The sequence below is a fragment of the Heterodontus francisci genome, chromosome 20 (genome assembly GCF_036365525.1).
Source record: "Heterodontus francisci isolate sHetFra1 chromosome 20, sHetFra1.hap1, whole genome shotgun sequence".
Classification (NCBI taxonomy): Eukaryota; Metazoa; Chordata; class Chondrichthyes; order Heterodontiformes; family Heterodontidae; genus Heterodontus; species Heterodontus francisci.
In genome coordinates, this window is record NC_090390.1 from 79,441,997 (window position 1) to 79,514,085 (window position 72,089).

Below are 72,089 nucleotides of genomic sequence, written 5' to 3' on the forward strand. Positions count from 1 at the left end.
TTGCTTTCATATTGGTGATCTGCTGTGTTAGCGGCACCACCTCCCCACGTGCAGCTCTGGTCAGCTGGTAGCAGCTCCCAATGTAACTTTTGCCCATTTTCCAAATTTACTGGCCCAAAGATCCCATAAGTAGAATCAGAGAAGTTTGCTTTGTTGTTGTGCTCCACATTTTGGCATCTTCATACCCACAAGCCCATACAAAAACTGGACTTGGTGCAAGTTCGGACATGAGCAGCAGAATTTTTGATGACCTCATGTTTACAGAGAGTAGAGCATGGGAGGTTGGCCAGGACTGCATTGGAATAGTCAAGTCTAGAGGGAACAAAGGCATGGATGAGGTTATCAGCAGCAGATGAGCTGGGAGGGTGGAGGTGGCGGAGTTGGGCAATGTTAAAGAGGTGAAAGTAGGTGGTCATAGTGATGGAATGGATATGTGAGGCAGAGAAGCTCATTTCAAGGTCAAATATGAAACGAAGGTTGCAAACAGTCTGGTTCAGCCTCAGATAGATGCCAGGGAGAGGATGGGGTTGGGAGCTAGGGAACGGAGTTTGTGGTGGGAGCAAATTTCCATTATATATAACCTTTAGATCCAATTGCAATACCGTCCCCTACTCCGCCCCCCCCCCCCCAGTAATTATGGGAATATAAGTCTCACGACTGTCAAGAAAACCCCATATGCCAAATGAGAAATAATAATTTCATCGGTTGGAAACTTACATTAGACTTTTAATGGAAAAAATCTTACTCCAAAATGGCCACTGCAATTTGCATTTGAAATACCAGGAGACTGAACTGGAGACAAAAGACTAACAAGAATCTCAGCCAGAGCAATGCTGTGGCTAACTGAGTAGATTACCAAGATCATTTTCATTAGCAGGATATTCAAAGTCATCCAGAGCTATTCATAAGTGAAGATGTCTCTCCAGGAGGTAAACGCTGACAACCCCCACCTAACAGACGTTTTGGGTTTTAGAATTTGGATCTCATTAAAAACGAAGGAGTTTGAGAGAACCATATGACTGTCTTTCCATCTCTGAAAAAAAAGGAGTTTGTTACACAGAGAGAAGACAAGCAATAACTGAGTGTGCAGCAGCAGAGAAAATTGCGCGCTTCCTTTTCATTGTCTCTCTGTCTCTCTCTCTCTCACTCTCCAGAAAACATCACATTTGAAAACCGTCTGCAACTGTGTACCCTCCAAACCTACAGACTGCTGCAGCCAGAGACGTGGAGAAGAGAACAACTACAGTTCTGCCTACAAGAAAACCCTGAGCTAAGTGGGCCAACCATAAAGTGCACTTTGACCAGCCGAGGACTTCAAGAATACAGCTTCAGCTGGAAGGCTACCGGATCATCCACTTCACAGACTGTGCATTTAGGTTCTGCTTATTCTGGACTTTAATCCAACCACCAAATCTATTGTTCCCTCTGTAATTTATTTGTGTGCGTGAATGTGTAGCAAATTTTTAATTATTTTAAAATCGGGATTAGAGTGTTAAGTATAATAAACTTATCTCTTTCTTGTTTAAACTTAAGAAAACCTGTCTGGTTGGTTTTTTCACAATCACATTAAAGGGAAAAGGTAAAACACCCACTGAGGTGGTAAGCACAACCACTGTTTAAAAAAGGAAGTAACCCTGTTGCGGTCAAATAAGAGGAAGGGCGAGAATGAAGCCTGAGACACCCTCCTCGCCTGGCCGTAATTGAAAACTACTTTGAAGGGTCTTGAGAAAATCCAGACATTTTGGGTACTATTCCCTTAAAGCAGTTTTAAAAAAAGCTTTAGAGTTAATGCAGAGTGATTTCAGATAGTTAATCTGGTTGTTTGTTTACCTGTAATTATCACGCGTCAGTTGCAGAGGCCACTGTTTGCTGTGGTGTGAACTGGAAATGCATACTTCACTGACTAAAGTAACTATCCTTTCACTCAGTGAGCTCCATACTCATTTAATAGAAATCCTGGACAGGCTGCCAATCGACCCATAAAAAAACATAGAAATTCCCTTATATACAACATAACTGTTTCAAAATCAAGAAGGATGGGAAGGGGTGGGGAGAGAGAGAGGTTTGAGTCATACCTAGTGCAAAGGAAGATGGTTGTGGATGTTGGAAGTCAAGCATCTCAGCTCCAGGACATCGCTGCAGGAGTTCCTCAGGGTAGTGTCCTAGGCCCAACCATCTTCACCTGCTTCATCAATGACCTACCCACCATTATAAGGGCATAAGTGGGGATGTTTGCTGATGATTACACAATGTTCAGCACCATTCAAAATCTATCAACACTCTGGGGGTTACCGTTGACCAGAAACTGAATTGGAGTAGCCACATAAATGTTGTGGCTACAATAACAGGTCAGAGGCTGGGAATTTTGTGTTGAGTAACTGACCTCCTGTCTCCCCAAAGCCTGTCCACAATCTACAAGACACAAGTCAGGAGTGTGATGGAATACTCTCCACTTGCCTGGATGGGTGCAGCTTCAACAACACTTAGGAAGCTTGACAACATCCAGGACAAAGCAGCCCGCTTGATTGGCACCCCATCCATCACCTTCAACATTCACTCCCTCCACCACTGACACACAGTGGCAGCAGTGTGTACCATCTATAAGATACACCGCAGCAACGCACCAAGGCTCTATACACAGCACCTTCCAAACCCATGACCTCTACCACCTGGAAGGACCAGGGCAGCAGATATATGAGAACACCAACACCTGCAAGTTCCCCTCCAAGCCACAAACCATTCTGACTTGGAACTATATCACTGTTCCTTCACTGTGGCTGGATCAAAATCCTGGAACTCCCTTCCGAACAGCACTGTGGCTGTACCTACCCCACATGGACTACAGTGGTTTTAGAAGGCAGCTCACCACCACCTTCTCAAGGGAAATTAGGGATGGGCAATAAATGCTGGCCTGGCCAGCGTCGCCCACATCCCATGAATGAATAAAAAAAAGGAAACCTTTATTGTGGCGTAAACCCGAAACCAGATTTATATATTTCATGACATGACTTTGTTCCGCTTGTAGTTAGTCTGTATAAACATTCTCAGAAGTTAAACTGATTAATCAAAGAGCCAATTGTTAGAATGCTGGTAGTATTATGCAGCTGAACGTCTAATTTAGTTGCACTGTAGAATTGTTTTCCAAGGAGCCAGAGGTGTTTGTTTTCCCATCTGTGGTTCTTATGCATGTGTGGAGAGAGAAGGGTAAGTTAGGCACCTGTAATTCATATCTATGCAAATGAACCATTCAGCTAAATTACTGGGGAAATTGCAGACCTGGTGGTTTTCAGGTTTGATGCCAAAACGGTTGTTTTAAGGACTTTTTTTATAAACTCGCTGCACTGGATCATGATTTCTTTAAATGTAGCTGAAAGGACAAGCTCCAGAGAGCAAGACTCCCAACAAGGTTGAAAGAAAGAAAAAAATGCCGTAGCATACAAGGCTACAGGCCAAGTGCTGAAAAATGGGATTAGGGAGTAGGCAGGTGCTTGATGGCCAGCACAGACACGATGGGCCGAAGGGCCTGTTTCTGTGCTGTATGACTCTATGACTCATTGGGGGGGGGGGGGGGGGGGGACAAATGGAGAAGCAATGATTTGGGTAACGTTGAGATTGTGTTTTGGTTTTAAAGGTCTGTACATCGTTCAGAGGGATAGAAAGGTGGAGATAAGGAGGTTATTTGATCACGATTGAAATACAAATACTAGAATTAATAGGAAGATGAAGCTATTAGCTTGAGAAAGAAAGATCTCAAAAGAAAAAGAACTTGCATTTCCATAACGCCTTTCACGACCTCAGGAGTGAGCAGATCATCGGTTTTAGTGATGTTGGTTGAGGGATAAATGTTGGCCAGTACACCTGGGACAACTCCATACTGACCATATTCTCCAAGGTCTGCTCTCCAGAAGCATTCCTAATTGATCTTTGAATCCATTTCAATAAACATCTATGCCTAAAGCTTTCCCGAGTAACTTATCCTAAAATATGGAAGTGGTTAGATTGATAACTCCCCCACTGCCGAAGACTGTTTTTAGAATTAGAATTAGAACATTACAGCGCAGTACAGGCCCTTCGGCCCTCGATGTTGCGCTGACCTGTGAAACCATCTGACCTACACTATTCCATTTTCATCCATATGTCTATCCAATGACCACTTAAATGCCCTTAAAGTTGGCGAGTCTACTACTGTTGCAGGCAGGGCGTTCCACGCCTCTACTACTCTCTGAGTAAAGAAACTACCTCTGACATCTGTCCTATATCTATCACCCCTCAACTTAAAGCTATGTCCCCTCGTGTTTGCCATCACCATCCGAGGAAAAAGACTCTCACTATCCACCCTATCTAACCCTCTGATTATCTTATATGTCTCTATTAAGTCACCTCTCCTCCTCCTTCTCTCCAACAAAAACAATCTCAAGCCCCTCAGCCTTTCCTCGTAAGACCTTCCCTCCATACCAGGCAACATCCTAGTAAATCTCCTCTGCACCCTTTCCAAAGCTTCCACATCCTTCCTATAATGCGGTGACCAGAACTGCACGCAATACTCCAGGTGCGGTCTCACCAGAGTTTTGTACAGCTGCAGCATGACCTCGTGGCTCCGAAACTCGATCCCCCTACTGATAAAAGCTAACACACCATATGCCTTCTTAACAGCCCTATTAACCTGGGTAGCAACTTTCAGGGATTTATGTACCTGGACACCAAGATCTCTCTGTTCATCTACACTTCCAAGAATCTTCCCATTAGCCCAGTACTCTGCATTCCTGTTACTCCTTCCAAAGTGAATCACCTCGCACTTTTCCGCATTAAACTCCATTTGCCATCTCTCAGCCCAGCTCTGCAGCCTATCTATGTCCCTCTGTACCCTACAACATCCTTCGGCACTATCCACAACTCCACCGACCTTCGTGTCATCCGCAAATTTACTAACCCACCCTTCTACACCCTCTTCCAGGTCATTTATAAAAATGACAAACAGCAGTGGCCCCAAAACAGATCCTTGCGGTACACCACTAGTAACTAAACTCCAGGATGAACATTTGCCATCAACCACCACCCTCTGTCTTCTTTCAGCTAGCCAATTTCTGATCCAAAGCTCTAAATCACCTTCAACCCCATACTTCCGTATTTTCTGCAATAACCTACCATGGGGAACCTTATCAAACGCCTTACTGAAATCCACATACACCACATCCACTGCTTTACCCTCATCCACCTGTTTGGTCACCTTCTCGAAAAACTCAATAAGGTTTGTGAGGCATGACCTACCCTTCACAAAACCGTGCTGACTATCGCTAATGAACTTATTCTTTTCAAGATGAATATAAATCCTGTCTCTTATAACCTTTTCCAACATTTTACCCACAACCGAAGTAAGGCTCACAGGTCTATAATTACCAGGGCTGTCTCTACTCCCCTTCTTGAACAAGGGGACAACATTTGCTATCCTCCAATCTTCCGGCACTATTCCTGTCAACAATGACGACATAAAGATCAAGGACAAAGGCTCTGCAATCTCCTCCCTGGCTTCCCAGAGAATCCTAGGATAAATCCCATCTGGCCCAGGGGACTTATCTATTTTCCAAAATTGCTAACACCTCCTCCTTGTGAACCTCAATCCCATCTAGCCTAGTAGTCTGAATCTCAGTATTCTCCTCGACAACATTTTCTTTCTCTACTGTAAATACTGACTCTGTTGATTTGGAGAGTCTTCCTTCACATGGTGAAAGTTCCACCTAATTTCCAGACCCAAATATCTTCCTTTTGAATTTATGTTCCAGCGTGAAACATACAGCTCTATTGGCCGGCCCTCCCATCAGCTGCAGATGGTGTGTGCATGTCAGCCCCTGCTGCTGCTGCGTTTAGCTTTATCCTGAACTTTTATTTTAGGAGTGCCATATGAGCTTCCAACTAAAGCGTTTATCAATGTTTACTGTATATGCACAACGAGTGGAACAGGGAATAAAACAAAGTTTAAGGGCTCTGTCAAACAAACTCCAGACATGGAAAAATATTTTTAAAATACCTCTAAACAACAGTCATCAAACTAAAGTCCCATGGGCGGTTGGACATGGTGGGGGATGGCATACAGAGGCAACGGCTACTCACCGAATTTATCCGCCTATTGTGAATTCGTCATGTATCAGAGCGGGCACTGACTCTCTAAGGGGCAGCTCTCTGTGCCTCCACATTATGAGCTCTTGGCGGAGCAATATTCGTGTATGCTGAGTGCCAACATCGCTCAGAAAATCTGAGTTCGAGTCCCACTCCGGGACTTGCGCAGTTTAACGAGGCTGCGAGTCTCCTCTGTAGTATTGAGTGGTTGCTGCGTGGCCAAGGATCCTCTGGAAGAGAACTTACACTGTGAGGTCCCTTTCAAGTAGGATTTAAAAGTATGGGATGAAATGTCTTCTTTATCTGAACGGATACAATTCGGCTCATTGGAAACTGGCAGTACGATTTTTAAAAAGTCTCCTTCAGCACACATGCATGTTATGTTCACATGCACGGACACACATTTTCACAGATATTCCAACAGACATAGATGCACACATATACACAGATGTTCATACATCACAGAGTCACAGAATTGTTACAACGCAGAAGGAGGCAATTCGGCCCGTCCGATCCGCACCGGCTCTCCAACACCAGTTCACAGACACAGACACACAGACACATACACAAAACAGATATTCACACACACGGACATAGATACACACACACAAACACACAGATACACAGATGTTCACGCAGCGACACACACACTTCCATCACTCACAATGATCAAACCTCTGTGACCTCAAAGCTTGTGGCGACATCTTGTAAACTGATATCACCGAAGTCTCTTACCTTCGTCGGCTGCAGTCCTTTAATCAAATATCTGATTTACCTGGAACGGTAGGTTAAGGACAACAGTTTCTGTGAAATATTAACACTCATAAGAAATGTCACATATTAGCAATCTAATGACGATTGACATCAGGATGCATTTCTATAGCACTCTTAATATAAAAGAAAGTCCTTACGACCTAGACAGGGACATCTGGGGACGCCGAAGAGGAGGCTCAAAGGGTGCATGGGATGGTCATCCAAGGCATGGCCCAAGAGTTTTGATCGCGTCTCCCTGTCACACAACAGAGCCTAAAGTGCTGATGAAAAGTCACAGACCTGAAAGATTAAAAGCAAAATACTGCGGATGCTGGAAATCTGAAACAAAAACAAGAAATGCTGGAATCACTCAGCAGGTCTGGCAGCATCTGTGGAAAGAGAAGCAGTTCCGAAGAAGGGTCACTGACCCGAAACGTTAACTCTGCTTCTCTTTCCACAGATGCTGCCAGACCTGCTGAGTGATTTCAGCATTTCTTGTTTTTGTTGTGACCTGAAAGATTAACTCTGTTTCTCTCTCCACGGGTGCTGCCAGATCTATTGTGCATTTCCAACACTTTCTAGTCCTGCACAGAGAAAGCGCTCAGTAGATGGGTAAGGTGGTGTAGTGGTTATGTTACTCAACTAATAATCGGGAGAATCTGAATTCAGATCCTAATGTGGCCGTTTTAATCAGTCTAAAAGCAACAGAAACATCTGGAAGTAAAGGGAGAAATATGTGATATTGGTAAAAGTGACCATGAAGCTGTCATATGTGGTAAAAACACAACTGGTTCACACATATCCTTTCTTCTTCTTCTTTGGCCTCCTTGTCTCGGGAGACAATGGGTAAGCACCTGGAGGTGGTCAGTGGTTTGTGGAGCAGCGCCTGGAGTGGCTATAAAGGCCAATACTAGAGTGACAGACTCTTCCACGGGTGCTGCAGGTAAAATGGGTTGTCAGGGCTGTTTCGCAGTTGGCTCTCTCCTTGCACCTCTGTCTTTTTTCCTGCCAACTGCTAAGTCTCTTCGACTCACCTTTAGGCAAGGAAATCGATTGTCTTTGTCAGCTCTGGCTTATATGTGTCTTCAGTCCCACCCTCTGAAGTGGCCTGTTGCCCTGCAGTTCAAGAAGGCGGCTCGCCACTTCTGTCACCGGGTAATAAATACTGGCCCTGCCACTGCCGTCCACATGACAACAATTATTTTTAAATCATACATGCAGATATTCCTGGGCATGTTTGTGGGATCGTGTTGTGCACAAATTGCTTGCCACGTTTCCTATAACACTTCAAAAATTCCTCATTGACTGTAAAGTCCGTTGGGATTTCCTGAGGTTGTGAAAGGCACTATATAAATGCAAGTCTTTCTTCTCCATACTTATTTTTGGGTGGCACTGTGGTTTTTATTGTCACTCAGTTTTTTAAAATTCTTTCATGGGGTGTGGATGTCTCTGGCTAGGTCAGCGTTTATTGCCCATCCCTAATTGCCCTTGAGAAGGTGGTGGTGAGCTGCCTTCTTGAAACGCTGCAGTCCATGTGGGGTAGGTACACCCACAGTGCTGTTAGGAAGGGAGTTGCAGGATTTTGACCCAGCGACAGTGAAGGAACAGCGATATAGTTCCAAGTCAGGATGGTGTGTGACTTGGAGGGGAACTTGCAGGTGGTGGTGTCCCCATGCATTTGCTACCCTTGTCCTTCTAGTTGGTAGAGGTTGCAGGTTTGGAAAGTGCTGTCGAAGGAGCCTTGGTGAGTTGCTGCAGTGCATCTTGTATATAGTACATTCTGCTGCCACTGTGCTTTGGTGGCGGAGGAAGTGAATCTTTAAGTAGATGGATGGGGTGCCAATTAAGCGGGTTGCTTTGTCCTGGATGGTGTTGAGCTTCTTGAGAGTTGTTGGAGCTGCACTCATCCAGGCAAGTGGAGACACTTGTGCCTTGTTGATAATGGACAGGCTTCAGGTGGTCAGGAGGTGAGTTACTCACCAAAGAATCCCAGGGTGTTGATGGTGAGGATTCAGTGATGGTAATGGCATTGAATGTCAAATTCTCTCTTGTTGGAGATCGTCATTGCCTGGCACTGGTGGGGGAGTGGGGGCGAATGGTACTTCCCACTTATCAGCTCAAGTCTGAATGTTGTCCTGGTCTTGCTGCATCTTGGCACGGACTGCTTAAGTGTCTGAGGGGTCGCGAATGGTACTGAACATTATCCAATCATCAGCGAACATCTCCACCTCTGACCTTATAATTGAAGGAAGGTCATTGAGGAAGCAGCTGAAGATGGTTGGGCCTAGGACACTACCCTGAAGAACTCCTGCAGAGATGTCCTGGGACTGAGATGCTGGACCTCCAACAACCACAATCATCTTCCTTGGTTTCAGTCGTTGTTTAGACCTGTCAGAAGTTCAGGGTGCATTGTGCAATGATTAAATGGGAGTAGGGAGGGAGGGGCGAATTGGGTTTGTTGATGAGTCGGTCTCATACATTTTTTCCACGCTATTGTGTCATGGATGCAGGCACAATGATGGACTTTGAGCATGCTTGGAGGAGGCTGATGCAGAAAAACATTGTTCCAAAGGCATATTGGGCCATGATTGTTTTTTATAAATTTGGTCTCAGCTGCTCTTGGGACCAGGTAGTTGAGGTCATTCATATTTCTAATCACTACTTGTTGGCCACCAGCCACATTTCTGCAACATCAAAGTGTCTAAATGCTCTCAATAAAGAACCATTTTAGAGAATCTAGCAAAACCTAGCTTCCAGCCATCTTGGAACTGCCCCAGTTTTTCCCCAGCCTGGTTTCTGCAATAACAGGATCACATACACATGCATTTTTTTCTAAAGGTTCAAGCTGTCTCTCCTTTTATTGGGTGCTAATGGTTTCACCCACTGATTGGAAAGGCTATTACTGACCAATAATATGAAACTACTTTGGTGGCTCTGAATGGAGGTGGTTAGAGGTCAATCAGCTGCCTCCCTCTTGGTTAACCACCCGGTGTTGATGCTGCCAATAGATGCAAAAGGCGCTATATGAATGCAAGTTCATTATTTCTCTTGCCTATTTATCTTGATTGACTCAAATTTTACTAGGTACTGATCGAAAGCACATCACCATCATCTAATTACTTCACTGCCTCACAATACACCTCCCAAAATCCTTAACAATTGCTACAACTCGTCCACCCTATCTCTGCGACCTCCTCCTTTGGTCTTCCGAATTTGGCTTTTACTAAATCTCTCTCTCTCTTCATGCTTTCATTGGTGCCTTCTTAAACTCATCCACTTCCCTCCATTTAAAAAAATCTCAAAACCAATCTATTCAACCATACTTTCAGTTACCTCTTCCACCCCACACCTGAATCAATTGCCTGTCACTTTAATCATTTTCTTTTTGTCCTTTTCCTACCGTTGTAAACCAGGTAGAATCATATAGCGCAAAATAGGGCCATTCAGCCGATCTGGCTTGTGCTGGCTCTTTGAAAGAACTCTCCAATTAGTCTCACTTCCCAGTTCTTTCCCAAGAACCTTGCAAATGTTTCCTTTTCAAGTATATATCCAATTCCTTTTCCAAGTTACCATTGAATCTGCTTCCATCGTCCTTTCAGAAACTGCATTCAAGATCATCTTGGGCCATTTACTGCATTAAAGGTGCTGCATCAAGACAAGTTGTGAGCAACACTGAGAGTCCAATTAGTACCCTATAATATGCATTCTTCTTTATGATCTGTGTGCAACTGCTCATTCGTCAGCTTTTGATATAATCAGAAAAAAATCGATTCAAATTGAAGAAAAATCAAAGAAATGATTTTTAAAATTCCAACATGGCCATTCTTTAGACCCAGATACTTAATCCGCGGCATATTTTGAGCTGCATGATTAGACTAATATATTCAGTGATTCAAATTCTTATATTGATCTGACCAGAAACCTGGAAATGTGCATTTTATTTTTTAAAAAGTGTGCATACAATTTTTTTTAAATGTTCCTAATTACCTCTCATCTTGTCATGATCTATTTATTTTCATTTAGAACATGTGGGTTTCCATTCAAAGTACACTGTAATTTCAAGGAGACAGTAATCTTTACCGACTGTAACATGATTTCTTTAGTTGTACAGTATAAGCAAGCACAGTATATCCCAGCTGCACACACATGCGGCGATTTTGTTTGCAAAGGCACCAAGTAGACTCGTCTGAAGAACACAATGGGATGTCATTCCATATACAGACTGCGATAGTTAATGACAGGAGCATCACACCGTTTAACACACATTATTCTGCTGCGAAGGCGTAGCTGTGTTTAAGATAGCCTCTTCCCTGAAGGTTGCAAATCTAAAGTCAATTAGAGGTTAATTGCAGTCGGCGGGAGAGGTTTGCAGTTTGGCAGCTGTTTGCTAATTTCTGGCTCCAGGTCAGAAGAAACCAGCAAGAAGTCTATTTTTATATGCATTCGACACTTAATCTGGGATATCATAAGACTGGGCGTGCCAGGAACAAACTGGAAAGAATATAGTGCCATGATCCTGTTGCCTCATCTTGCTGCCATATGGAATGCCCATCAGAAGGAGGGACAATCAGTAGGACATCAAACAATCCCCAACCTGACCACACCTTGGCAGAGGTTTAGGAGCGACCTGATCAGATGCAAGTGAGCAGACCCCCAGTCTGTTCAGTCGATGAGAGAAGGTGCTGGCCTCAAGAAAAGGAGGCGGGTGAAAACAAAGAACATTAACATATTAAATATCAAAAAGGATGTACTAAGAAGCTGCATATGTCAGGGCTGTGTGTGTGGGCTCACAAATAAGGATAATGACCGGATATAAAGTATCGAACAATAGTTAAGTCTGACAAATACCGGGATTGTAAAACGATATGATGCAAATTGTATTGCCATGGCAATTTTTAAGATAGAAATTAGTTTGGATCGTAATAACAAATGGGCACTTAACACATTTGTGTGAAATTTTTGATAGGGAGGGATTATTACAGCAGTGGTTTCATTGCTGACGATGCTGCTTTAACATCTCACATTGAAGAGCGCCTGCAGAGTCTCATCGACAGGTTTGCGGCTGCCTGCAATGAATTTGGCCTAACCATCAGCCTCAAGAAAACGAACATCATGGGGCAGGACGTCAGAAATGCTCCATCCATCAATATTGGCGACCACGCTCTGGAAGTGGTTCAAGAGTTCACCTATCTAGGCTCAACTATCACCAGTAACCTGTCTCTAGATGCAGAAATCAACAAGCGCATGGGAAAGGCTTCCACTGCTATGTCCAGACTGGCCAAGAGAGTGTGGGAAAATGGCACACTGACACAGAACACAAAAGTCCGAGTGTATCAGGCCTGTGTCCTCAGTATGGCTCTATGGCAGCGAGGCCTGGACAACGTATGTCAGCCAAGAGCGACGTCTCAATTCATTCCATCTTCGCTGCCTCCGGAGAATACTTGGCATCAGGTGGCAGGACTATATCTCCAACACAGAAGTCCTCGAGGTGGCCAACATCCCCAGCTTATACACACTACTGAGTCAGCGGCGTTTGAGATGGCTTGGCCTTGTGAGCCGCATGGGAGATGGCAGGATCCCCAAAGACACATTGTACAGCGAGCTTGCCACTGGTATCAGACCCACCGGCCGTCCATGTCTCCGCTTTAAAGACATCTGCAAACGCGACATGAAATCCTGTGACATTGATCACAAGTCGTGGGAGTCAGTTGCCAGCGTTCGCCAGAGCTGGCGGGCAGCCATAAAGACTGGGCTAAAGTGTGGCGAGTCGAAGAGACTTAGTAGGTGGCAGGAAAAAAGACAGAAGCGCAAGGGGAGAGCCAACTGTGTAACAGCCCCGACAAACAAATTTCTCTGCAGCACCTGTGGAAGAGCCTGTCACTCTAGAATTGGCCTTTATAGCCACTCCAGGCGCTGCTTCACAAACCACTGACCACCTCCAGGCGCTTATCCATTGTCTCTCGAGATAAGGAGGCCAAAGAAGGTTTCATTGAACCACAGTAGTTTATAATACAGAAGGAGGGTATTTTATCCATTGCGCCTGGGCCGACTTTGCAAGACATTCTCACTTAGTCCCATTCCTTTACCCTTCCCAGAATACTTCTGAATTTTACTTTGTCTAAATATTTATCTAGTTTCCTTTCAAAATCCATTCTGGATTCTACTTCCGCCACTCTTTGTAGTCGGGCATCCCATGATTTTACAACCTCCTGTGGAGAGAATATTCTCCCAACCACTCTCTTCCTGATTTTGTGATGATTTTAAATTTACTTCCTCTAGTTACCGACTCAGTTTCCCCGATTGAAACATACTATTTTCTGTTTTTAGGTGGATAGGACAGCCATTAATCTCGATAAGCTTGGTTGGGAAATCAAGCATGTGTCTCATCTGCCCAGTTACTGTTCTGCACTTCACCAAGATTACCTTCCCTTTAATGAATGGCTGTGGGGTTCAATGCAGTCACTGCGCTGTCTGCACTCTGGAGTGTACGATTACCGTGTTACTTTGAACCCCGAGGCGCATGAATGCCACTAAAATCTAACATCTTACAAGAGAATTCGCCATTTTTGGCTCTGGGCTATAGGACCTGCTTCTTCATAACAAGAGACTTATACACTGTATATAATAAACCTTCTCAAATTTAACCTGGGCACTACCATATTCTAACGTCACAGGAAGGAAAATGAACATAAATGAATCATCTTCTCAACATGTACTTTCCTTTTTAGAATCTAGATCTGATTAAATTTTAGTTTGGTCCTCTTGGATTTAAGCATTTCTTTCACTTTCTGAATGCATCCTTACATGCCTTTGTTCTTTAATTTTTCACATGTTTCTCTTCCATCTATGCCGTATCTACATTTGTAATGTACCCCTCCCCCTCCCTCCCCCAAAATGTCCAAACAGCAACACTCTAAGCATAAGTATGGAAATTAGGACTGAACAATAGTACTTTACGCAAACCCAACTCCCTATATGGCCAGTTCAGGTCATCAACCTGAAACGTTAACTCCGTTTCTCTCTCCACGGATACTACCTGACCAGCCCAGTATTTCCAGAATTTTCTGTTTCTATTCCCCAAAACAGTCCTCAGCCAACACGCTCGTGTAATTTTGTTGTCTTAACGTAATTTGCGCTATTTCTAATTTAAGATAAATTGTAGTAGGTTATGTGTGTGGGTTTTACAGTGGGCTACAGAAGAAACTCATCCTTATTTTACCATTGATTTCTGATTTCCAGAACTAAGCAAATCTATGTCACACATTGTTTAATTACTTTTAATTCCTTCCAAATCCATGCCAAACATTCCCGGAATTCTATGTTTGAATCTCTCCAATCAGGTTTCTGTCCCTTGCTACAGTACCAAAACAACTCTTTTCAAAGTCACATATGGTGTTTTATGGGACTGTGACAAAGGTAAACTATCCCTGGTTGGCCACTCAACCCTCTTCCAATGCCTTTCTGCTATCGTCCAGCTGGGTGACACTGCATTCACCTGGTTCCATTCTTATCTATCCAACCGTAGCCAGAGAATCACCTGCAATGACTTCACTTCCCAATTCCACACCATTACCTCTGGACTCCTCCAAGGATCTTTCCTTAGCCACATTCTATTTCTGACCTACATGCTGTCCCTCGATGACATCATCCAAAAGCACAGCATCAGTTTCCACATTACACTAACCACACCCAGCTCTACCTCACCATCACCTCTCTCGATCCCTTCAGTGTTTCTAAATTGTCAGACTGATTATCCAACATCCAATACTTGATGAGTAGAAATTCCTCTGATTAAATATTGGGACAAACAAAGCCAGTGTCTCTTGTCTCCGGCAGAAAGTCCATTCCTTAGCCGCCAACTCCATTCCTCTCCCTGGCAACTGTCTGAGACTGAACCAGAGTGTTCATAACCTTGGTATCGTATTTACCCCCGCCCAGAGATGAGTTTCCTACTGCTTATCCATGCCATCACTAAAACCATCTATTTCCACCTCTGCAACATTATCCGACTCTGCGCCTGACGCAGCTCATCTGCTGCTGAAACACTCATCCATGTCTTTGTTATATCTAGACTTGACTATTCCTATGCGTTACTGGCTGGCCTCCCATGTTCTACTCTCCATCAACTTGAGATCACTTGAACCTCTACTGCCTGTGTCCTAAGTTGCACCAAGTCCTGTTTACCTATCACCCTTGTCCTTGCTGACCAACACTAGTTAAGCAATGCCTCAATATTAAAATTATCATCCTTGTTTTCAAATCCTTCATGGCCTTGCCCCTCTCTACCTCTGCAATCTCCTCCAGCCCTACACCACTCTGAAATATCTGTGCACCTCCAATTCTGACCTCTTGAGCATGCCCAATTTAATTGCTCCACCATTGGCGGATGCTTTCAGCTGCCGAGGCCCCAAGCTCTGGAATTCCCTCCCTTAACCTCTCCACCGCTCTACCTCTTTCCTCCTTTAAGATGCTCCTTAAAACCTACCTCTTTAACCAAGCTTTTGGTCATCTGACCTAATGGGATGAATTTTACTGGCACTTCGACGCCATGTGTCACAGCGGGGGTCGGTAAACTTCTGCAGAGAGAGGCCCGTCTCGACCTACGGCATCAAGAAGGGCCCGCCGCATATTACTGGCAGCAGGGGGACCTCAGTACAGCCCCGCGCCATTTGGCGGTGGGCCCTTCATCTTCATATGCAAATGAATGTTAATAAGATGTAAAGGTACTTACCTGCAGGAGATGGCCATCCCATACCGATTTTACGGCCGCCATTCGTGCTCCGCGTGCCTTCAGAACTTCACACAGAATTCCGAGGTGAAAACCTGGTGGGGAGGGGGGAGTAATAAATATTTCAGGGTGGGAGGGGTGGACGAGCAGGGAAATCAATTTTTATTGGATGTGGGGATGGTGGGAAGGGGTTATAGGCCAAATGTTAGAAGTTTGGAGGGTAAAGTTTGTATAGGGAAAAAGGCATGTGTTGGTCATTTCGGGCATTGAAATGACCATTGGGATGGGGGTTGGGGAAGGGCCATCCACATCTTTCTTATTTTTTAATAAAAATTTAACACTGCTGAACCTTTAAAAGTTACAAGTAATTCTAAGGGTGCCTACGCAGTGGAGCCGGACGCCGTTGCTGGGGACAAGGAGGCTGCCCCGTCTACGTCATCGGGGGCAGCTGCTCCGGCCCCTCTATTTAAATGAGCTCCCGCGCAGAATATTGCAGGGGCTCCTCGGTGGCACTTCCATGTCGGAAGGCTGCCCAGTTGAAAGCGTGCCACTGTGGAGCATGGCACGCTAATAAAATTCAGGCCTTATGTGGCTTAGTTTTGTTTGATAACGTTCCTGTGTTACACCGAGAAACCAGAGAAACCATAGAAAAAGGCCGTCCGGCCCATCATATCTGCGCTGGCTGAAAAAACTAGCCGTCCAATCTATCCCACCTTCCAGCACCTGGTCTCTAACCTCGCAGGTTACAGCACTTCAGGTGCAGGTCCAGGTACCTTTTAAATGAGTTGAGGGTTTCTGCCTCCACCACCGTTCCTGGCAGTGAATTCCAGACACCCACCACTCTCTGGGTGAAAAAGTTTTTCCTCATATCCCCTCTAATCTTTCTACCAATCACCTTAAATCTGTGCCCCCTGGTAATTGACATCTCCACTCGGGGAAGCAGGTTCTTCCTCGCTAGCCCCTCATAATTTTGTACAACTCAATTAAGTCACCCCTCAGCCTCCTCTGTTCTAAGGAAAACAATCCTAGCCTACCCAATCTTTCCTCATAGCTGCAACATTCAAGCCCTCGCAACATCTTGTAAATCTCCTCTGTACTCTCTCCAGAGCAATTATGTCCTTCCCGTAATGTGGTGACCAGAACGGTACGTAATACTCCAGCTATGGCCTAACCAGTGTTTTATACAGTTCCAGCATTACATCCCTGCTTTTGTATTCTATACCTCGGCCAATAAAGGCATACATTGTATATGCTTTCTTCACTATGCTATTTACCTGTCCTGCCACCTTCAGGGGCCGGTGGACATGCACTCCTGGGTCTCTCACTTCTTCTACCCCTCTCAATATCCTTCCATTTATTGTGTATTCCCTCGCTTTCTTTGCCCTCCCCAAATGCATTACCTCACGCTTCTCTGGATTGAATTCCATTTGCCACTTTTCCGATCACTCAACCAAACCATTTTTATCATTCTGGAGTTTACAGCTATCCTCTTCACTATCAACTACACAGCCAATTTGTGTCATCAGCAAATTTCCCAATCATGCCTCCCACATTTAAGTCCAAATCATTATCTTGGAACGTTTTTACTACTTTGGCCTGTCCACAAAAAGCAGAACAAGTCCAACCCGGCCATTACCGCCCCATTAGCCTACCCTCAATCATCAGTAAAGTGATGGAAGGTGTCATCGACAGTGCCATCAAGCGGCACTTGCTTAGCAATAACCTGCTCAGTGATGCTTAGTTTGGGTTCTGTCAGGGCCACTCAGCTCCTGACCTCATTACAGCCTTGGTCCAAACATGGACAAAAGAGCTGAACTCAAGAGGTGAGGTGAGAGTGACTGCCCTTGATATCAAGACAGCATTTGACGGAGTATGGCATCAAGAAGCCCTAGCAAAACTGAGGTTAATGGGAATCAGGGGGGGAACCCTCCGCTGGCTGGAGTGCAAAGGAAGATGGTTGTGGTTGTTGGAGGTCAATCATCTGAGCTCCAGGACATCACTGCAGGAGTTCCTCAGGGTAGTGTCCTAGGCCCAACCATCTTCATCTGCTTCATCAATGACCTTCCTTCAATCATAAGGTCAGAAGTGGGGATGTTCGCTGATGATTGCACAATGTTCAGCACCATTCATGACTCCTCAAATACTGAAGCAGTCCGTGTAGAAATGCAGCAAGACCTGGACAATATCCAGGCTTGGTCTGATAAGTGGCAAGTAACATTCGCACCACACAAGTGCCAGGCAATGACCATCTCCAACAAGAGAGAATCTAACCATCTCCCCTTGACATTCAACGGCATTACCATCTCTGAATCCCCCACTATCAACATCCTAGGGGCTACCATTGACCAGAAACTGAACTGGAGTAGCCATATAAATACCATGGCTACAAGAGCAGGTCAGAGGCTAGGAATCCTGAAGCAAGTAATTCACCTCCTGACTCCCCAAAGCCTGTCCACCATTTACAAGGCACAAGTCAGGAGTGTGATGGAATACTCTCCACTTGCCTGGATGGGTGCAGCTCCAACAAGACTCAAGAAGCTCAACACCATCCAGGCCAAAGCAGCCCGCTTGATTAGCACCCCATCTACAAACATCCACTCCCTCCACCACCGATGCACAGTGGCAGCAGTGTGTACCATCTACAAGATGCACTGCAGCAATGCACCAAGGCTCCTTAGACAGCACCTTCCAAACCCGCGACTTCTACCAACTAGAAGGACAAGGGCAGCAAATACATGGGAACACCACCACCTTCAAGTTCCCCTCCAAGTCACACACCATCCTGACTTGGAACTATATCGCAGTTCCTTCACTGTCACTGGGTCAAAATCTTGGAACTCCCTTCCTAACAGCACTGTAGTTATACCTACCCCAAATGGACTGCAGCGGTTCAAGAAGGCAGCTCACCACCACCTTCTCAAGGGCAATTAGGGATGGGCAATAAATGCTGGCCTGGCCTACATCCCATGAATGAATAAAAAAAAGGCTCTATATTAATGCACGTTGTTGTTTTATAAAAAGTCAATCGTATATATGCGAACCTTGCAAGTATAATCCCACATAGTGTTTTATCGAAATAATGAACGCGCTTATATAGCGACTTATCACAGCGAAATTCCGTAAAGCCCTGGTCACAATGAATTAGTGTGGTAATTGCACTCCAGAATAATTCATTATGTAACATATGCTGTCATCAAATATTTAGTCATGAGATACCTTGCAATGTCCGGAATAAAGTATGTTTAAATGTTTTTTCTGATTTGAAAAAAAAGCTTTAAGAGACTCCGGCAGGCTCGTTTTTGAGCAGCCTGCAACATTTCCGGTAAATTAGAGGCAACCTGTCATTCAATCCACTTCACTGAGTGTCTCTACCAGTTAAAAGCGAACGGAGCCGCAAATTCCAAAACTATTCTCTACTTTACCTGGGCCATTGGACTGGAACTTGGAAATTGAATGTATTTGTTACCCAGATTACTTAGTGGTCCTGATCCTTTAGATGTCACCTTGTACTCTTTGTGTAGCCTACCCAGGTTAGTATAAAATCACAGCAAATTCTAAACAAGAATGTCGAATAAAAACCTAAAATGCAGGTCTGGTAGCATCTGTGGAGAGAGAGACAGTCAACGCTTCGGATCGGCGATCCTCCGTTACAACTGTGGAAGTAGGCAAAATGATTTTGTTCTTGGGTAATCTGATTGCTCTGGTCCTTAAATATAGCGACGTGAGTACAATACGAATTATTCTGTGCGTCTTTTCTAACCATTGGGTTCTCTTTAAGGGTCTTTTAAGACTTCGCTAGCAATGTCAACCAAAAATGGAAAACTTTGTGAACACTTTTGCGATGTAGGTGTACATAGCGTGCAAGGAGCCGGGGGGCGGTGGTGGGTAGGTAACTTGTTTAAAAATGGTTGACTTCGAGCAAGATTTTCCCTGTGGGCTCTAGATACCCTTCCAGGGGTTTGCGACATCGCTCCGATTAGCTCGCTCCAAAAATGTGATGATTTTCATTTTAAATGTGGTATTGATTTGTGGGCTAGCAAATTATTGTCCATGCATAGCTGCCCTCGAGAAGGCAGTGTTAGGCATTCTTCTTGTCACTATCTTCTTTAGATTGAGTTGTCATGGTTATAATCGTCATAATTGTCAGTTAGATCTCCCAGGTACTATAGACTGGGTATCCGTCCACATTATTGACCCCAAAATAAATGGTCGCCCATTTTATAACATTGTATTAAGAATGGCGCTTCAAAAACCTTACAAAGCGGCTACAGTTGAACTTCAAAATCGTCCGCAAATAGTAATCAAATATTTCGATGACTTGAAGAGTGTCTTTCTTTAAAATATGTATCTATGTATATCTTTCTACTTTTAATGGCTCTTTTTAGCCCATACGATGAAAGTTGATGGAATCAGAGTTAGAATGAGCTAACCTTCACAGATCTGAGCTAAACTACCTGGATGTTCATTTTCAATCACAGGGTTCAAAAATTCCTTCAAGTTAGTTTCCCCCCACCCCGTGCAGCCATCCTTATTCCATTTTTACACTCAGACACCAGAAAATTAGAAATTCGTCCACGTTTGTTGAATTTCCAATTGATTATTTGTATCATTTCATTGAGCTTTCACCCAACAGAATGCATTCCTCTATCTTTACTTGGCATCGTTGAGAAAATAGAACTGCATTGCATTGCTCACGGATTCACTTTCTCGCTTTATTTCAAATCATTCGGTAATTTTTGTAGTTTATTCAAGCCGCTTAGACGCCTGGGCTGGACCGCTTTGACTGAAAGAAAATAGATTTTTTTTTAAAGAGGGGTTGCTGAAGGGTCTGATTTGAAAGATAACAGGGCTGTGAAGAGGTGCAATAAAGCATATGGGCTGTAAAATTGCAGTTATGTCCCCACACTATCAGTCATCATTCCGCAGACAAACTGAAACCTCCGTTTGTTAAGATTTTGAAGTTTGAAAGTATGCTTTCACCCCTGCAAAGCTTGATTTCAGCTGTTGAGTCCGGGAACTTCAAATCACCTTCTCTAGCTCCTAAAAGCATATAACCAAATACATAGATATCCATAATGGCCTCTAGAATAACAGAGAACGAGAACACTGAGAAAAGGGATGAAACAAAATGCAGAATATATTTAATTCATAAGATTTTTAAAAATCAAATAAGAACACAAAATGAAAATAGCTACATGCGGTTTGTCATGCTCATTAAACTGAACTTTAGTGAATTTCTGTTAGGTGACTGTATCGGCTAGGGAAAAACCCATCATGAATTTTCGAGTCTAACTACTCGCGTTGTATTCATTCCTATGAATAGTTACAGTTACCAATATAAGACGATATTTATCCAAGCGATCTGTTTACGTTAACCTCGTTCACAACAATGTGCTGCATCAGTCTGTTACTGGCGGAATCTACGATACAGCGCCAAGTTAAATTAACAATTACAGAAAGGTTCCTAATTTTTGAAAAAATTGCGAATATTTATTAGTAACGCATCAATAAGTTCCAAAGACTCTTCAAAGTCAGCTGTCTGTCTATTCTTCCTAAATATATATGTGTGTAGATGTGTCGATGCTGGTCATTAACAGGAATGGTAGTAAACAATCGCTTGTTTTGAGTTTGATATTTTTTAATTTTTTAATATTGTTTCCCTTGAAGCCGTGAGCTGGACGAACAGAATGTACACAGGTACGGAAGCATCCAGCACTCAAATGAATTGTTTCTCTTTTAGTCTGGCGTCTGGCCAGTCAGGACATTTGTTAATATATTCGCGTCGTAGTCAGTGAAACAGGATCAATTAAAACTGTTATATGTTTAATGCATTAAAAGACGAAACTAATTTATTTCCTTTGTAAGGCGACGGCTGTCCATTTTGATCTGCTGTGAACTAATTGTACTGTACCGTGAGCGCAGGCTGCTTGGAATGTTTCTACTGTAGCCACTACTCCTGCGAATGGGATACTCGCCCAGGTCGTTCGGAACTTAAATGTCCCACCGCTTTTTAGTTCTTAGAATGGACAAAGTGAACGAAAAAGATTAATGGACGGGAGCCCATTCATAATACTCTTCCCATGGACAGATAGTGCATCTCTAGACCGTCCTTTCTGTGTGATTTATGGCCATCAGATAGGTTCAATATAATAGTTTTATTGTACATATTTCCAAAAGCACAAATTGGAACCGACGTGCGCCATTGAATGCATCAATATCGTCCATCTCGTCTTGAACATTTCGGCCCCTTTTTAAACGGCCGGCGTTTGACTATTAAATACGATTTATGCAATGCCGGGCAGTACTAAACAGTACCTCTCTCCTGCTACACACAACACAGTTTATACATAAATAGCGTGACATAACTACAGCGTGCATCTGCTTAAACTCTAGTTAATACTCTGCTAATTACTCTATACAAATACAAGTTGTTGTTGTAATTGTAAAACCATTTGCATGCCATTTAAACCTACACAGGCTTCTTATTCAAAGCCATTCAATATGAATATGATTCCAAGTTTTGTAAAAACACAATATAACTGTAAAAGCCATACTGCGAAATGAAAAGCAATACAACATATATTCGGAAAAGACACAGAGCAACTGAAGATTTAAAAAGTCTGAAGTCAGTAATTTTCACTCTTGTGTTATTGTAGCTTGGCTTATTATTGTACTTTTTAGAAAACTCTGTGTGTGTGGAGGTGGAAAATCGGGTAAAGTGTGTAAAAAAATCTGACACCATGATGAAGCCCCTACAATTCCAACATCGCCCTCTTAATGAGTATTACATTATCCATCTATATTCTTTACCAGATAGTTGTTTAAAATGTCCTTACCTGCTAATGTATTTGTGTGTATGCCATTCCATAAGATTCAGCTCTCCTCAGCATCAGTCTAAAACGAAACATATTGATATGGGGGCAGGGGAAGGGAAGTATTTCTTTTGTTTCCCTTCCTTGTTTATTTTAGGATGTATTAGGTTGTGGTCCGCCGGCGAGGTATTGCATCATGGAAAAAAAATAGCTTGTGTCTCGATTTCTCCATTTAAAGACAAAAGCTGGGTGTCTGCACTAACAGTCTGGAGTAGGAGTGCTGTGAAGAGAGTGGAGGCTTTAATCTAAACAAGATATTGTTGATGGCAAGCGGATGGGGATTATCAAGCTGTCTTCTGCCGGAGTCTCAGTAGCATCCAAGCATTTGGCAGTGGCGCCGTGTTGTGTGACAGGTGTAGCATTTCTCTTTGTTTTCCTCTTCACCTCTCTGAGCCAGGTAAAGCATGCATACATGTAAATGCCATAGGAATCCCTAACAATATGAGGAATCTGCGTTGTTCAGTCCAGAGATGATTTGCTACAACTCCCAGCGGTTGAAGAGAAACCCAGCAGAAACGCCATTAACGGTATCACGTGCAATTGTGTTTCATTGACATTTTTGAAGTAATATATTTATGGTTCAGTCGTTGACAATGTGTAACACATTGTGCACTAACACAACATAACGCAATATTAGGAAATGGCATCTGCTAGCAATAGGATTGAATGATTTATTAAAACAGTGTAGCTGCCTAGAACACGGTTAAAACAGAACCGAACATGCTTGTCAATGTTATAAGATTATTATGTGAAAGGCTCTGTTCGTGAGTGGGTATTAGGCAGATAGATTAAATGCGTATATCAACCATATTTGGGCTACTAGGTTAATATTTAGACCTGGCATTTTTGAAAGGCCCTCTGATTATGTATTTTATTGGCTAATAAATGCCGGATATAGGATTAACAGCAGCTTGAGCAAAATGCAGGGAAACAATTTGAAATTCCAAAGGACTTGCAATTTTATTGTTTCTCGTCACTTCTCTCAGAAATGCTTCACATTCCAGAGTGACATTTACTTGTGTAAGATTATCATAAGATGTAATTATTATTGCTTTTGTTTTTTACTACTGCAAAACCGGTAAATGCGGCCTGTTGCACATATATATCTAATAGACACACAGACACAGACATGTACACACAGACACACGCATATACATATAAAGATATATTTTGTACATATATGTGTGCACCCTGACGGTATAAAGATGTATGTATAAATTAAAAAGGAAACGGGAAAATCAAACTCGACTTGTGATATAGAAGTGGGGGCGGGGATGGGCAGGGAGCAAACCTAAGTTAAATGTCTTGAGTTGCTACAGATCCAGATTTGCATAAATTCAGAAACAAAACGTGCACCGGTTGGATTTAGAAATAGCGGCAGGGGATAGGAGACACTTTCCTCGCGGTTTAAACTTTGACAGCCGTCCGCGTGGCAACGAAAAACGCAGAAAGTTTTCCCCAACAGCCATTTTCCCAGCGAAAACTGCCCTGTGATTTATTACCCGCTGGCTGTTACGAGGCGAGCCGAATAATTGTTTATACTGCTGGAAGGGAGAGAAGGCAAATCTATTAAAGGCCCCGGATGCTCAAGTATCCGCAGAATAAACAACCAGTATTTTAAACATCTTCAATCATGTTGTTTGGACTGATGAGTTTACGGGGAAGGGGGATAGCAAGTTTCTTTAAAGGGATGGGCTCCTTTGGGCTTTCAGAGAGACCCCTTTACCATTACTAAGGCGGAATCAGTCTGCCTGGTAGTTACTGTTCTGCGGTGAAATAAGCACATATTCCCTTTCACATTGGAGATCTGTCATTTTGGAAACGCTGCTTTACTTATAAGCGTAATTTGCAGTGGTGATGATCTACTCGGCCTGCTTGTTTTAGTATATACAGAACCGTGTTTTACTTTGTAAATTATTACATTTACTGCATTCTTTCCTATTTAGCATCATGCTGGGAGTCTGGTAATAAGAATATCGGGATAGGAGGAGGCCATTTAGCCATTCAGTGAGATCATGGCTGATCTGTGACCGAACTCCATATCCCTTAATACCTTTGGTTACCAAAAATCTATCACTCCCAAATTTAAAATTAACCATTAATCTAGCATCAATTGCCCAACAGAGTTCCAAACGTCTACCAACTTTTGCACGCAGAAGTGTTTCCTAATTTCACTCCTGAAAGATCTGGCTCTCATTTTCAGGCTATGTCCGCTAATCGTTTCGTTCCAACAAACATGACGGATTCAAGTGTAATTTATAGACACTGTACAAATATATGTATGTAGACATATGTGTAGATTATGTATGTACGGAGATGTGTAAGAATATTGTATGCGTGTGTGTGTGTGTCTGTAGATACACAAAGCTAGTCAATCCCCAGGTCGAAATGGTAATGTTTCAAACTGAACCCACCAGTCCATTTGGAATGACAAATGTGCTTCACAGTAGCATTTAAATATGGCAGAAACAGAGAGCGAGTTGCTACTACGTCTGCGGGCAGCTCAATCGCTTGGGTAAAGTACAGTACTTTAATAGAATTAAAGTACGCCTCTGAAAGCCCATTACAATGGCTACAGTAAACGCACGGGGTTTCCTGTTTTGTAGTGGCCGTTTCACCACAGGCTTTCTATTCAAAGCAGATATAAATTTAGCAAGCTGCCTGGACACACTTGGCGATTGTGTTATCTCCAGGCGCGCTATCTTTTTTTGTGTGTAAGAGAGGTTTATAGGTCACTTAACTGCTCTCTCCAAACCCCTTCCCTTCCCAGCATCTGGAGGGTCTCGGCAATCTCCGACCATTCGGCTGTTGCTCTGGTTGCTGCAGAAAGGAAAGTCAGCCCCGATAGTGTCAGATCCTATCGGCCGACACCGCCGGCGCTGTTGCTGTCGGAATTTTAATTGAAATAGATGGGTGCCTTTCAGGTGATAAGGTATTAATAAACCAGAGATTATCAACTTTAAAAGACAAGTACAGACAATAAAGATTGTCTAATATTGATATACTTCTCTTTCGTTGCGATGCTGATTTATGTAATGATTTATATTAGAAAAAAAGCGATTTAATATATATTAGTGCGATAGACAGTAACCTAGAATTTTGGAACCGATTCATAAATTGCATTTAGTTGCTAGATTGCTTTTACGTAACTTTTACGATTTATAATTTGTCAGCGATAATGACAACTATCAATCCATCGCCTTATTAAATGCTAATTTAAACGGAGGCTTGAGAAACAGATAGGAGCAGAGAAATATAAGTTATTGCTTGTGAAAATTGCAATCATCAGAACGGCTGCTACTTATATCAAACATGCTTGCATTTTTTGCACCAATGCGAAATAATGAAATGCAGGACATCGAGTATTTTAAAACCTGCATTGTGTAAGGTGGGAATTAGTTAAAGCCATCTGTTAACAAGATACCGGGAGGAAAGCCCGTATTCATTGCTGATAAATGTTGGAAATACCCCACCCTGTGTAATTGGAATAATTTACAAGGTAGACGAGCCAAAAAAAGTTGGGTTGTTAAAATACAGTTGGATGCTGCAATAGGAGCGTTAACTTACTGGATATATAAGCGCGGATGGTTAGAAATCTTCCATTTAGAAAGCGCCTTAAACACCGCTCTATGAAACAGCTCAAGGCGATGGGCCAAATGGTCGCTTGACTTCTTATGCTCCAAGTGAACCGGTACTCCCCTTTTTTCCTCTTTGAAAACACAAACTGCCACCTTGTCCAAATTTGAAATGCAAATTTATTTGTGGTCCCGTACAACTAAAAATTCGGAAACGGTTTATAACGGACACTCGGTTCCTCAAACTCCCCTCAGAATTCCCGTCTATTCCCAACACACGGAGGAGGTGAATGTTCGACGGTAATCTGGAAATGAGTGATGTACGAGGTTACTAAAGTAACTTTTCAATATGTTTACAATAGGTAGTCTGACAGCGAAAGTGGCAACTATCAAATTAATGATCGCATTACGTATTAATTTAAACGGAGATCTGAGAAAGAGATAAGGGCGGGTGCAATGTAATTTTTTGCACCAGTTCCAACGCAGCTTGTGAAGTTAACAAGATAGATGTGTATTCATCCGAATTCCTTTCTTTAAACAGTCATGATTAATCCATATTTCATAAATTTACAGTTAGATACTAACATTTAACTAGGTTAAAGTGCATTCAAATCATTGCTTTCCACCCTTTCATTTGCAAGCAAGTGATGGAAAGCCTGTGTAATAACATGAATTGCGGTCTGATGTCCTGCCATATACTTTGTCATGTTTTAAAAGCAGACGATGCACAATTGCGCGGAGTGAAATAATTTTTCATCACTTCTTCAAAAGATATGACCAAAAAATGCAGCGATGAGCACCCATCAGATATCCCCTCCCCTTCCATTACCAGCAGATCCATTTAATATCGCTTCGTTGAGTATTCTCCCAACACTGCAACGCTTTAGAAAGTGCTACTGCTCCAAACGAAGTACCACTCGTGCATTATCTCTATCAACCGTACTTGAATTCAATTAAACTTGGAAGAAATGGATCGCGAGGCGAGTTCACACCCGCTTCTCTGGGAGCCTGCCCATGATTTGAGGTTTACAGCTCCAGCTCTATTGAAGAAATGCCAGTGGCGGTGAGAAGAGGCACAGTGTGAGAGCAAGGTAGTTAAATCATCTCTCCCAATACCTGTACGGTTTGTGGTTTGGCGTAAGGCAGACGCTCCAGTTAACATCTCAATTTATAAGCAAATCACAAGACGGGAGAAAAAACTAAACGAATGAAACACTAATAACGCTGAGTTCATACGAATCGGGCTGATTCAGAGAAAAATTATTGATTGAGTTATTGGTGAAAATAGAAAGTAACGATTAAAATATTGATTAAATAATAGTATTAATCAAATTCCCCCAAATTACTTGCTCCTTAAATTGTCAATTTCTATAATTTCACTTTTTCTCCCTATATTGTCATCTGCAACAGAATCCAATTTCATTCCTCTTGATCCGCAGCGTTTTAGGAATCACTAAAAGCATTAATAAACTAATGCGTTCACTGACAGGTCTTCTTTCTACATGCTTCACATTATAGGGTAGCTGATGTTTTGAATTCAGAAGTAACTACTTATGTTGCGTTGGCTGATCTTGAGAGAAACCCCCTAACAAACTAATCGTAATTGAACTGGTCAGTAGAACAGTGTTTAATTAAATCGTCTACTTCGGACCTTAACACGGAGCGCGTCGGTTTAGAATCGAAAAACGCATCGATCAGATTGCATGCAACCCAGTTGCAGCGATTAGGCGAGGAGATAAAGCGCATCCCCCAATAAATCTACATTTAAATTTGATTTCCGAAATCCAAAAGCCACGCGTCGGGAAATATCTCTTACAATAGCCAGTCGATCACTGCGGTAATCTACATCTGATTTCAGCTCACTTCAGACTCAAATGGGGGTGAGAATCGGATGCAAAGCGAAAGCCGAAGAAAATACAGATGTGTCACGTAGATTTGTTATGGAGTTTCACTGAGGCGCGGAGGACAAGAAACATCAACACTTCTAACACAGGCGATTTTTGCAGTGCTCCACAGACCAGTTTTACTGGACTATATCCACCCTCTACTTTAATTTAGATATCTATGCCGTTTATTGCTCCTTTATAAATGGACATTAAAATACAGTTGTAGGGAGAGAAGAGTATCAATGGCAAACCTTGTAGTAGCAAGATTATCTGTAATTAATATTTCACAATCACGACCCCGCCATGGTTTAATGAAATAAGGCGAATCGAGCAGTTGTTGTTTAAATAAGACTCATCTTGAGTTTTAAGACAGTGTAGATTGTAGGAATGTAAACAGCTCTATGAGTGAGGATAATGGCTATTCTGAATGAAATGGATCGAGTGGTTTATATTGTGGGTGTTTTACGTGACACTTTGTCATATTCGAAAAACTGAACTTTTATTAGTCTATGATAGCACACACGAAAATATTTCCACAAATCTTTTTTGTAAATCTTTACCAATCCCAGTAAAGGCCTTTTTGTTAGTACAAGGGACCTTTGCTAAGATCTCCAATTATTGATGAAAAAACGTATAAGGCGCAAGGTGGGACAATAATCGTATTTATCGCCGCGATATCCCTGATTTTGACCAGCCCCACCCTCCATCCCAGCCCGCAATAAGCTTGAACGCCGTATCAGGACATTGCAATCCTATAACAAAGTTGCATTTTTCAATCTGTACACAATGAAACTATTTCTGGTATTTAATTTCACCATCATTTTGCAACACCTGAACATGTCTCACGTATCCGCCTCGCCGCAGAATGTATAAATAATCCTAGAAAACATTCTGGGTGTCCTGCACATTCTGCCAATCTCTCGGTGCATCTTTCATTAAGCAGTCGAGCGGATTTCTCTTCGGCGGTAAGATTGTCAGGAGGAAACACTGAGAAGCGGAAAATTAAAATCGGAGGGAGCCACTTTTCCGAAGGTCTCTTAGCAATTTCTTTTCATTATGACTTACGTTCATGTCGCAATTTTACAGTTTTAGGTGTTTTGCTAAATTCCCCAGAGCTTTGGACGGTTTAACCGTGTTAAAATATTGTGTACACGTTTATTGTATCACTGTCCGGTCACACTCCATGGAGTTATGAACTGCTTAACTCGCAAGAAGTCTAGAGATCAAAGACAAATCAATAAGGGCGGAAATAGGTTTACGTAAGTGACAAATTCCTTATTGCTGCGTATTTCTAGATTTGAAGATGTATTTTTAAGTGTACAAAACAAACACGCTGAACGACAATGAAGAGGTAGCACCGCCTCTGTTCATTTCCAATGCATGATCTCTGTTATGACCCAGTGTTGATGTGGGCAGTTTCGGAGTAAAGCGGTTTCTATATTGTACTTCACAATAGCAACTACAGGCGTTTATTCTTGTGCTACATAATGACAGCTACAAGGCATTTCATTATTACCATTCATACTGAAGATACATTATGAATGAAGTAACAGTAATCTATCAAATGGGGGAATGCAGTATCAACCGTACTTGAATTCAATTAAACTTGGAAGAAGTGGATCGCGAGGCGAGTTCACACCCGCTTCTCTGGGAGCCTGCCCATGATTTGAGGTTGATAGCTCCAGCTCTATTGAAGAAATGCCAGTGGTGGTGAGAAGAGGCACAGTGTGAGAGCAAGGTAGTTAAATCATCTCTCCCAATACCTGTACAGTTTGCGGTTTGGCGTAAGGCAGACGCTCCAGTTAACATCTCAATTCAGGTTTATATAAATTAAAATTGAAGATATAACAAAAAGATGTTTCTCCGCTGTTAAATTACACCGTGAGATAATAAATGTTAGAAAGCCATTCATGCATTGTTCCTTACAGTGTTCACGATCAATAGTCATTTTTCACTTTATTCAGGTACTGGCTTCTAGTGATTATCTGGTTTGTATGCAATTAATACTATTTAGGTAATAGTGGGAACGAGATATAGTTTACATTTTTTTTAAATTAATGCGTGGCTATCACTTGGTGTAGAAGCACAAAGAGAAGGAAAGGGTTTGAATTTGCTTAAATGTATTGGCTTGGTTTAATGTTTTCTTAATGGTAAATGTTTATATTTTTAAATAAAACGCAGTCAACACTGTGCACATCACAGCTATGATATCAAAGCAAAGAGTAAAAGATATAATTTCGAATTGCATTTTGCATTACTTTACCCTGAATAAACCATTTCTGCTGCCGGCTGGAGCCTGCGACCTTCTTGCGCCCGGGGATAGGCTGGAGCTCGGCGAAGCACGTGACGCGTGGGGTTAGCCAACCGGCGGCCGGGGAACAACTCGGCGCGCTTCCCGCCTCCCCGCCCATTCCCCGCCTCCGCTGCATCTTCGGCGCAAGTGAACGAAGGACGTCTCCAGGCTCCGCCCCTCTCCCGCTATTGTGACGCCAGCCACTTCCCGGGGTGGCCGAGCAGTAACAAAACTGGACTCGGCAATCCTGCACAGTTTGCAACCCATTGGCTGCAGCAAAAAAAAATCCCACCTAATCCACTGTGGTTGCATGTCAATTTTACGAGAGAGAGAGAGAGAAAAATTGTGCAATTAATGGGAGCTTGAGATCTTTTGTTTTCGGTTGCAATTTAGGTGGGAAAAAGGCGTGCTGTGTTTTTTGTGGTTGCAAAGGAGTGATTAAACTGGCGGATTTATAATTAATTTCCTCGCATCTTGCCCGATGATGCTTCCCAGTCCGGTCACATCGACGCCATTCTCGGTCAAAGACATTCTGAATCTGGAGCAGCAATCGCACCAGCAAGTGGCCCATCATTTGCAACAGGATTTACCGTCTCAGTTCCAGCCGCCGCCTTCTTGCATGCACGCTGCCGGAGAAGCTTCCAGCTTCTCGGATGGCGAGGAGAAAATCCCCTTTCTGAACTCTCTGTCGGTGCAAGACAGTCAGAGGGAGACGAGCCTTTCGCCCGAGCTTTACGTTCACGCAGCACTGAGGAGTCCCTGTGAAACCAAATTAGAAGACGAGATCCTCCGGGATGAGGACAAGAGTAAGTACCTGATGGTATAAATTTTATAAAGACTTTAATTGGAGCTAAGATATTGGGAAACCTCAGATTGCGTTAAACTTTAAACCTGCAGCATTGAAATGTAATGACGATTATAATTAAAAAAAAATTTTTTTGCAAAGGCGACGTTGTTTTCGCTGGTTTGCTCGAATGTGAAACCTTTTAATTTTGCTATCGCGTGAATAGGATTCTTACAGCTCTTACCGAGCACATCGACATGGTCAGCCAGTTAACATTAACGCCCACTCCCCAAAGTAATTCCTTGAAAACAAAGTAATTCCTTGAAAATGAAAGCAACATTACAGCGTTCGAAATCACTTTTAGAATTTATTTTCGAGGATGTTCGGGGACAAATACGTTCTTGCATTCTTAAGAATCCCGAAATAATGTATTAACCTGGGAGAATATATTTTTAAAAAATGCTTTATAGTGATCTGTTCTTATACAGAAAACACGGGGCCCTATTTCCATTCAGCGTCCCAAATATAGTTACACAGCCCCTGGAAATTTCCAGAAGTTGCAACCCTTGAACCAATTATTAGAGTTGTAAATTGTCCTCACTTCCTTTACTGTGATGTCCATGTATAGGTTGTTTTGCACTATACAGAGTGTTCGTGCCAGCATTTAAACTATTCAAACAAGCTCCATAAGTATGTATCCCATTTTTGGGCCTATGTATAAGGTGACCAACAGTTACAGAAAATAGTTATTAATTCGGGTAGTTAAAAAGTATTTACTTAATATTGTACATTGGTGTGTGTGTGTGTTCAGACATCTCAAACAGGTCGAGTTAATTAGTGTGGTGAGATCATTCAGAGAGTAGGTAGAATGACATTTTAATGGGATGCTTCCGTCTACGAATAGTTGCACTCACATTTTAAAAGACAGATTTTGACAACAGATACAGACTAGTACAAATTTTGAAAAACACGGTGAGTTAATATACATCGTGATTTTGTTTTCATTTTGTCTAACTTAAATGAACGCCTCCACATTATGGAATTAAAGGCAAACAAAATGGTCGACATGATATTTTAGCCTTCAATTTGAACTTAATTCAGTTCAACAGTTGAGCTGCCCGAGATATCACTTTGGTGAAATGTGGATGAATTTCCTATATGCCAGATAGAGTTGCAATCCCCTCTTTAAAGCTGCCTGATCTGAAGTAGATTAAAAGCACTCTCGCCAATAATCCAGGATTCATTAGTTGCTCACCAATATATCCCTGGAACCCAAATATTATTATTTAATTAATTATATTTTTAAAGCACTGCATTTTCCGGCTGTTGCTGGAAAGTACGCTCCCTATTGCAAGGTGCAAGTCAAGCGTGTTATTCATGGTTCAGTCATGTTTCTGCAGAAACCTGCACGTTGAAAAACTCTCCAGAAAGCGAGAACAATAAGGGCGAAGATGGAGAACGACCGAAGCAGAGGCAGAGAAGGAAACCTCGTGTACTTTTCTCCCAGGCTCAGGTGTTTGAACTGGAGAGAAGGTTTAAGCAGCAGCGATACCTGTCTGCCCCCGAGAGGGAACACCTGGCCAACACTCTGAAACTCACCTCCACCCAAGTGAAGATCTGGTTCCAGAACAGGCGCTACAAGTGCAAAAGGCAGCGGCAGGACAAATCCTTGGAGATGGCGGGTCACCATCACCCACCTCCGCCCAGACGTGTGGCGGTCCCCGTGCTGGTCCGGGACGGCAAGCCGTGTATAGCAGGATCCCAAAGTTACAACAGCCCTTACAGCGTCGGGGCCAACGCTTATGCTTACAACGGCTACCCAGCCTCGTACGGCAGTTACGGCGGCACCCCAGCCTACAACGCAAACTACAGCTGCACTTACACCAGCATCCCATCGCTGCAGCCTTCCTCAGCGCCCAACGCCTTCATGAACGTGGACCTCAGTAATGTGAACAGCGCAATGCAGACGCAGTCTCACCAAGGAGCCGCCGTACCAGCCTGTCAAGGGACTCTACAGGGCATCAGGGCATGGTAAAGGTGACTTGTGAGACGAGAGCTTTTGGATGTTTTCAATTGCTCTGAACTTTTTTTATGTAGATCGTTTGAAAATTTAAAGGGAGTTTTTTTTTTAAAAAGACCAACATTATTACATTTCAAGAATCCCGCCTGGAAAATCCGTATTGATTGCCGATTTGGTGGGATGCTATCCGCCAAGTATTATCCTCGTTCTCTATGTGTATATTGTATATTATTTCTAACCCATGTAATTTCATCCTATATGGTTCGATTGTATGTTAGACTTCGACGGAGAAACGAACACGAATCATCTTCCATATTCTGTCCCGCAGAACTGTCCCATCCAACAGTAGACTCAAAATGGATATATGAAGAGAATTGAACAACGGAGATAGAGAAAAGGGAAGACTGCTGTCACACCTCGACTACAGTTGTCTGGGAATTTTTTTTAACAGTGTTTTACACGCTCCAGTATTTCTCACACCTCCAAGAACGGCATTACCAGTTGGAAAAAAGGACCTTATAAATAATTAAAATAAAATAATAACAGAAAATGCTGAGTATCCTCAGCAGGTCAGGCAGCATCTGTTATCGTTAACTCTTGTTTCTCTCTCCACAGACGCTGCCAGACTTGCTGAGTGTATCCAGCATTTTCTGGGTTTTGTTTTATTTCAGATTTCCAGCATCTGCAGTATTCTGCTTTTCTATTAATTCATCATGGGAGATGTGGGTTACTTAGCATTTATTGCCCGTCCCGAGTTGCCCTGAGAAGGAGGTGGGCCATCTTCTTGAATTGAAGTAGTTTGATACAATAGACTACTTTAGAGGGCGGTTAGGAGTCAACCACGCTGGTGTGGGAATGGAATCACATATAGGCCAGAAGGCAGGTAAAAGACATTTGTAACCCAATTTTGGTTTTTTACGAACGTCCATGTGTCACTTTTACTGATACCAGCTTTTTTTTAATTTATTACTAGAGTTTGTAAACTGAATTCAAATTCTTAAAGCGCAATTATGAAGTGATAACATAACCACTACACTACCGTGCCCAAATATGGAGTGCTGTAATAGTTTTAACTGACCCTTCCACTGCGGAACTCCGTCCTTGGTGTCACAATTGAAAATCAGGGATTTACCTTATTCAGCGTTTTTCTGAAGTCGTGCAACGTGTTCGATGCCCTCACGGTTAAAGGGAAGCGGCTGTGCACGCTTTAAATATCGGAAAATACCACTAAAGCAAATTAACGTGCAAAAATTATTAGCTGCGAGTGAGCCCTCCCTTAAGATGGGGCAGAAAAAAAAAACGTATAGTTTTGTTTGCCAAATAATGTCTCGTGCGTTCTACCGAGATCCTCAGAAACCTCGCTCTAAGTTGTATTTTAGTTCTGAGTGTTAAAGTCTAAAACATGTATAAAGTTATGTATATAGCAAAGTTATGGATCAGCCCCCCCCCCCCCCCCCTCCCCGCCCCCACCCTTCCAGCTTGTATAATACACTCTGCTATTCAAAACAATTGCTGGAATACACTAAGTGGAGTTAAAAATAAACGTTGAGGTGCAATATGTTCATACTTGAGTCCCTTGTGTACTTGTTTTGGATCCATTATTTTCCATGGGCGCCTGTATTAGCATAAATACAACTTTTCGGTAAAGTTTCGGACATCAGAAAAATAGTCACTCGGGTTTCCTTAAGTTTTAATTAGTAACAACGCCTTTTTAAAAATGCTTCCCGTGTGTTATGACTTGTTTAATGTCTTAACCGCTAGTTAGAGCATATCTCTATTTTAAACATTTATGCCCGCATATTGTTATATAAAAAGATGCTGGAATAAAAGAACTGGAAAGTAATTCTGCATCACAAAGCATGGATTTGCAGGTTATAAGAGGCCACGCGGTTCCCATTTTTGGAGTTTTAATCGACTCTACGAACTACTTGTGAAATGAGACGTCAGGTTAGAAATAAAATGGGTTTAGCTGGGCCAAAAGGCACCGCCTTAAGTTTCTGAAGGAACGCATAATCAATTAAGCATGATATAAGCACGAAAGCGATTTTTAATTCAAATAGGTTCAAGAAAAAAAAAACTTTCAAATAAAAATAGTTCTTTTTAAAAAAGGAAATCCCCAGACGAAACTTAATTCTCTCTATAAAAAAAAATAATGAAATGTTTATTCAGACGCTGTGTAAAACTGCCCCCCCAAAAAAGCTGCTTTTGTGTGATCGTGTCCTTTGCTAAATTGCCTCGCACAGAAAGGTGGAAAGGCCATCTCCTGCCACACACTCGACATGAATTGTTCATGTGCCAAGCGCTGTGAAAGAGAAAGTTATTATATAGAAAAAACCTTTTGAGAGGTGTGATTAGAAGCCCTAAGTACGCTGAAAGAATGTCCGAGTTAGGCAGCGAGGTACCGACAATGGCTTTTATTAGTGTCGGGAACAAAAGGTGGGTGTCGGAAAGACGGAGGCTCCGCGCAGAAACAAAACCCTAAAGACCCGAGATTGACGTTTGTAAATATGCCCCATTTAATAGGCTGATTAATAGAACGATGCCCAAAATCTGTTTGCTTTTTTCGTCCCAACCCCTCCTCCCCATCTTAACTTTGTTTTGTGCTTGGTGAAAGGCGCTTGATTAGGGAGGGGGGAGTCTTGCGGGAACACGTCGTCTGAAGGCCGATTGAACATAGGATTCAGCAGGAGGCAGGATGACCGAAGCAGGCTTATTATTGTTGTAAGTCTAGCAACTTGTGCTGGGATATTTCAGACGGTTGCAAGTCTTAAGATTCCCCCCCCCCCCCCCCACTTGTTTCAACATGGCATTAGAGAGAAGCTAAGAATTGGGGGAATCGAAGAGCTCTCGCGTCGAAAAATGCCCAACCAAAAAAATATTTATTAAGCATGATAAATTGCCACTATACATAAATACAAGCACAGAAACATCATTAGAGTATTTATAGCAATTTTCTTTTTATTTAAACACTTGCGCTAGTGACGGCCTGTTGTTATTGAATCCAAACCCTCTGAAAGAGGAGGGTGGGTGTGGGTGGGAGAGTTCCAGATGTGTTAGACTCCATCGCGTGCAATTAAATGAAATAAAATTGAAGGCGATAGTGAGAAAGCAGGAAATGTCATGTCCGGGTGAAATGCTTGTAATACTCCATAGACACAGCTCTTAAATCACAACTATCCAAATCTTTCCCACACTGCAGAGTCCCTCCAATCAAGAAAAAACATTCACACGTTTTACCTCTAAGTTTTACACTTGCAAAATTAAATCAGGAAGTTACCTCGGTGCTATGTATTTTTAAGAATTAGTTTCCGAGTAAAATCAGTCCTTTAAAAACAGTGTTGCTTTAAAATGCATAAGGGGGAGGGTTATTTCCCCATGGAAGCATATGACACAAAGAGAATTCGTAAATTACCTAGTCACTCTTTCTCGGGGAAACGAATACTCGCGCCCAGTGTTATACACACTCACGCCCGACCGATGCCGTACACACTAAAATACACAGATGCATAAGTACAGCAACTTTCTGTACTTCTGACACGCATTCACATGAAGATTGGAATCTGTGAGTACAGAAACTCGCGCACACGGGATTATCGGCACAGGCACTGATATACACATAGAAATTAAATGCAGGCACATTCGCATGTAAACAGAAATCTACACATACATAACTCATACACACAGAAATACAATGGGTACATATGCAAATACAGACAATCTGTATATCAACACACACGTTAAGACACTACACACACACACACACACACAGGCACCTCTCCTCGCCATGCCGGCACAGTCAACTTCGGTTAGATACAGTAACTAGTGCTGACATTAATGATTGGAGTAATATGAGAGTTTAAACACACAGGTCTCCGCATCACATCGCGTTTCTTAGTTGAGGGAAGTAGGAGAGTAAATCAAAATGAGGTGGAAAGTAATATTTATTCAACGATCGGCAATGATCAATTGTATTTACCTCTCATTAAGTACGACAGTTCACGGTAATTTCTTAACACCTCTACATCAATGTTACATTTCTGTTTCTTGCTTGGGGCGCAATTCCAGAAAGCTCCAGCGACTGTTTCTCAAACAGCACAACTCGATTCCTCTGTAATTTAGTTCATAAACTGGGTTGTTAGAATGACTAATGACAAAAAGGCCACGCTTTTTTTGCATATTAGAGATCAAATAGACAGGAGCGGGGGGGGGGGGGGGCGTAATGTTTATGAATTTTGGTTTTTAATCTGTGCTGTAGCGAAGTTATCCCAGCCCCAGTAAATTTCTTGCTCCTAATCTCCTCTCGTGGCTGATGTTTGAAGCAAAATGTGAAATACCCCACTGATCTATATCTACTAAAAATGAAGATCCTTTGGGTACCGCGTCCTGTTTATGAATGTTGGTATAGCTGTTCCATTTTATCACTGATATATCAACATTACAAATTTATGCCGTGACGAAAGCCTCGCTTTATATTCTATGGCCAGAAATAACCTAAAGAGATAAAAGATTTCTCCAGTCGCTATGAAGTAAACCCATTGCTGAGGTTTTCCATGCTCGTTGTTTCCAGTGAAATGATAACCGAACGGTTTGACCGTCTCACTGGAATGTAGGAAAATGTCTGAGGATTTACCTTTTAGGATTTACCTGGTGATTTGGATATTTACAGATCACGACCAGAGAATTTGACCACAGGTTCTTCAAGCAGGCGACCATTAGTCTTTGCAAATTCAGCAACTCTCATACACGTTGAAAATGAATATGACACTTGAGCAGTGTGAGTTTACGCTGGTCTTTGCGGCCAGTTTTAAAAGGCCGCCATGTATTACTGCCATTCGGGGGCCTGTTAATGTGTTTAGACACGGCTTGTTTACAGAGAACACTTCTACCGATAATCCTTCAGAGATAAGATGGACCTATTGCTGCGACTGTGGGCTAGCGAGTCTAATGGACAGATAATTAGGATCAAACAAAAGGAGGGTTTTTTTAATGGTGTCTGTTCAGCGGACGGACCCACTTTCCCGGCTGCTCCACTACCGGTGAAACATACCTGCATTATCAGGATAAGTGGCACAAAAAAAAAAGACACTGCAATGAATCAAAGTAAATAGAAGCGGCGACAGAGCAGCGATGCCCGCGGACCACTTTAGCCAAGAGTTGGTGAGTGTTTGTAATGGGAGTTTCAGATTGGTATCAGCTCAGGCTGAACTAAAAACCGTGCAATACAATCTTTTACCTCTTGTTGCAAAACAAGAGATATTCAATTGAATAGTCAGGGCTAGCATGATGTCAGCACCACCGAGGCTAATCCATTACTTCTTAAAGAATGGGGGGAAATCCGAAATGGATGAGACAATGAATAAAAATATTATATTCGGTATACTGAACATACGAATTAGGAGCAGGAGTAGGCCACTCGTCGAGCCTGCTCCGCCATTCAATAAGATCATGGCTGAACTGATTACTCCACATTTCCACCTACCCCTGATAACCTTTCACCTCCTTGCTTATCAGGAATATATCTACCTCTGCCTTAAAAATATTCAAAGACTCTGCTTCCACTGCCTTTTGAGGAAGAGAATTCCAAAGACTCACGACCCTTTGAGAGAAAAAAAAGTCTCCTCATCTCTGTCTTAAACGGGCGACCCCTTATTTTTACACAGTGACCCCGAGTTCTAGATTCTTCCACAAAGGGAAACATTCTTTCCAAATCCACCCTGTCAAGATCCCTCAGGATCTTATATGTTTCAATCAAGTCGCCTCTTACTCTTCTAAATTCCAGTGGATACAAGCCTAGCCTGTCTAATCTTTCCTCATAAGACAGCCCGCCCATTCCAGGTATCAGTCTAGTAATCCTTAATGAATAACGTTATTAAATACATAGACATAAATGTATTGCTATGGCGCTACATCTACCATGTTGCATTTTTGCCAAATGCAATATTTCTGTGATTATATATTCTTTAAGATGTATTTAACTTCATGTAAAGTGAGCCACTACATTCCCACGACTTCACCGCTATAGCGACCCTAGTTATTGTCCTTCCAACAATTGCCAATTCAATGCCTTTCACCCAATAGCCAATATCAACCAGGGTGCAGGCCGGATTGAGGGGTCTCCGAAATAGGAATATTGATTTAGGAACCGATTAAGAGCGAAAGAGGGGGAAAAACACAGCTTTAAAATAATACAATTCTTACCAAAACTGTTCTTTTTAATGTTTAGTCAATTCTGATGTATATTTCAAATTAGACTAAAAGGGAAATGCAAAAACCCAAGCAAACATGACTGTTTATACTTGAGATCAAATCAGTCTTGCACATTATTTCATATTCTCATTTTGTCTTTTGAGACAGGTCCATAACCATTTTGATGAAAGGGAAGGAGTGAAGCATTGAGGATCTCTTTTAAAGGTGTTCAAAACTATGAGGGATTTTCATAGAGTAAAGAAAGAGAAACTGATTGCACTGGCAGGTGGGTCGGTAACCCAGAGGACGCAGATTTAGGATAATTGGCCAAAGAATGAGAGGGGAGGATGAAGATTTTATTTTACGCAGTGGATTGTTGTAACACTTTCTGAAAGGACGGTGGAAGCAAATTCAGTCATAACTTTTATAAGAGAATTGGATAAATACTTGAAAAGGGAACATTTCCAGGATTATGGGGAAAGAGCAGGGGAATGGGACTAATTCGATAGCTCTACCAAAGAGCTGGCCCAGCCACGTTGGGCTGAATGGCCTCCTCTGTACTGTACGATTCTATGATTATGTATAGTTAAATACAGAAAGAGAGAGAGAGAGAGAGTGGAAAGTGTGTGTTTGGAATCGATCTGAAAACTCTTTACAGTATCTGACGCACAATGAGAATCACACGATTGTATATAAACATCTGTTAACCGTTTATGTTAGGAATACACAGCACTGTTAACATCCTTTGAAAGTGCACGTACAAGACAATCGGATCACAGAAATAAGATGAAAAATTTTCAGGACAGTGTCCTGTCAGTGACTTAAACTAATGCATGACGTCTGTTCCAACTGTCTGGACAGACTTAATTTGGATTGCAATTGAAAACCGTTTGGGGAAAAAAAGTAAAGAAAGTCCTTTCATAAAAGCTAATTTACCTACAATCCGGGTTCAGGACATTGGGCCAATATAACTATTTTTTAAAACAGTCATTAAAGAAAGTTAAATATAAATGCCTCCACATGCCACATGTATAAATCTGTACTAGTGCATCCTTACGCCACCCCCCCCCCCCCACTCTCTGCAGTATTGCTCAGAATTTCTTTGCAAATCACATCAACTTCACTCACTACCAAATAGCCGAGTGAACTAAGTGCCCAAAGAGTCGACAAAGGCAAATATCATTCACAACGACTCCCCTGATCATTAATTGTCCTTTGTTCTACATTTTTCAACTTGGCGTTGGTCTGTTGTTCCCCTACTGATCCAGGTGCCACAATAAACATATAAATAAATTGGATTACAGTAGAACAGGAAGGATAGCACAACGTTGATACTTAAGATGCAACGAGGAAACTTCAACACACCCTGACTCAATGGCCAGCAATATATCCGTCTACAAGGCGGCGCAGATCTGTGACAACATGTTACAAATGTGGGCAGATACCTATTGATAGGACCTGAGTAACAATTAAATATACTACCTGCCCCAGCCTCCTACTTCCCCACTCCTAACATGTCATGACACCTTAATCTCTCTTCATCTCGCCCTTCCGTCAATAAGAAACAATATTCAAGAGCCATCCTCGAGACTCAATGCATGAACAATTCAAGGAATGAATTTTCCGAGATACCGTGGCTTTTCCGACAAGGCCTGCTCTCTCTCTCTCTCACACACACACACACACACACACGTAAACACACATACTCATACCTTCACTCAAAACACACTCACATACACACACATTCACTCAGAAACGCACACACACAGAAACACACACACATAGAAACACACATACACTCACTGAGAAACACACTCACTCAAACACATACACACATTCACTAAGAAACACACACACGTGTACACAGAAACACACTCACATACACACATTCAGAAACACACACATTCATATACACACACTCAGAAACACGCACATACACACACTCAGAAACAAACACACACACTCACTTGAAACACACTTACTCACTCAGAAACACATTCACTAAGAAACACACATACTCGCACACAGAAATACACACACACTCAGAAACACACACACACACTCACTCAGAAACAGACATACACACACTCAGAAACACACATACTCATTCAGATACACATACACACATTCACTCAGAAACACACACACACTCAGAAACACACACACACTCACTCAGAAACACACATACTCACTCAGGTACACACACACACACTCAGAAACGCACACACCCTCACTCAGAAACACACTCACTCACACACACACACACTCAGAAACACACCCACCCTCACTCAGAAACACATTCTCTCACACACACACACAGTCAGAATCATATACACACACACTCAGAAACACACACACATACACACTCGGAAACATGCTCACATACACACAGGCACACGCGCTATACCGTTTTTTTCTTTAAAAAAACGTTCATCTTTGGTTTGGAAAGCAACCAGCATCACCAGTCCAGCGTATGTATGTGCATGCGCGTATGGCAGTGTCAAGCTCTCATCATTGTCGTGTGAACGTAGCACATATATTCTGAGTTACACTTTGAGGTACAGTTGCTTTCCCATCCCCCTTCTAATTTCAGTCAATTAAAGAAGACACAGTGTACATTTTCACATCCCCTCAGGGGTTATGCAATGCTGCAGCCCACAGCTGCATAAAAACGCACCATAAAATTACAGTTTTCATTTCCCTGACTGAATTAGCAAAGTATTTTTAATTACTTCGCTGTTGCCGAGATGGATTAAACTATAATCAATAATTATGTTGCACAGTCTGACTGCAAACAATTATTGGGGTGGGAAGCAAGTTGGTGCCGCTGACACTACAAGGATGGAAGCTTGCCAGTATAAAATGGGAAGCTGGAAAATGTCAGTTGCTATGGTAATAATATTGACCCCAGAAACACTCCCACACACAAAATAACAGCTGTATAACATATTCTCACAATGCTTCTCAACGACAGAAAAAATAATTAAACTGAGACAGGAAAATCAGCAAATTCCGGATATAACTAGACCTCCTCCTATTTCATGCCCATTTTCTCCGTTCCTTTGATCCGCACCGTTTCCCACCATTCCGACCAGTTTCAGGTCAATTACACGGCGAGTAAACCTGTTCGTTCACGCCGTGCTTTCGGCCAGGCTGCCGGGTTACCGGGTGTTTAATCGAGGCGACCCTATTCCTGCAGATCAAGTACATCCTACTCCCATGTGAGCGACCGGCTGACCTTTTGTTACACCGCCACGTTTGGTGCTGTTTAAATTCTGGGTAAGGAGGCGGCTCTGCGATTACATAATCCCGCTGTTCCCAGCTGCTGGAAACACTGTTTGGTGTCTTGGCCTCTGCCCAGCAAGGCCTGGAGAACCGCAGTGACGGGTAAGGAACTGCCAGAAATCTCTTTTTCTCTCTCATTAGCTTCCCCCTCGCTCTGCACCTCCCTTTCGACATGTCTATCTCATCTCTTTCCTCTCTCTCTCTACTCGTCTGCCCGCCGCCCCTCCGTCTCCCTCTCTTGTCTGTTACTCTCTCTACACCTCTGTCTCTCTACTCGTCTCTCGCTCTCTTTCCTCCTCTGTCCGGCTCTCTTTCCAGATGTCTGTCTCTAGATGGTTCCCTCCCTTTAGCTATCCGCCTCTGAGCCTGACTCTTGCCCCTGCGCCAATGCCCCCTCTTGACTTTTCTGTCTGACCATTTCTCTTGGTATCTCCATCTTTTTCATGTCTTGTATTTCTCTCTTTCTCCATCTATCTGACCGTCTCCATGGTCCTGTCTGTTTCTCGGCCTGAGTTGTGTACCCCTTTATTTCTACATGCGTGTGTCTCTCCACTTTCTGTCTCTGCCTCTCCTTTCGACACGTCTGTCCGCTTCTCTCTCCATTACTCTCTAAATCCATGTTCCTCTCTGTCTGAATTTTAAGCATTAAACTTTGATATTAAGTTTAGAATAAAAAAATATTCACAACGACTCTTCGTTCCTACTCTTTCATGCTAACAGCAAGCAAAATGACTTGTCATTTTAGGATTTGCCTGCAGCATCACCTTTCAATGGATTTTATTTATACTATTTGTTTAGTTCTGCAACACTAATTATATTCTCAAATCTATGCAAGCCCGGGCTGAAAGATTTGGGCAACAGTTAGTACAGTTAATCCACCCACTGTCAAAGCTTAATCTGCTTTTTAAAAATGTATTCTATATGTTCAGCAAGTCCTTTCAAGGACTTGGTTATGAATTCGTCATTTGTAAACTTTCTATGAACTTTCTGGCCAACAATATCTTAAAAGAAAGCTTGAAGTTTTGAATCGCTCTTAACATCAAAGAGGCAAGAGGACAAATTCACGAGAACGGCGGTGAGGAATAATTCACGTTAAACACGTTCATCAACAAGAGTCAAAGTTTTAAACCAAGCGGCAACTCATCCGCTCCAAGCGTTCAAATCCTTTGGCTGCATTTTTGAGCTGAGCGACCCCCCGTCATGCAAAGATGCCAGTTTTAATTTGTGATTGTTTTACGTGCTCCAAAGGGGTAAACAACTGCAAAATAGGTTCATAAACCACCAGATCCAAATTCCCTTCCTTTCAATTACTATTCCTTGTAATAACACTAGATGGCGCGCTTTCCTAATGTATGAGGCGAAAAGAGAACTCCAGTTCTGTTTGCCTCATGTAAATGTTTTAAAATTCTTTATCCTGATATAGGATTCCAAGTTAAAGCATACACATTACTGATACACCTTCAAATATTTTGCCTTTAAATAAAGTTTCCGTGTGGCAATCTCACCTCTGAGTCAAAAGATTGTGGCTTTGAGTCCCACTCCAGAGACATGTCTGTGCAGCACTGCAAGGAGCTGCTGCCTTTCAGAGAGAAAAATAAACCGGGCCCCCATCGCCTCAGGTGGCCATGAAAAGATTCCATGGCACTCTTCAAAGACGGTAGCCCGGCCAACATTTATCCCCCGTCAACGTCATCAAAAGCAGCGACACAAAAGCAAAACACTACGGATGCTGGAAATCTGAAATTAAAAACAGAAAGTGCTGGAAATACTCAGCAGGTCGGGCAGCATCTGTGGAGAGAGAAGCAGAGTTAATATTCCAGGTCGATGACCGTTCCCACCAAAAACAGATTGTCTAGTCATTTATCTTATTGGTGTTTGAGAGACCATCCTATGAGTAAATTGGTTTCCCTACGTTACTGCACCTCACAAGAGTAAATGGCTGCGCAGCGTGCTATATAAATGCAAGTTCTTTCCTTAATCCGTTAAAAATGCTCTTTCAGGCATGTTACCAAACTCCTAAAATATTATCTCGCAATTGTGGACAATTATCTTGTAAAATGCTCCTCTGTAAAACAGCCTCTTAAAATACTCGACACTAAAAGTGCATTCTTAATACATGCGACCAAGATCTTCCGCCCAGTCCTTATTTTGTTCAGCTGGAAGTAATTTGGAAAGAGATTGGGTAGGTGGTGCAAAAATTCTACGCAACCGAAGTGTACATGGGAACTCCCAGGTTTGGACCAACAATGGCCCAACAATCCAGGCTCGAATAGGCTCTCGATTAATATTGCGCAGCGCTCCCTTCCTCATTGTTCCTTGGTTGACCTGATCAGTTGCAGTGAATCCCAGTATCAAAGGATTACCCTCCGGTGGCAGCTGCATCCAGCTGACACGGTAATCACCAAAAGACTCAGAACCCAACAGCAGTAAAGGAACGCTGCCCGGCTTTCAAATCCCAATCGTCTTGCGTTCGCCTTGTCATATAAACAGGTGTGGAAGACCACATACATCAGTATCAGGATCGCATTCAGTTAAATGGGATGGCAGTTAACGGAAATACACGTATTTATCCAGCAACCTTTACGACCCCAGGACCTCCCAAAGCGCCTGATAAAGTATAGTCACCGTTGTAATGCAGGGAACGCGCCAGCCAATTTGCGCACAGCACGATCCCACCAACAGCAACGTGGTAATGGTCAGGTAATCTTTTTCAGTGATGTTGGTTGAGGGATTAATATGATCAGGGGTCGGGGAAGAACATCCCTGTGCGTCTTCTCGATGGTGCCACGGGATCTTTCACCTGCACCTGAGAGGGCAGTTTGGACCTCGGTTCTCGTCGGAAAGACAGCACCTCCAGCCCTCGGTCAGTACTGTATTGCAGTGCAGACTAGGTTACATACTCAAGTCTCCGAAGTGTGCCTATTAAATCTGAAAAAAAGCGACCTTTCTTTTTCCAAAATTTCTTGAAGTGTTTTTCTTTGAGAGGTGTTGATAAAACTAGCTTCAAAATAGCAGGAGAAAAGGTTAGACTAAATCATAAAGCATTGATTAGGTGACACCAAGATTGGGGTTTGAAAGCCAGCCGATTGTAAGAGGAAGGAATAAACTTGGGAACATTAGGAGCTCCGGAGATCCGTGGTCCAGGCAGAGAATTAGTTGGAGGAGGAAGCTGTGCCAATGAACTCCATTTTAATCCAGGGAAAATACGGGGAGCAGGAAGACAGAACACGAGAAGGAGGCTCGGAGGAGTTCCGACCAACTGGTGAAATGGAGATCTGAAACAGACAAAATAGCAGAAGCTGTTTTTTTGTTAGTTTTTCATTAATAAGCAATACCGTTATTATTATTATTGTTGTTGGTGGAAGCTATATAACAGGGATATATTCTTCCGGTTCAAGGATAAGTGGATAATGTGTCTGGCTCTCAGCCATGCTAATGATGACGTTCACATAATTAATGTGTACCAATAATATTAGGATCATTTAAAGAGTCAATGTAAAGCCTTTTATAAAAACTAATAAATCTTTGCCGATGGTTATACTGTGTTGCGACTTATAAAATCGATCACATTGAGATCCTTGACTCAATTGAAACATAATCCAGTCCAAGTGTAAGATTCCATCGCAACAATGCCATTGGATCATTCGTTTTATTGTCTAGAATTCCTAATCTAAGTGTCACACTCAGGTTTATGTGTCTAATTTCCCCCCTATCCTAGAGAACCAAGTGCATACAATCCATTCACAGACAATATTCACAGATCAACACCAACAACTTATATTTACATAACACCTTTAACATAATAAATCGTCCCAAGGTGCTTCTCAGAAGCATTATAGAACATAATTTGACACTGAGCCACAAAAGTAGACATTAGGTCAGATGATCAACGGCTTGGTCAAAGAGTTAGGTTTTAAGGAGTGTCCTGAGTGACAGATAGAGAGACGAAGAGGTGTAGGGAATGTATCCAGAGCTTCGGGACTGGGCAACTGAAGGCGCAGCCAACCAATGGTCGAGCAATTAAAATCAGGGATGCACAAGAGGTCAGAATTATAGGAGCACAGAGGGTTGTGGGGCTGTGGGGGACTACAGAGTTAGGGAGCTGTGAGGCCATGGAGGAATTTGAAAACATGGATGAGAATTTTAAAAATCAAGACTTTGCTTGACTGGAAGTCAGTCTATGCCGGCGAGCAAAGAGGTAATAGGGAAATGGGACTTGGTGCAAGTTAAGACATGGGCAGCAAAGTTTTGGATAGCCTCAAGCAGAACTAAAACAAAATATGATCAAGTTTCTGTGGATAGATAGATGGTAGATAGATCATAAGTAGATACATAGATAGTTAATTGATAGATAAATTATACTTTTATGCACAGATGAATCTCAGATACAACCCACACAGACCAAACGACAGATACATGATTTAGTGTCAATATTGATCCACACCAATAGAGAATGATGTTTTCTGTTGCATTTATTTGGGTTCAATCGCTATATCAATGACTTAGTTACAAGGAATTATATTACACTGGCAATCCAAACTTCAACCCAAAGCAGGTTAACTTCAACTTCAATCTTAACATTTCTCAGTGCTCTTTTAAGGTTGATAAAATAGATCTAACCTTCCTAATCAGAAGCCAAAGAAGAACATTCCTCTCTCACAACTTTATAAACTTTATAAGGGCGGCCCAGTGGTGCAGTAGTTAGCACCACAGCTCCAGCGACCCAGGTTCAGTTCTGGGTACTGCCTGTGTGGAATTTCTCTCTGTGACTGCGTGGGTTTCTGCCGGGTGCTCCGGTTTCCTCCCAGAGCCAAAGACTTGCAGGTTGATAGGTATATTGGCCATTGTAAATTGCCCCTAGTGTAGGTAGGTGGTAAGGAATATGGGATTAATGTAGGATTAGTATAAAGTGGGTGGTTGTTGGTCAGCACAGACTTGATGGGCCAAAGGGCTTGTTTCAGTGCTGTATCTCTCTATGACTCTATTTAGATGTCAGGGCAACTACCTGGGACAGAGTAAAGTGGGACACTGACTGTAAGTAACATGTAGGAGCAGGTTTGCCAGTGCTCTCAACTCACACATTCTGGGTATCTCAGGAGAACAACACAGGTGTGAATTCCTGGACCAAAATTGTAAATATTCCAGCTTGCCCTGACCTTGGTCATGTGTCAATCCCTTTGTTTGAGATTGGAATCAACCTGCACCTCCCTGGGTGAGTTGGGATGGGTGATTTCTGAGTGGAGGACAAGGAACTGCTGCAGTCATGGTTATTTGTTGCTCTCTCTCTCTCTGAAGTTTCTCTGTCAGGTAAAATGTTTTCTATTCCTTGCGCCCTTCCTGCAGGACCCTACTTACAATCACTGTATGCTTTTATAATTATCAATGATAGAATGAGTGTAAATTTCTCATCCTCCCAGCACACACTGTCTAACACATATACACACAAAACACACACTCTCACAAACACAAAAGCACACAGCAGGCGGAGGATGGTGACAAATTTCTCCAGGCAGCCAAATTTGAGGAGGAAGTTTCAAAATCCCTTCCGCTTGATAGAGTTGATGGCCTTTGTGAGGTCGAAGAAGGCCATGTATAAAGGTTGCTGCTGCTCCCTACATTTTTCTTGGAGTTGTTTTGCTGTGAAGATCATGTCCACTGTGCCTCTTGATGGACGGAATCCACACTGTGATTCTGGTAGGAGCTCTTCAGCCACGGGGAGGAGGTGGTTGAGAAGGACTCTTGCGATGACCCTCCCTGTGGCGGATTGCCACAGTCAGTCTTGTCACCCTTTTTTGAAGATGGTCACAATTGCGGTGTCTCGGTGATCCCCTGGCATGCTCTCCTCCTTCCAGATGAGGGAGATGAGACCATGTATTTGTGTCAAGAGTGCCTCTCCACCGTGTTTTAGAATTTTGGCAGGAATTCCGTCTGCATCGGCGGCCTTATTGTTTTTTAGCTGTCAGATGGTCTTTTTGATCTCATGTCGGGCTGGGGTTGCGCTGAGGTCGTGGAAGGTGTGTGGAATGTGGTCAAGGGAACTCACATCGTGGACTGAGTCGCGATTGAGAAGATCTTCGAAGTGTTCCTTCCAATGAGCTTTGACTGCCTCTCTGTCCTTGATCAGGTCACTCCATTCTTTTCTCACACATTCAAGCACACACATGCACTCATTCACACATACACAAAAATACAAACAGCTCACATACACAAACACACACACACACACACACACACACACACACACACACACACACACACACACACACACACACACACACACACACACACACACACACACACACACACACACACACTAAGATTGTACCAACTGGGTCAAAAAGACAATGTAAATCAATCTGTGCCTGAAAGAGAAACATAGGCCATTGCTTCACAACAATGCTAACCTCACTCTACTCTCAACAATTAATCTCATGATCTTAGAATGAGTAGAGCACTTCTAATTCACCAGAGTGACACATCTCTTCGACCAACCTATGGCCAGTTCATACTCTTGGCTTGTGGATGTTCCAAATAGGTTGGTATTGTAAAAGTTCTTTCCACTAAAATCCCCGTGGCAAGCATCATAACAAATCTTTCATTCTATCAGTCACAGGAAATGAAGGACACTATTCTAACCCACTGAACTATGCAGACTGCTGCAGTATATGCCTCTTGGCATTTCTTCAGAGACAAAGATTTTGGGAAGGTTGTAGTCATCGGTTGCAGGCCCGCTGGTGGCTAGTCAGGCCTATCCGTGCCCTGCAGATTCTCCCACAGCGGGTACTAGTGAAGGTGTAGTCGCTGCTGGGGGCAAATGGATCTATTCTTCTCCTTTTCTCTTTCATGCTGGTTCTTCGCTCAGTCTCAAAGGTGTCTGTAGCCCTCCTGATGTAGCATCTCCAGGCATCACGATCTAAGGCCTACGCTTCCCACTGGTGATGGTTGATGTGGCACACAGAGAGGGACTTCTTCAGGAAGTCCTTGAAACGTTTGCATGGGGCCCCTCTGTTCCTATTATCTGTGGTCAGCTCTCCATACAACACAATCTTGGGCAGGCGACTGTTGTCCATCCGGGCAATGTGACCCGTCCAACGCAGTTGGCTTTGCAGGAGGATGGTTTCGATGCTGGTGATGTTGGCTGTTTCCAGGACTTCAATGTTTGAGATGTGGTCCTGCCAGCGGCTCTTGAGGATGCTGCGGAGGCAGCGCTGATGGATGCACTCTAGAAGGTGTACATAACAGCGGTATAGGACCCATGACTCGGCACCATATAGAAGGGCAGTGAGGACTACGGCTTTGTACACTTTGCGTTTGGTCTGTGCTCTGAGGCTGTGGTTGCTCCACACTCATTTGTAGAGTCTGCCGAATGTACTGTTTGTTTTTGAAAGCTTATTGTCCACTTCCTTGTCTATGGTGGCATCAAACGAAATGACACTCCCCAAATAAGTAAATTGTTTGATGTCATTCAGCTCGGCTCTCTCAATGATAATGCTTGGTGGTCTAAATTCATCTTGGGGTGCAGGCTGACACAGGACTTCAGTTTTCTTTAAACTGATTTTTAGTCCGAAGAGTTGTACTGCCTCGGAAAAATGTGTTGTTATAGTTTGCAGGTCTGACTGACTGTGGGCCAGGAGAGCACAGTCATCGGAGAAAAGAAGTTCACGGATGAGTTTTCCTGGTGTCTTTGTGTGTGCCTGAAGATGCCTGAGGTTGAAAAGACCTCTATCAGTCCGGAAGTGTATATAAGCTCCTTCCTTAAGGTCTTCCGTTGCCTACTGCAGCATCATGCTGAAAAAGATGGTGAATATGGTCGGGGCCAGCACACATCCCAGCTTCACGCCATTGGAGATATGGAAGGGATTTGAGAGGTTGCTGTTTGTACTGATTTTCATGAAACTGCTTCACCATGGCCAGGAACCTGGGTGGGCATGCAAGTTTTTCAAGAATTTTTCAAAGTCCATCTCTGCTCACAGTGTCGAATGCCTTGCTGAGGTCTACAAAAGTGACGTGCAGGCCCTTGTTTTGCTCACAACACTTTTCTTGTAATTGTCTGCGTGCAAATACCATGTCTCTGGTGCCTCTGTTTGCTCTGAAACCACACTGCCTCTCTGGGAGGTTTTCTTCTGCAATGATAGGCACAAGCCTATTCAGAAGCCAGGATCTTCCCAGCAATAGAAAGGAGGGCGATCCCACAGTAGTTAGCGCTGTCTGATTTTTCTCCTTGGTTTTTGTACAAGGTGATGATAACGGCATCACGAAGATCCCGTGGAATCCTGCCCTGTTCCCAGCAGGCCGTGAAAAACTCATGGAGCTTGGTGTACAGGGCAGGGCCACCATGCTTCAAGGCTTCGGCTGGAATTCCATCAGCTCCGGGGGCTTTGTTGTTCTTCATCTGGTTGATGTCAGTCACTGTTTCCTTCAGAGTTGGGCTCTTAACTAGTTCTTCTTTGATAGGCTGTTGTTGGATGTGATTGATGGCATTATCATGCACTGTGAACACTGAAGAGAGTTTCAAAATGCTCCGACCAGCGATCCAGGACTGACTCTTTGTTGGTGTGTAGGGTATTGCCATTGGCGCTCTTCAGGGGATTTTCGGTTTGATATGCTGGTCCATAGGCAGATTTTAGTGTTTAATAGAAACTTCTTATGTTGCCAGTATCAGCATACAGTTGTGTTTTTTCCACAAGTGCGATCCACCAATCATTTTGGATGTTCCTCAGTTTACATTGTAGGTGCTGCATGCTTGACGGTAGGCTGTCTTTTTCTCTTGGCTGGCTGGCTGAGCCAGGTGAGCCTGATGAGCTGACTTTTTTATTTTTAGCAGATCTTGAATTTCCTTATTATTTTCATCAAACCAGTCCCTATTCTTCTTGGTGCTGGATCTGATGACCTCGCTGGAAGTATCCAGTATTGCAGCTTTGATGTGTTCCCAGAGTTCTTCTGGAGTGGAATCAGCAGTGAGATCAGGATGTTCCAGTCTGGTCTGTAAGGTTGCTTGATATCTATCTCTGCAAGATGAGGTTTGCAGGTTGCTGACTTGGAATTTCTTTGGGTTGTCTCTAGGCCTGTTCTTGGGCTGAGGCTTGAAGTGGAAGTTCAGCTTTGAACAAACGAGCCGGTGGTCTGTATGACAGTCAGTACTGGGCATGACTCTAGTATGCAGGATGTCCTTTAGGTCACACTGGTGCCAGTGTTTAGAGCGGGGATGCATCCATATGGTTTGGAAGCGATATTTTTGTTGAAAGACGGTGTGGGTTATGGACAGTTGCTTTTCTGCACAGAGTTCCAAGAGTAAACGTCCGTTTTCATTACAGTTTCCAACTCCATGGTTTCCATGCACTCCCTTCCATGCCAGGCTGTCATGGCCCACTCTGGCATTCAAATCTCCAAGGCCGATAAGTTTGTCCTTGGGAGGGGCATTCTGGATGAGTTCAAGGAGATCTGGGCAGAACATAATTTTGCCAGCTGGATTAGCCTTCAGGGTTGGAGCATAAACACTGATGAGGGTTGCATGCTGCTGGTCTTGGAGGGGCAGGCGCAGGGACATGATGCAATCGGAGTGGCCAATTGGCAGGCTTGAAAGTTTAGTGGCGATAGTCTTCTTCGCCATGAAGCCGACACCAAAGAGGCGTTGTTCACCTTGAGGTCTACCTGACCAATCGAGAGTGTAGCCAGTGCTGTGTTCTGTTAGGCCGTCTTGCTCCGAGAAGTGGACCTCACTCAGGGCCGCTATATCAATGTCTAGTCTGGTTAGCTCACGGGCCAACCGGGCTGAGCGTCGTTGGGGGCGGCTGTTGTCACCAGAGTCGAGCATTGTTCTCACATTCCAGCAGGTGAGTTTCACAATTGTTCTTCTTTTCCCACCTTTTGAAGCAAGGTTAGGAGTTCACGTTTCCTTCTCTGTCATAGTTTGACCACATTAAGAGATGCTCGTTGACCGCAGCAAGCCAACTGTGCAATAGGGAGCTGAGCATTTGTTTGGGCCACCTTTTCTAGGCCCCTCTCCAATTTCGGAGTGGTGCTGGCCTTCAAAAAGGTTGCTTTGTCACTCAGGGTGCTACCAGGTGATGATGTCATCTGTCGGTCATCATCAAAACGAACAGGATTGGAACTGTGGCTGCCAGTGCCATCTTGCACCTGCCATTTCGCCCCTTTCCCGTCACTACAGGACTTACTTGTTGAGTTGTAGTTGGAGTGGATGGATTTCCTTCCTGCCTTCTCAGTGGTGCTTTAAGATGGAGTACAGTTTGCACTGACTGACCCCACCCTTTAAGCCTGGAGCGCATCTGCCAAGGCCCAGTGAACTGGGACAGCGGCAGCGAGGATTTCAAACTGTAGATTTGGATTCAGAGTTTCCCTCTCCTCAGTGGTTTGCCGTCTAAGGCTTGAAGGGACCCTCCTTCCCTTGCTATTTTATCCATAGCTGGTATACCAACAATCGTAGTCCACGCAATATCGTGTGGTATGCTTTGCTCCAGAGCTTGAGCCGCTTGGAATCCTTCCACCCAGGCCATTACCTTTATCAAGAAAGACATCTGCCCAGGTGATGTCATGTTCATCATTTCTCCCCTCACTACGTTTCGCCTGTTAGCTGAGACAGTGTACTAAGGTGTGGCACTTGGAGCCAGCTGTGAGAGCTGGGTGTAGATGAGGACCAGTGATTCCAGTTCATCCTATAAATTGGATGCAGTTGACTGACAAGGGTACTACCTCTATCTGAACACCCGATACACCTCAATATGCAATGCTGTGGATAACACACATGTGATTATGATTGACAAGTCCTTGTCACAAAACAATTAGCAGCAACCCATGAAGGCTACTTCGACAGTACATCTCTGCCCTTTGATCTCTGCCAGAGAGGACAAAAACAGTAAAGATTGTAGAAACGCCATCACCTTTTAGTTTCCCCTCCAAGCTAGATCCAAACTGACCTGGACATACATGAGCATCCCTTCATTGTCACTGGGTCAATATCCTGCAATTCCTTACCTAACACAAATATGGGAGTATCAATACCACAAGGACTATAGCAGCTCAAGGAGAAGCCCACTAATACCTTCTTATGGCAACTGGTGAAGGATAATAAATGTGGCTTTGTCATTCTGGAAAGACATTTAAAAAAAAACACCCAAACTGGTACTGGAAAATTTCAACATTTGGTGATTCATTGTAAGCATCAGTAGGCTTCATTTTTACTGAGGTCCAACCTGCCAGTATACTATTCATACTTTCTGGAGACTTGAGCACACAATCTAGGCTTGGCAGTTCAATCCAGTACTGAGGGAGTGCTGTACTATTGGAGATGCCGTCTTTCAGCTGAGACATTAACCAAAGACTCTGACTGCCCACTAAGGTGAACTAAAATGATTCCTTGGCATTATTCGAAGAAGAATTTTTTTTTTAGAATTAGAACATTACAGCGCAGTACAGGCCCTTCGGCCCTCGATGTTGCGCCGACCTGTGAAACCATCTGACCTACACTATTCCATTTTCATCCATATGTCTATCCAATGACCACTTAAATGCCCTTAAAGTTGGCGAGTCTACTACTGTTGCAGGCAGGGCGTTCCACGCCCCTACTACTCTCTGAGTAAAGAAACTACCTCTGACATCTGTCCTATATCTATCACCCCTCAACTTAAAGCTATGTCCCCTCGTGTTTGCCATCACCATCCGAGGAAAAAGACTCTCACTATCCACCCTATCCAACCCTCTGATTATCTTATATGTCTCTATTAAGTCACCTCTCCTCCTCCTTCTCTCCAACGAAAACAACCTCAAGTCCCTCAGCCTTTCCTCGTAAGACCTTCCCTCCATACCAGGCAACATCCTAGTAAATCTCCTATGCACCCTTTCCATAGCTTCCACATCCTTCCTATAATGAGGTGACCAGAACTGCACGCAATACTCCAGGTGCGGTCTCACCAGAGTTTTGTACAGCTGCAGCATGACCTCGTGGCTCCGAAACTCGATCCCCCTACTAATAAAAGCTAACACACCATATGCCTTCTTAACAGCCCTATTAACCTGGGTAGCAACCTTCAGGGATTTATGCACCTGGACACCAAGATCTCTCTGTTCATCTACACTACCAAGAATCTTCCCATTAGCCCAGTACTCTGCATTCCTGTTACTCCTTCCAAAGTGAATCACCTCGCACTTTTCCGCATTAAACTCCATTTGCCATCTCTCAGCCCAGCTCTGCAGCCTATCTATGTCCCTCTGTACCCTGCAACATCCTTCGGCACTATCCACAACTCCACCGACCTTAGTGTCATCCGCAAATTTACTAACCCACCCTTCTCAACCCTCTTCCAGGTCATTTATAAAAATGACAAACAGCAGTGGCCCCAAAACAGATCCTTGCGGTACACCACTAGTAACTAAACTCCAGGATGAACATTTGCCATCAACCACCACCCTCTGTCTTCTTTCAGCTAGCCAATTTCTGATCCAAAGCTCTAAATCACCTTCAACCCCATACTTCCGTATTTTCTGCAATAGCCTACCATGGGGAACCTTATCAAATGCCTTACTGAAATCCATATACACCACATCCACTGCTTTACCCTCATCCACCTGTTTGGTCACCTTCTCGAAAAACTCAATAAGGTTTGTGAGGCACGACCTACCCTTCACAAAACCATGCTGACTATCGCTAATGAACTTATTCTTTTCAAGATGATTATAAATCCTGTCTCTTATAACCTTTTCCAACATTTTACCCACAACCGAAGTAAGGCTCATAGGTCTATAATTACCAGGGCTGTCTCTACTTCCCTTCTTGAACAAGGGGACAACATTTGCTATCCTCCAGTCTTCCGGCACTATTCCTGTCGGCAATGACGACATATAGATCAAGGACAAAGGCTCTGCAATCTCCTCCCTAGCTTCCCAGAGAATCCTAGGATAAATCCCATCTGGCCCAGGGGACTTATCTATTTTCACACTTTCCAAAATTGCTAACACCTCCTCCTTGTGAACCTCAATCCCATCTAGCCTAGTAGTTTGTATCTCAGTATTCTCCTCGACAACATTTTCTTTCTCTACTGTAAATACTGACGCAAAATATTCATTTAACGCTTCCCCTATCTCCTCTGATTCCACACACAACTTCCCACTACTATCCTTGATTGGCCCTAATCTAACCCTAGTCATTCTTTTATTCCTGATATACCTATAGAAAGCCTTAGGGTTTTCCCTGATCCTATCCGCCAATGACTTCTCGTGTCCTCTCCTCGCTCTTCTTAGCTCTCCCTTTAGATCCTTCCTGGCTAGCTTGTAACTCTCAAGCGCCCTAACTGAGCCTTCACGTCTCATCCTAACATAAGCCTTCTTCTTCCTCTTGACAAGCGCTTCAACTTCTTTAGTAAACCACGGCTCCCTCGCTCGACAACTTCCTCCCTGCCTCACAGGTACATATTTATCAAGGACACGCAGTAGCTGCTCCTTGAATAAGCTCCACATTTCGATGGGGGGAGTCCTGGGGAGTCCAGGACTGGGGAGTCCTCTGGTGTTTATCGCTCAACCAGCATCAGTAAAAAAAAGATTATCTGACCAGTTATCTCATTGCTGTTTATGGGATCTTGCTGTACACAAATTGGCTGCCACATTTCCTACATTCCAACAGTGACTAAAGCACTTCTAAAATACCTGATTGGCTGTAAATCACATTGGGACATCCTGAGGTAGTGGAAGGTGCTATTTAAATGAAAGTTTCTTGCTTCCACAGAGTCCACAGAAACAGCTGATGTGGGAAATGGAAATGTATCATGATACTGAACATATAGATCAGACTGGGTAAGGCCAGAAGCTTTCAGTTCCCTAAGAGACATTAATGAACTAGTTGGGTTTTTTACAACATTCTTTATTCCCGCTTTATGGTCACTTTCACTGACACCAGGTTTTTATTTCCAGATGTTTCAAACAATTTCCAAACTCCCATGGTGGGATTTGGAAGTGTAGTAAACATTGATGGAAATAGTAATAGAATTCAAGAGGGCATAGTCTGGCGGAATGGGCAGACATGGGGCAGATGAAATTCAAAGCAGAAAAGTCTGATACATTTTGGTAGGAACAATGAGGACAGACAATACATGCTAAATGGAGCTCTTTTAAAGGGAGTGCAAAAAGAGAGACAACTGGGGGTGCTTGTGCATAAATTGTTGAAGGAGACAGGGCAGGTTAACAAAGCTGTTAATAAAGCATATGGGATCCTGATCTTTATTAATCGAGGTATGGAGTACAAAAACCAAGAAATATGTTAAACCTAGATAAAACACTAGTGTGGCCCCAGCTGGAGCATCGTGTCCATTTTTGGGCACCACACTTTAAAAAAAGGATGTGAAGATTTTGAGAATGGTTCCAGGGATGAGGGATTACAGGTATGTGGATAAACTGGAGAAGTTGGAGTTGTTCTCTTTGGAGCACAGGAGGCTAAAAAGAGATTTGATAGAGGTGTATAAAATCATGACGGTTTAGATAGAGAAAATAAAGAGAAGCTTGTTCCAATGGCTGAAGGGTCGATAACCAGAGGACACAGATCTTAGGTGGTCAGCAAAAGAGTCCAAGACACAAGGAAAAAGTTAAGTAACTTTCAAAAGGGAATTGGATAAATAATTGAAGGAGAAACTTGCAGGTATATGGGCAAAGAGTGGGAGAGTGGGACTAGCTGGATTGCACTTTGAAAGAGCTAGCACAGATTTGATGGGCCGATTGGCCTTTTGCTGTGCTGTACTATTCTTTGATTCTTTGACTTCATGGTCTACTAGATTATTAGCCCAGACCTCTGTCTTAACAGCCCAGTAATGTAGCCACTACATTACTCTGCCCTTCATTAATGTTCCTCAGCATTTTACCTTAAAGAGTACACAGAAGAAAATGTAATTGAAGAAATAACACTTAAAGAACCAAATTTGACATTCAGGGTTTCAGTCTGCTGATTATTATGGTTAAAGTGGATATTCTAGCTGACACAATTACATTTTTTAGCAGGCCTCTTCATGCTTAATGTGCCGGTGGCACCTAAAAAGAATCTGATATCAATGCACCTGCACTCTTGGAAGTGTCTATAAAGTTGAAGTAAAAGTTATTGTTCATCAGTAATAAAGGTAACATGCCTGGTATTAGAAAAAAGAATGTAGATCCATACAGAGCGTGGAGGTAGTATACAAGGCAATGGGCCAAAGTGCTGGAAAATGGGATTAGAATAGATAGGCTTGATGGCCGGCGCAGACACGGTGGGCCGAAGGGCATGTTTCTGTGCTGTATGACTCTATGACTCCTCAGTATTCAAAGAGGATGGAAATAGGGCCAGCGTTTCCAAAGGATTTTGGATATCTTGGATAAGTCAAAGCAAAATACTGCAGATGCTGGAAATCTGAAATAAAAACAGAAAGTGCTGGAAATACTCAGCAGGTCAGGCAGCATCTGTGGAGAGAGGGGCAGAGCTGACAAATGTGAAACGTCGAGTATTTCAAGCACTTTCTGTTTTTATTTTGGATATCTTGGAGTCAGGCTGTAAATAAATTTCTACCATGCAAAAGCCACTGTGGTACATTCTTGGCCAGTTAAGCTGAGCATTACAGAGCAATGAACGGCATACATTTGCCCAGTCTGAGGTTTTTAGCTGCCTTCCTATTTTCCAAACCCGTGCAAATCTTCAAAACAGAAACTGTCTGCAGCATTTGACAGAAGTCAGGTCACCTTCTGATAGTTAATCTGGTGTGGAGAAGGGTTGGTGATAAAAAAAAAAATCTCCAGGACACTTGACTCAGAGAGTGAGCTTGTAAAAGTGAGGTCTGGTAGGATGAGCCTTGTAATGCAAGAGGTCAAGATCAAGACCCCTTCTCCAAAAAATGTACAGGAGGTAACCAACACTGTGCAGCTGTTTACAGATAAGAACCACGGATAGTCAGCGAGAAGGGGTAGAACAGAGCTGGCTGAAACAATCGGGACAAGATACAAAATAATTCGAGGCCGACAAAGCAAGTTGTTATCAAGGTGATGGGAGCTGACTTCTTCCTTCTAGTGCTCTAATTTCTGGATTACCGGATGAAATGTTAATGTGGGATATTTCAGCAGTTTGGTCTATGTACTAGTGCTGGTTTAACTAAAAGTAAATAATCCTGAGAGCATTATCTATCTGCAGAAAATAAAATATACACTGTCTATATTATTCTGCTGAGATTGTTCAATGTGGCTGACTGGTCTGTTTCTGTATGCAATTCCGTGTAAAATGCGTTGTGTGCAGTCAGTTTGTCCTCCAATTTTACTGTCTTTATTTAGTTTAGAGATACAGCACTGAAACAGGCCCTTCGGCCCACCGAGTCTGTGCCGACCATCAACCACCCATTTATACTAATCCTACACTAATTCCATATTCCTACCACATCCCCACCTGTCCCTATATTTCCCTACCACCTACCTATACTAGGGGCAATTGCTAATGGCCAATTTACCTATCAACCTGCAAGTCTTTGGCATGTGGGAGGAAACTGGAGCACCCGGAGGAAATCCACGCAGACACAGGGAGAATTTGCAAACTCCACACAGGCAGTACCCAGAACTGAACCCGGGTAGCTGGAGCTGTGAGGCTGCGGTGCTAACCACTGCGCCACTGTGCCGCCCTTATTATAACAAAACAATATCTTGAAATACTCAGTAAAGCAGCAACATTGCATCACTTCAGATTAGTATTTTTAAGCTGTTGACAATGACAGTCAAACGTGGATTCATCGTTTACTGCCTCAGAAACAAATGATCAAAAAAGCAGAAAATAGGTTAAAGAGTTTAGAGCTGTAGTCACCTTTGAGCAAGATTTGCTGCACCAACTTAACTTACCGCCTTGTCTGGCATCCTGCCTTCCTATCCGTGCAGTAAGTTCACAAAAAGTAAAATGCTAACTGGGGATCTGAAGACTTGTCTGCTACGGTCGTACGTTTCGAAATAATGGCGAGGAAAGTCACACAATGTTTCAATACTGGTATCTGTATTGAGGCTGTGCTTGTGCTGACAGGTTCAATTGAACCGCTTTACCAGTTTTGAACACCATGAGGCGCTGTTACCCACATTTCTTTGCTCATTTTTTGCAGACGAAGAAGAGGAAATAGTATTATTGTGTAGTTTGATGTCATATTATTTTGTCTGTGATAAGAAATCAACCCTATCTCACTGCCACGTGCAAAGGGACAATGAAGCATCCGAATCACATACTATTTCTGTGAAGTGAGTATGGCAAATATTGAGATTTTTGTCACCTGCAATATATTTATGAGATCCTAGGTTTGCATTTCAAAAACTAAAGGCTCGCTAAGCAGGCCTCATGGCGTTTCAGGTTTTGATGAAAGAACATAAAGTTCACTCAATATCATCGAAATATCTACAATGAATGGTTGGTGATCTTAAAAAGTACCTTGGAGTTATTTAACTTTATTTTACTAATTCTGTTGTCCGGAGATAAAGTCTTTCTCCTTGTCTACCTGTCTGTATACAGATAGTCACAAACCTTGAGAGGGTGATATGTAGATAGACATATGCAGTTTTTTACTCAGCTGACATATGATGTTAATTTTCAGTAACTAGGCTACCTAGTGACCCCAGGACGAAGGTTTTATTTTGAATTGTATTTGAGGGTTTTTCTCTCAGTTACAGCTTATATGTAGATGATTTCGGTTCTTTTGTTTGTAGTTAAACAGTATGCACTGCATTAGAGTTTTATTGAGTATGTAAGTAGTGGGGTAGATAAAGGGGAACCAGTAGATGTAGTATACTTGGATTTCAAAAAGGCATTCGATAAGGTGTCACACAACAGTTAATATGCAAGATAAAGGCTCAGGGACTTGGAAATAATATATTCGCATGGATAGAGAATTGGTTAATGGGCAGGAAGCAAGTTGGAAGGTTGTAACTAGCGAAGTGCCATAAGGATCAGTGCTGGGCCTCAGCTATTTCCAATCTATAATAATGACTTCGGTGAAGAGACAGAGAGTAATGTATCTAAGTTTGCTAATGATACAAAGATAGGTGGGAATGTAAGCTGTGAGGAGGACACAAAGAGGCTGCAAAGAGATATCGACAGGTTAAGTAAGTGGACAACAAGGTGGCAGATGGAGTATAATGTGAGGAAGTGTGAGGCTGTTCACTCTGGCAGTAAGAATAGAAAAGCAGAATATTTTTAAACAGTGTGAAACTTCTAAGTGTTGATGTTCAGAAAGATTTGGGTGTACTTATACAAATGCATGTAATATTTGCACACAAAAACACATAGGTACAAAAATATAGAGTTACCTATAATGACGTTCATATGCGCAGTCACAGACGTACATATATTTTATATGTAAAGCACACATGTATATGCTCACAGTCATGATAAACAAACAATCACATTATAAGTGCACCATTTATAAATACACACAGCTCACTTATGTATCTGTTCAGTCACAGATACACAAACAAATATATATGCTGTATAAGTTTATATGTGCTGTAAATATTTTAATGTTTCATTTCATATAGCGATTATGCACATTTCTGAGAAGATGGTTTAAGAAAGTTAACATGCAGGTACAGCAAGCAATTAGGAAGGCAAATGGCAAGATGGCCTTTATTGCAAGGGGATTGGAGTACCAGAATGAGGAAGTCTTGCTACAATTGTACAGGACTTTTGTGAGGCCTGGTTTACTGTGCACAGTTGTGGTCTCCATTTCTAAGGAGGGATATACTTGGCTTGGAGGTGGTACAATGAACGTTCATTAAACTGGTCCCTGGGATGAGAGGGTTGCCCTATTATGAGAAGCTGAGTAAATTGGGCCTATACTCTTTAGAGTTTAGGAGAATGAGAGGTGACCTTATTGAACATACAAGATTCTGAAGGGGATTGACAGGGTAGACACTGAGAGGTTGTTTCCCCTGGCTGGAGAATTGAGAACACAGGGGCACAGTCGCAGGATAAGGGGTCAATCATTTAGGACTGAGGTGATGAGAAATATCTTAACTCAAAGGGCTGTGAATCTTTGGAATTCTCTACCCCAGAACGTTGTCTATGCTCCATGTTGAATATATTTAGATGACAGATTTTTGTTCTCTCAGTGAATCAAGGGCTATGGGGATAGTGCGGGCAAGTGGAATTGAGGATGAAGATCATTCATGATTGTATTGAATGGCAGAGCAGGCTCGAGGGGCCGAATAGATCAGCACGCACCCCCCACCACCCCCCCCCCCCCCCCCCAATCTTTTTATTGACATTTTAATACCTTTTTTTCAATAAATCATGTGTGTTAATTTTCGCACATTCTGACCGTGAGCACTAACAGTATTATTACTTCTCGTGCCCATTTTGACGAAGGCTTTTAATTACTGAAACGCCGCTGTCATGGCGAACTCATCTTAACAGAAAAATTCGTATTGTTTCCAATCCTGCGCCTGTTATTGAAATGCAGGGAATATTCGCAGACAAAAGCACAAAGGTACAAAAATATAGACTCACCTACAACGACGTTCATATGCACAGTCACAGATGTACATATATTTTATATATAAAGCACACATGTATATGTGATGATAAAGTCATGATAAAGCCATAATCACATTATGAGCGCACCATTTATAAATACACGCAGCTCATTTGTGTATCTATTCAGTCACAGATATACACACTTGCATATATGCTGTATAAGTTTATTTGTGCGATCAATATTTTAATGTTTCATTTCATATAGCGATTACGTTCATTTCTGAGAAGACGGTTTACGATGAACTCAGTGATTTTTCCCATGCCAATTGATTCCCCACATTAGCAATCCTCTTACAGACTTTCTGTTATTAATATAATTATGTGGGGAGAAAACATTCATTTAAAAAATCCTAGGTGGAATAATATTAGGTGCAAAAAACAAGGCGAGAGGTTTTTTTTTTATCATCTTCAAACTAGATCCAGAAACCCCGTCTAAAACCCAACTCACGTTCCTAACAAAAAACCTTGCTTCCCTCCTGCAAAAGCCATGCTACGAATAATTCGTACTCTGTACTCAACGTTACCTTTCTAATTATTTTTAAATGTCAACATTTCCAGACTTCAGTATGCATCAATGCGAGCCCCACACGACTAACCTTACGCTCAAAGAAGCCATCCTGCAATGTACATTAAATGTCTATTAATAGACAGTAAGGTTATATTTCAGGTGGGGGGGGTGTGTGTAAGTATATTCATTCATTGGGGTGATTGTTTTTTTTAACCCTGTAACCAAATATTTTTTTGAAAAAAGCTTCTTCATAAAACTTTCAGCACGCTCGTTGCAGGCTCGTTAAACTGGCACGCTGGTCGCTACAAAAAAACAAACTTGTCATAAATTAAGCTCTGGTGGAGGTGATGGGTCTAGACTGACGGGCAATAAATTGTTTGCAGGAGGTGAGAAGTATTGCAGCGAAGTCGTGAAACACACAGAGACCACCCAGCTTCCAAGATGCAGTCCTGGGAGATCCAAAAAAATAAACTCGAGGATGGAGTTGGGTTGGTTTCAAAATAAAATACATTCCTCCTCTTTTGGGCTGTTTCGGGTCCATGCAAACCACTGAAGGGGTTGGATAACGAGGTGCAAGAACTAACTATTTTTAAGTGAAAGAAAAATCAAAGCGTTTCTATAAAAAAAAAATTTTCTCGTTCTTTTAAATTAAAATTAGGGCTATGGCAGTCAGGGTTTGAATGAAAATTCTATAAAACTGCATTGAACTTGATGTAGAAATTTACAAAGTTGAGGCGGTTGTCAATTCTTCTAAAGACTTTCGAAAAAATGTGAACACCTTAAAAAGGTTCTTTAGCCAACTATTGAAATATCTAAAATTTCTATTCATATGTATATAAGTATATAACATATTAAATTTGATTCCTCGTCTACTTCTGATCCTGCCACTCTGACCCCTAACCATACACTGGAAAATAAAGAAGACTTGCATTTATATAACGGCTTTCATGACCTCACGCCTTCCCAAAGCCCTTTACAATGCTTTACAATGAAGTTCTTAGGAAGTGTAATCACTGTTGTAATGTAGGAAACACAGCAGCCAATTTGTACACAGCAAGCTCCCACAGACACCAATGTGATAATGACCAGATAATCTGTTTTAGTGATGTTGGTTGAGAGGTTAATATTGACCTCAGGACACTGGGGAGAACTCCCCCTGTTCTTCTTCAGTGCAGTGCCACAGGATCTTTTACTTTCACTTGAGAGGGCATACAGAGTGTCGTTTTAATGCCCGGGTATCTCCAATAATGGAACACTTCCTCATTGCTACACCTAAAAGTCTGCCTAGATTTTGTGTTCAAGTCTCTTAAGTGGGACTATGAGTCCGCAGCTTTCTGAGCCAGGAGGGAATTAGATTTAATATACAGTCAAGGGTACATAGTTCTGTGGTTAAAACGCTACTTTCACAGTAAATGTCAGGGATGGACAGTGCTGAGGTGGTGGAGGTCTAGCAGGTCTTAATCAACCCTGAATCATTTCCTGAGAGCTTGCCAGTTTAATCATGATCATTTCTAGTTAAAGGTGTTTTTATTCTGAAACGTGAAACAATATTTCGTGGAGATTATTAGCAAACCTGAAAGTGTTGGAAAATTGAAATTTTAAAAACCCTAAAATTGCTGGGACTACATAGCAGGCCCATCAGTATGTGTGTGTGTGTGTGTGAGAGAGAGAGAGAGAGAGAGAGAGCGAGAGAGAGAGAGAGAGCGAGAGAGAGAGAGAGATGGTTAATGCTGGCATTGGTATCCTTGAGCAATTGGAGGTCGTGGTGTAGTGGTGATGTCACTAAACTAGCATTCCAAGACTGCTGCTCTACGGATACAGGTTCAAATCCTACCACAGCAACTGAGGGAATTTGAGTTTAATAAATAAAAATTCTGCATTTGACAGTTAGTCTTAGAGATGGTGCCATGCACCTCTTATCAGTTTTTCTAAAAATAAAATCTGGTTTCCTAATGTGCTGACCTACATGTGACTCCAGAACTGCCCTCTGAAATGTCCTAGCAAGACACTTGGTTGTCAAGGGATGGACAAGAAATGCTGGCATTTCCAGTGATGCCTATATCACATGAAAGAATTTTTAAAAATCCAATTAATGCATCTCTAACAGAAATGTCACTGTGTCTTCTTGCTTTGTTAGACAATGGTTGACTTGCTGTTAACTGTGGCTCAGTGGGTAGCACTTTTGCCTCTGAGTTGGAATGTTGTGAGTTCAGGTCCCAGAGATCTAAGTACATAATCCAGGCTATTACTTCAGTGCAGTACTGAAGGAAAGCTGCACTGTCAGAGGTACCGTCTTTCAGCTGAAATGTTAAACTGAGGTCCTGTCTACCCTCTCTGATGGTTGTAAAAGAACCCATGGCACATTTTAAAAAAAATCAGGGGAGTTCTCCCCATTTCCTGGCCAATATTTATCCCTCAGCCAATGTTACTAAAGAACATTATCCGGTCTTTTATCTCACTGCTCTTTCCGGGACCTTGCTGTGCACAGTGGTGATGCATTTTCTACATTGCGACAGTGATTATACATTGCAAATAAAAGGACTTCATTATCTGTGAAGTACTTTGGTCCTGAGATTATGAAAGGTGTTGTATGAATGCAAGTTCTTTCACTTATTGTGTGAATCTGACATCTTCTGTTTTTATTGCTGGTTGAATGGGCCCACTTTAATCTTGTGCTGGCTTTATGATCATAGTTAATATATGTTGGCTGGGATTTCTGTATATATGTTCATGTGCCTGGCCATGTTTCTTTGCCTTGATGGATAGTAAAAGTTTATACCAAAGAGTCTTGGAAGCCACATTATTATAGGATTGTCAGTCCTCCAGGATTGTCTTGGAATCTTCAGAAATTAAAGAATTAGCTCCCTGACATGGCTGCAAGCAGCCCTGAAGAAAAATCATAAGGCCATAAAAATATGGGAGATGGGGGAAAGAAGATAGTTGACTGACAGTCAAGAATCATGCAATTGTGTAAAAAATATTCTGTTCACACAGTGGTACCTCATCTCTGAATCAGAGGGTCATTGCATTCAAGCCCCACTCCTGAGACTTCAGCATGTAATCTGGGCTGACACTTAGTCCAGTACTAAAGGAGTGTTGCACTGTAGAAGGAACCATCTTTCAGATGAGCTGTTAAACCATCTGCCCTCTTTGGTGGATGTAAAAGATCCCAAGGCACTTGGAAGAGTGGTGGATGAGGTCTCTTCACCATTATTTATCCTCAACCAGCACCTTAAACTGTACAATCTGGTCATTTATTTCATTACTGCCAGTGGGACCATACTGTGCACAGATTAACTGATGCATTTTCCACTTTACAACAGTGACTGCAATACAAAAGTACTTCATTGGCTGTAAAGAGCTTTGAGACATCTTGGGATTGCACCAGGCACCACATAAATGCAATTTCTTTCTTTACCTGTAATATTTGTTTCCTGTCCTGTGTGCATTAATGGTGCCATTATAAAACAGTCATTGATTTGACATCACTGCTAACTTAGATTGATACAAAGCCAGCAAACTCAAAATATGCTGCTACCTACAAGTTCCTGCTAATTCACAGAATATGGATCTGAGTGTATACATGTGATAGGCTGCATCGCCCAGCAAGGCTTTTCCTGTTCATCACTGGTCGTATATTCATAGAACTTACACACATGCACAGATCCATACTTACTAGCATCTGAATGCCAATTACATTTGTAATGTTAACGATGGATGTTGGAATGACAAGTTTTCTGGTAACACACAAAAGATGAATAATGAAATTGTGGTTACTAAGTGGATTAAATGGTCTGATATTGCTGGCTATAACACAGAGGTATAGATTATTCCACAGGTATAACTGTAGCTACATTTAACAATGACATCAAATAGGCACCTAACATCTGAAACTGGTTAAAGGCGGCAGTATAATTCCAACCATATATTGCATGAGTTTGTGAAGCCTCCTTAAGGTGATACCACATCAACCAAATCTGACTCTGGATACTTCACAGCCTAGTTACACTCCCCAGTATTTCTCGATGCAAAGGTGAAATCATCTCACAATGATTAAAAAAAAGTATTTAGTACAAACCAGTTTATAACACAGAGCCTGGTCACATCTGTGCCAAGCATTCATTTCACTTCTAACTAGTATAGCATTGTGGTAATCAACTAAAGAAAACTTAACAACTTTTGCGAAGAAACCCAGGTAACATGAATCAATTTGGTACACATTTCATTACATTTGAAGTACAGAAATGAGGCACCCTTTAATTTATAATTTAAATTTCAAAAGCACAGAATGGCATTCATTTCACTTCATTGAATTTGTATGTTGATTACAAATTCTTGTCAAGCATATATTTCTTTTGTTACCAACACTTAAGGAGCAAGTTGACATGCATCAGCAAGTGTTGTACAGTTTCTGACAGGTATTTTAATCAATGTTTGCAGACTCTCTTCACCAAACGAGACATGTTAGAAACCGCAACAAACAGCGCTACGTGTTACCTGTCAGGAAGAAAAATAGAGAATTTAAAAAAAAATTAAAATTGGTGTGTTATTGTTGAGAAACGTGTTATTAAAAGCTAAACATTCTAGGAGACTGGGAGGATTAATTTATTGGGTTTGGGATCAAATCCAATTTAGATGAAAAGGTTGGCCTAAAAATTACTGTGCATATTAGCATACAAACGATGAAGTGCTTTTCACATCCGCAGCATGTGCCAAGGCACCTCACAACCAATTAATTACTTTAGATGTGTAGCCACTATTGTTATGGAGGCAAATACAACTGCCAACGTGTTCACAATACAGTCCCACTAATAGTAATGAGATTAAATTCGTGTTAATCTGTTTGGTAGTGGTGGCTAAGGGATAAATGTTGGCATCTGGAGAACTTCCCCTGCTTTTGTTTCAATGGTTGGCATTGTTTTAACGTCTCAGCTGATAGACAACACCTCTGACAACGCAGCACTCCCTCAGTACTGCACTGAAGCCTCATCCGAAATTACGTGCACAAGGCCTGGAGTGGGACTTAAAAGGCACTACCACTGAGCTAAGCTGCCATTTTAAGAGTATTTTTACCTTTATTAAGATAGCAGACAAAATAATGTCATACCAACACAATAAATGTTCATATGCAAATGTTAAATACAATCATTTCTAGCCGTAAATATTTCCTTTCTGTGTGAATCGGAAATGAATGTGAAATGAATTTGCCAAGTCACTACCCACTTCCTTGCTTATCATTGGGAAACTTAGTTGAGGGCGAAGGATTATCGCCAAGGTTGAAAACAATAAGGAAGAAGACCACAACATTCTGAGTGTCTATCAGTTTTTAGTTAATTATTCCCTTGTTATGTCTTGAGCAGGGTACTGTACATGTGCAGTTCACTAAGTGGGCTCGGCAGGACACCCTCCATTCTGCTGTGTATTGTCTCTTTCCGCTCTACATGTGGACTGTGGATAAACTGCTCTGGCACAAGGGTCATTGAGGAACACCTCAGAATGCTGGATATGTCACATTGACAGGTTAGGACAGAGTTTTGGGATTCACCAACTCGGGATTTGGCACATAAGGGTTCCACTTTTTTTTAAAAAATCCAACTATTAAGGGAGTTCTGACTGTTTTAGTTGGGAGTAGCTGGAAACTTACACGTGCTAATAGAAAATGCCCTCGTTGAGGTTTTTCAGGCCAAAGTTGCCCTCTGCCCAAGGTTCGCCTTCTGTCATTGAAGTAGTTAAGGGTGAGGGTGAGATCAGGTAGAATGAACAAAGGCTCCGCTTTGACTGCAGGGCCTGGACGGCGTACACCCTCTGGGAAACCTCTGAGACCTGTAGTGGAACAGCCAAATTTATCTTGATGTGAGTGAGTTCCGAGTGAGGCCCAAAGACGTCACTCGAAGCAGGCCTATTGGAATCAGATTTCATTCCGTTTCTGCATCATTAACTGAAATTCGTCCCTGCTAAGAACCTTTTTTTCTGCTTCTATCTGTGGCATCCTTCTGCAAAGATCAGTCAGAGATTTCATGCATCAATTTGCGTTCTGTGTTGCATACCCTACCCTCCGTTTGATTATTGTGCAAGGCCCTGTGTAGTCTTGAATTTTCCGTTCGCTAAATTACTGTGGATAGGAATAGTGTAGTCAGAGACCAGTTCATACCCAGCCGCCCTCCATGCATTTTCTTTGATTCAGTGTCATCTTGATTTTTTTGAGCAGAGATGGCGAGCTGGAAAGAAGTGACTTTTTTTTTCTTTCCATTCACAACAGTGGTGAATTCACCCAGTGTTGTGAAGCAAGTTGAGAAATGTTGATAAGACGCTATATAAATGAAAGTCCATTTTAGTCTGTGCATAACTGTAGGTTTTAGAGTCAACGGAACTTGTCATCTGACTTTGCCTCGTGGATATGGACAGGAGCTGAGGGCGGTGTGAGTAGCCAAGGGTCAAGGGAACAGATGTACAAAATTCGTAATTTTTAGTTTTCTAATGAGTGATGAAGACACAGCAACGTGGGACTAAATATGCGACTTCCAGAACGAAATTCTAGGCTGGTTATTGAAACTGCTGTGAATAATGTCCATTAAAACATTTTTGAAGCAATTCTATTTTATACACGTAAACACATATACATATAATATACATAAAATACAGATGGACTTTGCAAACCTACTTGTGACAATAAATAATAATACATGTTCAACAATCCACGAGCAATATCAATACTTGTGAAATCGTTTAATTCGATTTTTTTAAGTACACAAACGTACCAATGCATTGTGGCTGCCAAGTCAGGGTTTGTGAAGGGGAATTAAGTCCTTTCTCAGACCTAGGGGTCTGAATGGTCTCCAGAAATTGGGCCAGACTTCGTCTGTGCAATTGAAGTATTAGCTCAGCCCCGCCCCACCCCCGCCCCCGCCCCCTTCGCTGTCAATCTTTCACCTCCAAAATGTGAATCACCCAACCACATTGGAGGTGGCAGAAACGTCATGTCATCAAACGTCCAATCAGGGTCACCCACCGCCATCTGTCAACAAACAATGTAAATAAAGTGCAGAAAGCGAGATGCCGTGGCTCCCCAACTGAAGATTTCGCGGATTTCTTGCTTTTTTTTTCTCTTCCTCTCTTCTTCCAGATCGAATGCCTGAAGCTAAATCGGTAGCAGGAGGTAGTCTGAGGCGTTCCAGAGATTTCTCCAAACGGAAAAAAAAAGGCGGATGTGCGGAGATTCACTTTCAGCTGTGGGCAACCCGGGCAGAAAAGCAAGGAAGCTGCAATCTTGGAATTGGTTCTGACTGAGAGCAAAGAAGGATTTGATTCTCCCTCGTTTACATACGCACAAATACACATTAATTTAAAAAAAAAATGTCAGTTCAAGGTGGCTCCTTGACGCCTTTCACCATCCAAGATATTCTCACCCGGGGCAATGACACTCGGCTGAGTCGGAATTCGCACCCGGAGCGGCTGAAACTGGAGCCCCAAAGCTTGAATTCGCATTGCGACTCGGGCAAAGGGGCTGCTTTGATGGGGGAGAGACGGACCCCGCTGATCGTCATCAGAATCGACCAGGACCAGAACGAGACTTTAACCAGCGGCTCCCTGGAAAGCGAGAGCCAGCAGCCGGCGCAGGAAGATCTGAACGGCGACCTGCAGCCCGAGGGGAATGAAAGGCGGCGGCTGGATATGGAGTCTCTGAATGAGGAGTCCAGCGAAGGGAACAGTTGGGAGAATAGCGGCGAGAAGTTCGATAAAGGTGAGCTGCAGCACTTTAAAAGGGGCTGCTGAAATATCCAGAAACATCTTCCTTAAAAAAAACTTCTGAAATGAATCATATTACCGTTCAAATCACTGTATCAGGAATCACACCAGACTTTAAAATTACACCTGCCCAATTGTTTAGGAAATTGGAACATTTAAAAAAAAAACAACCTTCACATCTGTTTTGGATATGTTGATTGCAATTTAATTGATTGATTTAACAATTACTTTAAAAAACTTTGTTGCGAGTATTTTACTGTTACTGTTTGCCAGCTTTAACTTCTGAAACGGACTTGAAATTGACAAGAGGGAAGCGTTGCGCTTCCTTTCTTCGCTCCCTCGTCCATTATTCTAAGTGGTAAATCTGATTTTTAAAGATTGTAGCAATGGCGCGAAATCGATACATAGGCTTTTGTGAAGAGTGCAACTATTTTATCAATAAACACGCGCTTGGTGAACGAGCTGTAAGCCTTGTAAAAGTAATTTATATGTGTTTACACTGAATGCCAACGAGTCTCGTGAAATCGTTAGGATTTTAAAGACTGATATTTTGCACTTAGAAAGTTTCTGTGAAAAATGGATACTTCCTTTTCGGGACCTCAAATCATTGCTCTAAATATGAAACGGATTATTTTAAAGAGTATCAGATTTTATAATCTGATGCACTTTAAATAATTCCTTAATTTTAGCATTCTGTTAAGTCGTGTAAACAGTGTAGTAAATGTGTCCTTTCCAGTGATCTACTTATCAATATTTATAAAACCGGAATGATCATTTATGTCCCTGCCAATTGCGGAAGAGATCTAACTTGCACAGAAAAATCATAGCTCTTGTGGAAATACAAGCGGATGTTATTTCTTTGATTGCGGAACAGAGGCTAGGCCGCAAAATGAGAGAACATCCAAATGCGAGAGAGGGACTGAACTTAACTAGTGGAAGATCGCTTTAATACATAGAGATGTTATGCACTGACAGTGAGGAACGCTTGGGCTGTTCAGGTCCAGGAGAATTAGCTGGAGGTTAAACTGTTTTTATTATTGCACCAGAGTACAGGAGTTAATTTGTAAATGATTATTCCATTGACTCGGAGAGGCCTTTAACACCAGTGTCTTTTTCGCGTGTATCTATTTGAATTATATTTATAAAAGATATATTATCTATATCCAGCTCAGCATAAACATTTGTCTGTCATTCATGTCGCACAATGAGCTTTCATGCACAGTGTGTTTTACCTGTTAAAATGTTGATTCATATAAGGGCGAAATGGCCCCAATTTTTGCGTGACCCTCATTTCCACCAACATACCCTGATTCCATAATCACTAGGTATTGAAGGTTTGTTTTATATTGAAGTTTCTATGAAGTTGGAACAATGATCACACGACTCCAGAGAAATGCAAATCAAACAGACAAATAGATTCGGGGTATAAATAAATCGGATCTCCGCACCTCGCCTGTTAACTATTCACACCAGCTCTGTCGAATATTTCAGATGCAGACCGCCAGACAGCGACAGACGATGAGGAGAAAATGGACAAACTCGCCCCGTCCGACCAACCCAACAAATCCGGCAAGAAACGCTCCCGAGCCGCCTTCTCTCACGCTCAGGTCTTCGAGCTGGAGAGGAGATTCAACCACCAGAGGTACCTGTCGGGCCCCGAGAGGGCAGACTTGGCAGCGGCCCTCAAACTCACAGAGACCCAGGTCAAAATCTGGTTCCAGAATCGAAGGTACAAGACTAAGAAGAGGCAGATGGCCGCAGAGCTGGTGGTTAATTCGGCGCCCACGGCGGCCAAGAAAGTAGCCGTGAGAGTTTTAGTACGA

General features: G+C 42.5%; 2 protein-coding genes across 8 annotated transcripts in view; both read left to right on the plus strand.

Moving 5' to 3' along the window:
• Nucleotides 1-18,936: 18,936 nt before the first annotated feature.
• On the plus strand, nt 18,937-34,812 carry nkx2.3 (NK2 homeobox 3). 7 transcript variants are annotated; one of them, XM_068053090.1, is made up of 3 exons: nt 18,937-19,316; nt 30,615-31,027; nt 32,406-34,812. In XM_068053090.1, exons 2-3 carry the CDS (start codon nt 30,703-30,705, stop codon nt 33,038-33,040), a joined length of 960 nt encoding a protein of 319 aa, XP_067909191.1. In that variant the 5' UTR covers nt 18,937-19,316; nt 30,615-30,702; the 3' UTR covers nt 33,041-34,812. The 7 variants fall into 7 exon arrangements, with proteins under 7 accessions (XP_067909191.1, XP_067909192.1, XP_067909193.1 ...); XM_068053091.1 differs by having other exon boundaries at nt 18,937-19,256; XM_068053092.1 differs by having other exon boundaries at nt 18,937-19,125.
• Nucleotides 34,813-69,571: 34,759 nt separating this feature from the next.
• The window catches only part of nkx3.3 (NK3 homeobox 3), a 2,895-nt gene continuing 377 nt past the window's right edge, over nt 69,572-72,089 (plus strand). The window contains exons 1-2 of the mRNA XM_068053389.1: nt 69,572-70,261; nt 71,758-72,089. The exon at nt 71,758-72,089 is cut by the window's right edge and continues 377 nt beyond it. Of these exons, the coding sequence (XP_067909490.1) occupies nt 69,874-70,261; nt 71,758-72,089 (720 nt within the window). The 5' untranslated portion in view covers nt 69,572-69,873. The remainder of the gene's footprint in view (nt 70,262-71,757) is intronic.

Excerpts from the sequence above, each read along its gene's own strand:
- nkx2.3 (XM_068053090.1), top strand. The coding sequence starts at position 30,703 with ATGATGCTTCCCAGTCCGGTCACATCGACGCCATTCTCGGTCAAAGAC. Across the intron at positions 31,028-32,405 it reads CCTCCGGGATGAGGACAAGA|AAACCTGCACGTTGAAAAAC; the intron begins GTAAGTACCTGA and ends ATGTTTCTGCAG.